Source organism: Rhamphochromis sp. 'chilingali', assembly GCF_963969265.1.
Source record: "Rhamphochromis sp. 'chilingali' genome assembly, chromosome: 9".
Taxonomy (NCBI): domain Eukaryota; kingdom Metazoa; phylum Chordata; class Actinopteri; order Cichliformes; family Cichlidae; genus Rhamphochromis; species Rhamphochromis sp. 'chilingali'.
This window is the reverse complement of record NC_137936.1, coordinates 393,262-465,350: the sequence shown is the minus strand read 5'-3', so window position 1 is coordinate 465,350 and position 72,089 is coordinate 393,262. Positions and strand designations below refer to the sequence as shown.

General features: G+C 44.2%; 1 protein-coding gene across 1 annotated transcript; it reads left to right on the top strand.

Annotated features, from left to right (window-relative positions):
* The first annotated feature begins 38,149 nt into the window (after positions 1 to 38,149).
* Positions 38,150 to 50,395, top strand: LOC308402209 (chitotriosidase-1-like). The gene is made up of 14 exons (XM_080890899.1): positions 38,150 to 38,201; positions 38,483 to 38,571; positions 40,240 to 40,269; positions 40,391 to 40,595; positions 42,178 to 42,607; positions 42,884 to 43,048; positions 46,067 to 46,155; positions 46,245 to 46,410; positions 46,883 to 47,007; positions 47,156 to 47,279; positions 48,771 to 48,953; positions 49,126 to 49,242; positions 49,365 to 49,491; positions 49,524 to 50,395. Exons 2-14 carry the CDS (start codon positions 38,553 to 38,555, stop codon positions 49,787 to 49,789), a joined length of 2,046 nt encoding a protein of 681 aa, XP_080747025.1. The 5' UTR covers positions 38,150 to 38,201; positions 38,483 to 38,552; the 3' UTR covers positions 49,790 to 50,395.
* The last annotated feature ends 21,694 nt before the right edge of the window (positions 50,396 to 72,089 follow it).

Sequence of the window (72,089 nt, the reverse complement as noted above, 5' to 3'; positions counted from 1 at the left end):
GTGTTTGAGAGGCTGCTGAAGAACATCATCTCCTCCGCCATCCCAGACACCACAGATCCGCTGCAGTTCGCCTACAGATCCAACAGATCCACAGAGGATGCCATCGCCCACGTCCTACACACCACTCTCAGCCACGTGGACAAGAAACAGGGTAACTATGTGCGAATGCTGTTTGTTGATTACAGTTCAGCGTTTAACACAATAGTGCCCTGCAGACTGTTCACAAAGCTGAGGGATCTGGGACTTAACAGCCGTCTGTGTGCATGGGTGTTGGACTTCCTCACTGGCAGAACTCAGGTGGTGAGGGTGGGCAGGTGCTTCTCCAACAGCATCACCATCAACACAGGAGCACCTCAGGGATGTGTCCTCTCGCCACTGCTCTACTCCCTCTACACTTCAGACTGTGTGGCCACCCATGGGTCCAACACCATTGTGAAGTTTGCTGACGACACAGTGGTGTTGGGTGCCATCTCCAACAACGATGAGGCGGCCTACATGGATGAAGTGAAGAATCTGGCATCGTGTTGCCAGGACAACCACCTCCAGCTGAACGTCAGCAAGACCAAGGAGCTGGTGGTGGACTTCAGAAGGGGTCAGCACAGAGACTACAAGCCCATTATCATCAATGGAGCTCCAGTGGAGAGGGTGCAGTCCTTCAAGTATCTTGGTGTCCACATCTCCTCAGACCTGACATGGGCTGCCCACATTCAGGTCCAGACCAAAAAGGCTAGGCAGCGCCTGTACCACCTACGACAACTGAGGAAGTTCAGGGTCTCTCCAAAGATCCTCAGGATTTTCTATACAGGCGCTGTGGAGAGCATCCTCACACAGAACATGACATCGTGGTTCGGGAACAGCTGTGTGAAGGACCAAAAAGCTCTCCAGAGAGTGATCCGTACAGCAGAACGCTGCTGCAGGATTGCTCTCCCCCCGCTTCAGGACACCTACACCAGGAGATGCCGGACTAGAGCAGCGCAGATACTGAAGGACCCGTCCCATCCTGGCAACAAACTGTTCCAACTTCTGCAATCTGGTAGAAGGTTCCGCATCTTCCGGGCAAGGACAGAGAGACTCAAGAGGAGCTTCTATCCCCAAGCCATCCAGGCCCTAAACACACACACCCGCCCTCTCACATCATCTATAATTGACTGAGACAGGACTCTTCCAGACACTAAACCAAGGCACAATGTACATTTCAATTCCTTTAATTTTAAATATGTTTATATTGTCTATCCTGTAAAATAGTCAGATGTCTATTCATATTAATGTACAGAATTCACCTGCTGGCTGCTACTACTGCACATTCACCCAAACCTGTGGGCGGTTTATCCTTCAAGCTCGGGTCCTCTACCAGAGGCCTGGGAGCTTGAGGGTCCTGCGCAGTATCTTAGCTGTTCCCAGGACTGCGCTCTTCTGGACAGAGATCTCCGATGTTATTCCCGGGATCTGCTGGAGCCACTCGCCTAGCTTGGGAGTCACCGCACCTAGTGCTCCGATTACCACGGGGACATCCTATTCATGTAGCCCCTTCCGCCGGGGTTACTTGCGTAGTAGCATTCCAACAACGCCCTGTTTTCGTCTCTTGAGACAGTTGAGGCATGAAACTCACAGTTTTCCACTTTACAAAACAGCCGATTCTCCAGCAGGTGGTGCAACACCAGTCTCACATGCTTAACATGCTCAGCTCTGGACCTGGAGAAAATCAGAATGTCATCAAGGTAAACGAACACGAAGTGGTTAAAAAAATCTCGTAGGACGTCATTTACCAGGGCTTGGAAAATGGCAGGGGCGTTAGTGAGTCCGAACAGCATTATCAGGTACTCGAAGTGGCCCAGATGGGTGTTGAAGGCCGTCTTCCACTCGTCCCCCTCGCGGATGCGGACCAGGTGATAAGCATTGCGGAGATCAAGTTTGGGGAAATGGGTGGCTCCTTGAAGGAGTTCAAAAGCTGAGGCGAGCAGAGGTAGAGGATATTTGTTTTTGATAGTGATCTTGTTCAGTCCCCGATAGTCAATGCAGGGGCGTAGGGACGCATCTTTCTTTTCAACAAAAAAGAAGCCTGCACCCAAGGGAGAGGTGGAGGGACGGATGATGCCTGCTGCCAGGGAGTCGGTAATGTAGCGCTCCATAGACTCGCGCTCAGGTTTCGAGATACTGTAGAGTCGGCTATTGGGCAAGGGGGCGGCTGGGAGCAAATCAATCCCGCAGTTGTACGGACGATGGGGGGGCAGCGATTGGGCCCCGTCTTTGCTAAAGACTCGACCTAGATCATGATTCGGCTGGCACGGTTGACAAGTCGAGGCAAGTGGGCGGCCCCGCAGGATCGTCTGACATGCAACTGCAGAGCATAAACACTGCTCATGGCAATGGGTGCTCCACCCTATGATACATCCCTTGGCCCCATCAATCTGTGGATTGTGTCGCTGGAGCCAGGGGAATCCCAAAACTAAGGGTGTGTCAGGTGCCTTGAAGAGAAACAGGAACATCTGTTCAGTGTGATTGCCGGAGAGAGTGAGTGTGATTTCTTGAGTGCGGTGACAGCGGCTAAAGGCCTGCCATTACGCGCTGACACCTGGAGCGTTTCAGGGAGAGGAACAACAGGCAAACCCATCTTGTGGGCCAAAGCCTCATCCAAAAAACTTTGTTCAGCTCCCGAGTCTATTAGTGCATCACAAGAATGGGTGTGGGAAAGAAACCGTAATTTAGCGGGGCAGCTGAGGTGGAGGAATGTATTCACCGGCGCACCCGTCAGTATCCCCACCTTTACTGGTGGGCTGAGTCTTTTAGCTGTGAGGGACAGGAGTCCGCGAAATGCCCCTTTTTCCCACACACAAAACACTCACCCACCAGTTGTCTTCTGCTCCGGGTGAATTTAGTCCGTCCCAGCTGCATGGGTTGCTCCTCGTCAGCAGGTGAGTCCGTTCCCTCCTCTCTCCACTCGAGAGAGGGGAGTCCAGTCGGAACTCCTACGCCCCCTACTGACCGTCGCCCATCTCCAGTCTGCCTGCCAAACTCCCGCATATGGTCGTCTAGACTGATACACATGTTAACCAGGGCACTTAACGATTTAGGAAGCTCTTTAGTGGCCAACTCAAGTTTGACATTCTCATTTAAGCTGTTTAGGAATGCTCCTCGGAGCGCCTTTTCCTCCCAGCCCGTCTCCTCGGCCAGGATCCAAAAGTCCACGGAGAAGTCTGCCACGCTCCGCCGGCCCTGCTTTAAAGTAAACATGCGATGAGCAGCACTGTCAGGGTTAGAGCCTTTGTCAAACACACACCGAAATTTGCTCAAAAAATCACTATATGAGATGGAGGGTTGGGCGCTCAGGGCTGCTTGAGCCCAGAGTAGTGCTTGTCCGGTCATGAGCTCCACCATGAGGATGATCTTGGCAGTATCAGAGGCATAAGCTCGAGTCTGCTGCCTAAAAATCAGAGAGCATTGAGTCAAAAATCCCCGGGTTTTGTCCAACTCTCCACTGAATTTTTCAGGTACAGGTAACGTGTGTTCTCGCTGAGGCGGAGGCGGAGATGGAGGAAGGGGACAGGCCACTGCTACATTTAGAAGCTCCACTGGTTTTTGTGGTGGTGTAGTGGGCTCTGGTGGTTGAACGAGTGCTCTAGGTGTAGCAAGCAACATACCTTACAGTTCAGATACCACCTGTAGTAGCGCGGACTGGTCCTCGGCCACATGCTGCAGCATCTTTTCATGCCGCTCCAACCGTTCAGCTTGAAGCGCGAGCTCGCGCTGGACGGGAGTTGAGTCCGCTGACTCCATTGCTGGCTGGATTGTTCTGTCACGGGTAATGGGGAAGTACGGACTCAGTCGCGGAGCTCAGGATGCAAAGTACACAGTGCGTTTATTTACAGTGCCCAAAAACAGTTTCAAAACATAAAGTGAAGTGCAAAGTCCAACAGTGATCTTCTCCAAACTCCCAGTGGTGCGCAGGTGAGTTTCCAAAGGACCGTCCGACCATGACACTGTGGATGTAAAACAGTAACACACCTCCTGCTCTGTGTGTCTTTAATTGTAAGTAAATGCAATATGTTTTCATTTTAAAATGCAGTGCAAAAAACTTCTGCTCTGACTCTTTTTTTTTTTTTAGCAAAAAGCTTTTTTTTGCCTGTTGTTGAAGTTTTCCATTCAAATAAAGCCTGCAGATGAGCGGTGAGTGGTAGCTAACATTCTTTAATCAAACACACAAAGAACAGACAACCAAGCTTGATGAAGTCCCTGCATGACCGCGGGACAGACGGTCAGCAGAGTCTCCCTGAGCCTAGCATGGCTCTCAGTTAAATACCTTCTCCAGGAACAAAAGGCAGTACACAGCTGTTTCACACCTTAAGGTTCATACTCCCTTGTTACCTCCCAGAGTCCTCGAAGACACAAAAGACTCTTCCTGTGGAGTTGTCTGCTTCCCCCAACTTCCTTACTACACCCCCACCATTTGTCTTACTGTATGAGTGTGAGACATGTTAAAATCCAGTGGCACCAAGGTATCATACAATAAAATAATGTGATTAATACATAAGTAAAAGAAATTCCTATACACTCCTTTTTTGCAACTATAACATCTTCTTTCTTTCTTTCTTTTTCTTTTTTCTTTTGGCCTGTCCCGTTTGGCTCTTTTGCATCAGAATTGTTGTCTAAAGGCAAAGAAAGATGCCCAACGGATTTACTTTACCAAATTGACCATCCCAGCCTTGCGGTAATGGTCCATTTGATTCACCTTTTATTGTTTATTTTATTTTCACTTACTGAATACGGGACAAACTTGACTGGGGGAAAGAAGGGGAGAAAGAAAGAGGGAAAGAGAAACAGCTGAGAAGAGGGACGGGGGAGAAGGGCAAAAAACAAAAACCAACAGAACGGGCAGAGAAAAAAAAAAGAAAGAAAAAAAATGCATATATCAATCACCTGGATCACCTGCTGAGAAAGAAAAAAGAAAACAAGCAGAAGAGAACAAGAGTAATAGAATAAACAACATCACAATGATATATGGGAATATGACAGTAAATACTAAATATTAAACATTATTGTGCAGCACATAAGATCAACAGAACACAGTGTGCTTTGAGGTACGAGCCAAAAAGGGTGTAGTTTGTGGGTGTGATCACCCGTGTGTACACCTGTGAGCATGGACACGCTTGTTTTTTTTAAAAGGTTCCTTCATGTAATGATCTGCTAGAGGGTGTGGGGGGGCCACAGCCCCATCCTCCAGGGCCTGAAGCAGGTATGGAGGAGATCAAAACTCCAGACATCCAGAGGCCCCCAGAACACAAGAGACCAAGGAAGACCAACAGAGGGGCAGCCGCGCCACTGTCCCAGAAAGAGCTGAGGAGAGTCCCAGATGAGGGCTCACTCAGCAGCCGCGGAGCAGAAGCCGGGGGGAGTTGCAGTGACGCGCCCGTGAGCTCCACCGGCAGCCAGCCGTGCCTGAGTGACCGAGCCCCAGGCCGAGAGGCCGGGGGCACCCCACCTCCGAAGTGGCCCGAGCGAGCCCCAGGCTCCAGGCCCCGATAAGCGGCCGCCAAGGAGTGAGCCAGTGTGTACCTGGACGCCCATCTATAACATCTTCATAGATTTTTCTTTGTGCACCTGTGTGCAGTCATAGGACAAGAAGGGGCCATCCACAAATTGTTCCCACAAACCTGGGAGCATGAAATTGTCCAGGGGGTTTCTTCCATTGGAACTGAAGGGCACTCTTATGACCAACCACCAAAACCAGACTTTTCCATCAGATGGCCACATGAAGTGCAATTCGACCATATTAGAGCGATTACACCATGCTGTAGGTATTACAGGTACTGCACTGCAGTGGTTTGTATCATATCTATCTAATAGACTCCAGTTTGTGCATGTAAATGGAGAGTCCTCTTCACACACTGAGGTTAATTATGGAGTTCCACAGGGTTCAGTGCTAGGACCAATTCTGTTTACATTATACATGCTTCCCTTAGGCAGCATCATTAGAAGACATAGCATACATTTACACTGCTATGCAGATGACACCCAGCTCTATCTGTCCATGAAGCCAGATAAGACACACCAATTAGTTCAATTCAATTCAATTCAATTTTATTTATATAGCGCCAAATCACAACAAAAGTCGCCTCAAGGCGCTTCATAGATACAGAGAAAAACCCAACAATCATATGACCCCCTATGAGCAGCACTTTGGTGACAGTGGGAAGGAAAAACTCCCTTTCAACAGGAAGAAACCTCCAGCAGACCCAGGCTCAGGGAGGGGCGGGGCCATCTGCTGCAACCGGCTGAGGTGAGAGAAGGAAGACAGGATAAAGACATGCTGTGGAAGAGAGACAGAGGTTAATAACATATATGATTCAATGCAGAGAGGTCTGTTAACACATAGTGAGTGAGAAAGGTGACTGGAAAGGAAAAACTCAATGCATCATGGGAATCCCCCGGCAGCCGACGTCTATCGCAGCATAACTAAATCAAATCAAATCAAATCAAATCAAATCAAATCACTTTTATTGTCACATCACATGTGCAGGTACATTGGTACAGCACATGCGAGTGAAATTCTTGTGTGCGAGCTTCACAAGCAACAGAGTTGTGCAAAATACAATAATGTAAACAAGCAAAATACAAGAATGGCTACATCTGAAACTAATAAATATATGTACAATATATAATAGTATATGCATTTCTGGATGTGTATACTAAATATTTTTCTACGTGTGTGTGTGTGTGTGTGTGTGTGTGTGTGTGTGTACACATATTTTACAAATTAAATAGAGTAAACAATAAATAAAATATATAAAAGAAAATATACAGAGTGAGACATGTGCAAAACAGTGGCATTACTGTACAGTATGGAGTGCATAATGTTAAAGTTCCAGTAGTGAAGCTGAGGTGTCTATGAAGTGTTCAGCAGTCTGATGGCCTGGTGGAAGAAGCTGTCTCTCAGTCTGCTGGTACGGGACCGGATGCTGCAGAACCTCCTTCCTGATGGAAGTAGTCTGAACAGTTTATGGCTGGGGTGACTGGAGTCCTTGATGATCCTCCCCGCTTTCCTCAGGCACCGCTTCCTGTAGATGTCTTGGAGGGAGGGAAGCTCACCTCCAATTATCCGTTCAGAGCACCGCACTACTCGCTGGAGAGCTTTGCAGTTGTAGGCGGTGCTGTTGCCATACCAGGTGGTGATGCATCCAGTGAGGATGCTCTCGATGGCACAATGATAGAAGGTCCTGAGGATGCGGGGGCTCATGCCGAATCTTTTCAGTCTCCTGAGAAAGAAGAGGCGCTGCTGCGCCTTCTTCACTGTTTTGTTTGTGTGTACTGACCACGTAAGATCCTCAGCCAGATGTACACCAAGGAACCGGAAGCTGCTCACTCTCTCCACAGCAGCGCCGTTGATGGTGATGGGGGTGTGTACTTCTCTGCACCTCCGGAAGTCCACTATCAACTCCTTTGTCTTTGCGACGTTGAGGGTGAGATGGTTGTCTTGACACCAGTGGGTCAGGGCGCTGACCTCCTCCCTGTAAGCTGTCTCATCACTGTTGGTGATAAGACCCACCACTGTAGTGTCGTCCGCAAACTTCACAATGATGTTGGAGTTGTGGGAGGATTCAGGGTCACCTGGTCCAGCCCTAACTATATGCTTCAGCAACAAGGAAAGTTTGAAGCCTAATCTTGAAAGTAGAGATAGTGTCTGTCTCCCGAATCCAAACTCGAAGCTGGTTCCACAGAAGAGGGGCCTGAAAACTGAAGGCTCTGCCTCCCATTCTACTTTTAAATACTCTAGGAACAACAAGTAGGCCTGCAGAGCGAGAGTGCTCTAATAGGGTGATATGGTACTACAAGGTCATTAAGATAAGATGGGGCCTGATTATTTAAGACCTTGTATGTGAGGAGCAGGATTTTGTATTAAATTCTGGATTTAACAGGAAGCCAATGAAGGGAGGCCAAAACAGGAGAAATCTGCTCTCTCTTTCTAGTCCCTGTCAGGACTCTTGCTGCAGCATTTTGGATTAGCTGAAGGCTTTTCAGTGAGTTTTTTGGACATCCTGATAATAATGAATTACAGTCGTCCAGCCTGGAAGTAATAAATGCATGAACTAGTTTTTCAGCGTCACTCTGAGACAGGATATTTCTAATTTTAGAGATGTTGCACAAATGGAAGAAAGCAGTCTTACATATTTGTTTAATATGGGCGTTGAAGGACATGTCCTGGTCAAAAATGACTCCAAGGTTCCTCACAGCGTTACTGGAGGCCAAGGTAATGCCATCCAGAGTAAGAATCTGGTTAGATACCATATTTCTAATCTTTTCAGGGCCGAGTACAACAACCTCAGTTTGATCTGAATTAAGAAGCAAAAAGTTAGCGGCCATCCAGGTCTTTATGTCTTTAAGACATTCCTGCAGTTTTAACTAATTGGTGTGTGTTATCTGGCTTCATGGACAGATAGAGCTGGGTGTCATCAGCATAGCAGTGTAAATGTATGCTATGTCTTCTAATGATGCTGCCTAAGGGAAGCATGTATAATGTAAACAGAATTGGTCCTAGCACTGAACCCTGTGGAACTCCATAATTAACCTCAGTGTGTGAAGAGGACTCTCCATTTACATGCACAAACTGGAGTCTATTAGATAGATATGATACAAACCACTGCAGCACAGTACCTGTAATACCTACAGCATGGTGTAATCGCTCTAATAGGATATTATGGTCGACAGTATCGAACGCTGCACTGAGGTCTAGCAGGACAAGCACAGAGATGAGTCCACTGTCAGAGGCCATAAGAAGATCATTTGTAACCTTCACTAAAGCTGTTTCTGTGCTGTGCTGAGCTCTGAAACCTGACTGAAACTCTTCAAATAAACCTCTGCAGATGATCTGTTAGCTGTTTGACAACTACTCTTTCAAGGATTTTTGATATGAAAGGAAGGTTGGAGATTGGCCTATAATTACCTAAGACTGCTGGGTCTAGAGATGGCTTTTTGAGTAAAGGTTTAACTACAGCTAGCTTGAAGGCCTGTGGTACATAGCTGATTATTAGAGATAGGTTGATCATATTTGAGATTGAAGCATTAATTAATGGCAGGACTTCTTTGAGCAGTTTTGTAGGAATGGGGTCTAAAAGACACGTTGATGGTTTGGAGGAAGTAATTATTGAAGTTAACTCAGAAAGATCAATTGGAGAAAAAGAGTCTAACTTAACATCAATGGTACTAAGAGTAGCTGTAGATAATATTACATCTGTGGGATGATTATTGGTCATTTTTTCTCTAATGATAAAAATTTTATTTGTGAAGAAGTTCATGAAGTCATTACTAGTTAACGTTAAAGGGATGGTTGGCTCAACAGAGCTCTGACTTTTTGTCAGCCTGGCTACAGAGCTGAAGAGAAACCTGGGGTTGTTCTTATTTTCTTCAATCAGTGATGAATAGTAAGATGTTCTGGCTTTGTGGAGGGCTTTCTTATAAAGCAGCATCTGCTTTAGGCTACGTGTTTGAGAATTATACCACGGAGTCAGGTACTTCTGATTAGAGACCTGGTACAGGGCATTGAAGATGATAACAGTGGGTGGATTATATTCTTAAACTTAGTTACAGCGCTTTCAGAAAGACATCTACTGTGATAAAGTCTACTCTCCACCGCTGTGTAATCAATTATTGTAAATGTAAATGTTATCAGGAAATGATCAGACAGGAGAGGGTTTTCAGGAAACACTGTTAAATGTTCAGTTTCTATGCCATATGTTAAAACAAGATCTAGAGTGTGATTAAAGTGGTGGGTGGGTTCTTTTACATTTTGAGAGAAACCAATTGAGTCTAATAACAGATTAAATGCCATGTTGAGGCTGTCATTTTTAGCATCTACGTGGATGTTAAAATCACCCACAATAATGATTTTATCTGAGCTCAGAACTAAATTAGATATAAAGTCTGAGAAATCAGACAGAAACTCTGTGTAAGGCCCGGGTGGACGATAGATGATAACAAGTAAGACTGGTTTCTGAGTTTCACAGCTGGGGTGGACGAGGTGAAGCATCAAGCTTTCAAATGAATTAAAAGTCTGTCATGGTCTTTCATTAATTAATAGGCTGGTGTGAAAAATTGCTGCCACACCGCCCCCTCGCCCTGTGCTTCGAGGTTTCTGGTAGTTAGAATGACTCGGGGGTGTTGATTCATTTAAACTAACATAATCATCCTGCTGCAACCAGGTTTCTGTAAGGCGGAATAAATCAATTTGTTGATCAATTATTAAGTCATGTAATAACAGAGACTTGGAGGAGAGAGACCTAATATTTAATAATCCACATTTCACTGTTTTACTCTTTGGTTCAGATGTGGATACTGTATTGCTCTTTCTTTGTAATTGTTTATGTTTAAGTTGTTTGTTGCTGGTTTTTAGTTTGTTTTTTGTCTTTTTGGAAGCTGACACAGTCTCTATGGAGATGGGTTTTTGGGGGGTTAGCAGGAGGAGAGAAGCTGCAGAGAGGCGTGTAGGACTGCAACTCTGCTTCCTGGTCCCAACTCTGGATAGTCATATTTTGGGGGGTTTAATAAATTTGTCCATATTTCTAGAAATGAGAGCTGCTCCATCCAAAGTGGGATGGATGCCGTCTCTCCTAACAAGACCAGGTTTCCTCCAGAAGGTTTGCCAATTATGTATGAAGCCCACATCGTTTCTGGGACACCACTCAGACAGCCAGCAATTTAAGGAGAACATGCGGCTAAACATGTCACTCCTGGTCTGATTGGGGAGGGGACCAGAGAAAACTATAGAGTCCAACACTGTTTTGGCAAAGTTGCACACCGATTCAATATTGATTTTAGTGACCTCCGATTGGCGTAACCGGGTGTCATTACTGCCGACGTGAATTATGATTTTACTGAATTTACGTTTACCCTTAGCCAGCAGTTTTAAATTTCCTTCAATGTCGCCTGCTCTGGCCCCTGGGAGACAATTGACTATGGTTGCCGGTGTCTCTAGCTTCACATGTCTGAGAACAGAATCACCAATTACCAGAGTTTGACCCCCGGCGGGTGTGTCGCCGAGTGGGGAAAAACGGTTAGACACATGAACGGGTTGGTGGTGTACCTGGGGCTTCTGTTTAGGACTATGCTTCCTCCTCACAGTGACCCAGCCGCCCTCTTTCCCCAGCTGCTTGGGGTCTGCCGGGGAACAGCTAGCGGGGCCTATGCTATCTTCGGCTGCACCAGCTACAGGGGCCTGGCTAGCTACGGGTGAATGAAGGGTGCGAAGCCGAGTTTCCAATTCAGTAATCCTGGCCTCCAGAGCTGCAAATATGCTACATTTGTTACAGATATCATTACCGCTAAAGGAGGCCGAGGAGTAACTAAACATCTGACACAATGAGCAAGAAAGTGCAGGAGGGACAGGTGAAGTAGCCATGGTGCTAACGAGTCGGCTACGAGCTAAGCTAAGCTAGCGAAACAGTACAGAGACAGTGAGTGAATACTTTGGCTATAAATTAGGTAGTGAGTACACAGAAAGTGTGCTTCAGATGAAGCATGTGAAGATTATACTATGAAAGAAGAATGTATTTAAAAGTTGTTAATTAAATTGCTAAGCAAATAAGCTACTCAGAAACACCACTGTGTTTGAGCAGGAACAGGAAGTGATACTCTACCGGAGAGCGAGCAAACACCAAGTGACAGCGCCAATTAGTTAAACTGCAGGAATGTCTTAAAGACATAAAGACCTGGATGGCCGCTAACTTTCTGCTTCTTAATTCAGATCAAACTGAGGTTATTGTACTCGGCCCTGAAAAGATTAGAAATATGGTATCTAACCAGATTCTTACTCTGGATGGCATTACCTTGGCCTCCAGTAACGCTGTGAGGAACCTTGGAGTCATTTTTGACCAGGACATGTCCTTCAATGCACATATTAAACAAATATGTAAGACTGCGTTCTTCCATTTGTGCAACATCTCTAAAGTTAGAAATATCCTGTCTCAGAGTGATGCTGAAAAACTAGTTCATGCATTTATTACTTCCAGGCTGGACGACTGTAATTCATTATTATCAGGATGTCCAAAAACTCGCTGAAAAGCCTTCAGCTAATCCAAAATGCTGCAGCAAGAGTCCTGACAGGGACTAGAAAGAGAGAGGATATTTCTCCTGTTTTGGCTTCCTGTTAAATCCAGAATTCAAAATCCTGCTGCTCACATACAAGGTCTTAAATAATCAGGCCCCATCTTATTTTAATGACCTTGTAGTACCATATCACCCTATTAGAGCTCTTCACTCTTGCTCTGCAGGCCTACTTGTTGTTCCTAGAGTATTTAAAAGTAGAATGGGAGGCAGAGCCTTCAGTTTTCAGGCCCCTCTTCTGTGGAACCAGCTTCCAGTTTGGATTCGGGAGACAGACACTATCTCTACTTTCAAGATTAGGCTTCAAACTTTCCTTTTTGCTAAAGCATATAGTTAGGGCTGGACCAGGTGACCCTGAATCCTCCCTTAGTTATGTTGCAATAGACGTAGGCTGCCGGGGGATTCCCATGATGCATTGAGTTTTTCCTTTCCAGTCACCTTTCTCACTCACTATGTGTTAACAGACCTCTCTGCATTGAATCATATCTGTTATTAACCTCTGTCTCTCTTCCACAGCATGTCTTTATCCTGTCTTCCTTCTGTCTCCCCAACCGGTCACAGCAGATGGCCCCGCCCCTCCCTGAGCCTGGTTCTGCCGGAGGTTTCTTCCTGTTAAAAGGGAGTTTTTCCTTCCCACTGTCGCCAAAGTGCTTGCTCATAGGGGGTCATATGATTGTTGGGTTTTTCTCTGTATCTATGAAGCGCCTTGAGGGGACTTTTGTTGTGATTTGGCGCTATATAAATAAAATTGAATTGAATTGAATTATACCCCAGGTCTAGGTACCCTTGCCCCTGGAGGGGGAAACTGCACCATTTGGTCACAAATTGGTCGCACTCTAGAGCCCTGCCCCTGCGCCTTTCATGGACCTTTTTGTTTGTTTAATTTTGAACTGTTTCCTTGGCCTCAGTGCTGTTCTAGACACTCTGTTTTGGACTCTTGTTCCCCATTTTTTAAGTCTGGCTCCTTGTTTTTAGTTTGTTTTGGTCTGCTTCTCTGTGTTATGTTTCCTGTTTTACTTTGATGGTCCATGTCTTATGTTAATGTGTCTGGTTTTGCTTTCCCTGGCTCGTTAGGCCTGATTTGTCTTTGCTGTGCTTCCCTCCTTTCTCTCATTCCCTGATTGCTCCCTCTGTGTATTTAAGCCCTGTGTTTTCATTGGTCTGTGTCGCCATCTACAATCATCCCACGCTGTGTGTTCTGCCTGTGTCATTTTATTTTGTGTTTTTGTGGTTTTGTTATGTTTCGCCATCCAGCAATAAAAGCTGAGTTTTGAATGCAGTTTTTGCCTGCCGTGAGTCTGCACTTTGTGCCCACCATTCCCACCTGCATACAGCCGACACATGACACGTATGGGATTAAAGCGCAGATCAACAGTCCGCTGGGGCCACTGAGGGTGAGCGTGACCCCGCAACTTGAGGCACTTTATCCAGGTAAGCTGAGCCCGCTTTGGGGGATCTAAAAGATTTTTCCTGACCATTCAGCTTGATACTGGGGCTAGTCGGGTACATCATCGCGAAGGGGATACCCATCTCCCTGTTAGAATCCCTGGCGTTTCTTCAGGACTGCGGCGGAGAAGTCCTCAAATATCACATCCACACTACCGTCGACCACCTGCCAAGCCATCTGAGAGGTCTTGTCTACGCCATCGACCACCAGCCAAGCCACCCGAGGGCCTTCGTGCAGGCCCACGCCGCCATCGACCGCCAGCCAAGCCGCCCGACAGGTCTCGTCCATGCCCATGTCGCCGCCAGCCAAGCTGCCCAACAGGTCTCGTCCACATCACCGCCAGCCACAAGCCAAGCCGCCCCAGTGTGTTAATTTTGCTTCAGTTTGCCTTGCCCTTTGTTTGTACCTTTTTTACCAGTCATATTAAACTTTTTGTTAACATTTCAAGTTCTGTTCCCTGTTCCTTGGAGTCTGCGTTTTGGGTCCTTTTGTCAACCCCTACAGTCTGCCCTCGTCAGACTGTGACAGAAACACAGGTAACAACACTTGGTTACTTAAATTATACAAGAAATTCACTAAAAATGGCAAAAACAGTTATCTAATTTGAAGATCTCCACTCAAATTCAGTAAGCCGCTGGAGGAAAGTTGTGACATGAGGGTTAATCGCTTCACAGCGGTCCCAGTATTTCTGCTTGTCCCAACCTTGGAGGTACATTTTGTTCCCTCTTCAGGGTTTATCCTTACAAAAAAACTTGCACACGCTGACTCCTGGTATTTAAGGTTCAATACATAGAATGAACCAAAGAAGACTGACATCGCATCAGCAAAGGTGTTCTCTTTGTCCAGCTCAACAATTACACGCCCCTCTGCACTCACCATCCAGCAGGTGGCGGTCATTGAACTTTGTCCTTAAATGTATAGGGCAACATGTTGTCATTATGCAACATAAAATAATTTCAATACTTCACTTCTTCACACTGTCTAGATAGTCATAAAGCAAAGTATACAGTTAATTATTAACAGAGATGGGCAGTAACGCGTTACTGTAATCTGATTACTTTTTTCAGGTAACGAGTAAAGTAAGGGATTACTATTGCAAAAACTGTAATTAGATTACCATTACTTTCCCGTAGGAATGCTGCGTTACTATGTTACTAAAACTGTGATTTTGCGAGAATGTCTCATGACAGTGACGTAAGCGAGTGCGACGTTCGTGACAACAGCTGTGTGCAGATCAACAATGGATCAAATATCGAGTGCGGGAGAGAGTATGAGCGTGCAGCGTTTAAAGCGTGGAAGCACTGACCTTACTCTGAATTTGATTCCATAAAAACTGACAAAAACATTAGTGTCCGTTGTGCGTGGGAAGAAAACTTCTTTTTACACCGAAAAAACCCTAAACTTCCAAGCAAGCACCGAGTAGCTACGACGTAATGGGAAACTCACAGAGAAACTTGTGGATTCTTCCACTGACCGCTGCACACCTGCACCAGGGTAAACCTCCGCCTACCCCACTCCTGCTTTACAGGTAAAAATAGAGCAACAGGACCGCTAGTCTTTGATGTTATTTATTTTCTGCTGTGTTTTACTTGCATCTATTTGAAAGACTGAGTGTAAACACAAAAATATATATTTATTTTATGTGCTGGAATGTGTAGAAAATAAGTTTAAATGTTAAACAAATTTCTTCCAGGTTGTAAATCGTGTTTTTAAAAAGTAACTAAGTAATTAATTACTTTGAAAATAAGTAATGAGTAAAGTAACGGGCTTACTTTTTTGGGGAAGTAATCGGTAATTAGTTACTGATTACTTTTTTCAAGTAACTTGACCAACACTGATTATTAATGGCCTTATGTACACAAGTCCATTTTAACATATTATAATTGTACATAATTGGGAATTATTCTGCACATTAAACACACCTAACAAAGAGTCAGCCCAGTTAAATTACCGGAGATGAATCAACTGTATGGTTATTTTGGAGTTTATAGTTTGTGCTGCTGTTAAACTTTACAGAATTGACTTCAGTATTTCTGCTGTTGGTGTAGCTAGACTACCATGTTGATCAGTAATATGTAATGTGAAATTTGATATTGTTACTTTGCTGGATTCACTGAGACACTTGTCCAACAACCTTGGTTTATAAAGGAAATTTGAGCTAACAAAACAGAGACTGGATACCTGTGTCCATGAAAAGCTCCTGTGCCAAACAGAAATTCTAATATGGTCTAATCAGCTCTATTTCATGAATGACTTCTTACCAAGCATAATCAGCCTTGGGGTGATGGGCAGGTTGCTCTCTGCTTCAAGGGACATCCTGGTAGAAGTTTCCTGCCAGATAAAAGACCAGGACATTTTATGTAACAAATAAAAAAATATAACAGGACAGCAAGCAACAGCATTAATCATAGAGCTGTATGAAAGAAGCTTACATCTGCTAAGACAAAGAGGGAGTCTTCATCTTCCTTGTAATACTTCATCATGAGAAGTATGGCTGCTGTGCCAACCTTGTTGTTGGTCAAAACTCCCTCACTTTCTATCTGCTGGATGAGTGTCCTTATACCAAGCTTCCATTTGAGCTTCTGGGTGGAGAAATAGTTAACAATCCTTCTGCCTTTGGTTATGAGGGCCTGACCTAAGCGCTCACTGATATCAATGCCTGTGAGTTTGTAAAAGTGGTTCGAAAAAGACCTTTCTGAGTAAACAAGACAGGCCACTGCTCCTGAATTTCAGCTACTGTTGATAAGCTGCCGCTGAGAAATATATGTGAGGCACATGAAGTCATCCACATCAGCTCTCTCCACAACTCCAGGTCCTTCTGAATTAAAAATTGTTAACAGGATGTGTTTCTTTTCCTCTAAAGAAGCTGGCGTTTCCCCCTCAGGAAGTTCAACTGGCTGCCAATTTATACAACCATAGCTATCAACAAGGCATCTAACTTTTTTATGTGAGTTTGCATTACTGTTGGGACTGCAGTCTTCCTCATTCCTGGTTCTCTTTGTTTGACGAAGTCTATGTGTTGTATTATCTCGATTAACATGTTCAACTCTAGATTTAATGCTTCTTAGTAGTGAATAATGTCCACAACCCAGTCTTTCTCCCTTTTCAGTAAAATCTGCAGATGTTTGAGGGTATCTGTTTACAATGATCTTAGCAACCTCTTCACAAGACGCACGTTTAGGGTTTCTGCAGTTAACTTGCATGGCCTCCACAACAATTCTAACCATACTTCTGTCCTCTCGATGACCTCTGTCTCCTCTTGTGACTGTATGCGACAGTTGGAGTGGAAATCTTTCCCAAGCTCCAGAGTAATCGTGTCATTCAAATTCTTTGGTCTGCCATCTAAAAAAAAAAGAGAGAGAGAGATCATTGGAAAAGCAACTTTATATGGCTATTTCAACAAATATGTCCTCACTAAAAGATGAACCCTGCAATTAGGATTGAGTACTAACAGAAAGGCAGTTTTGGGGACCTTGTCTGAAGATGAAAAGCAATCCCAGGACTGCAAAAGAACTACAAACTGTAGTTGAAAAATACATCGTAAAATACTGTATATTTTACAGTTTGTCACAATTCCTGCGGTACTTTCCTGTTTCATTTTGTCGTGGGTCAGGACTGTTTGGTTTTGTTTGACAGCTACGTTCTGTTGTTCCAGGCGGCAGCGTTACGGTTGCCATGGTTACAGGGCGACTGTCATGATCCTGGGTCGTTGACCCAGCGTTTTGTGTTTCTTTTTGGGTTCATCTTGTGTTTGGTGTTTATTCTGATTCTGTATTAATTCTTTGGGTTGGTTGTCGTGTTTATTATCCCTACCTGTGTCTCCCCTCTGTGCTCCGTTCAGGTCCCTGTGTTTTTGTTGCAAAACAGTCTGGGTGTTTCCGGTTTTACTTTGTAGGTCTGCCTCTCATCATGTCCATTAGTATCAGCTGTGTCCACCCCTGCATGTCATCTCCTCATTACCTAGTGTGTATTTATAGTGTGTGTTGGCTTCTGTTCATCGTCGGATCGTCTGTGTTTCTCGGTGTAACTACGTCTCTCTGCATTCTCCGCTCCCCGTTTCATGCTTAGGTTTGTTATTTAGTTTTCCCAGTCTAGGTTTTTTCAGTCATTCGTCTTGTCTCACTACCTGTTCAGTCGCTCCACTTCTGCAAATAAAACTTCATTCTCATCACCAGTCAACTGCCTGCATTTTGGGTCCTTTTCCTCCTACACCACACGGCTCACGCCGCCAGCCGTGACAGCACGATCCGACCATACTATGGACCCCGCAGGCTCCGCCCGTGAGGAAGATATTCTCCGCGTACAGTGTCTGATGAGCCGAATAACCCGCGCCACGGACCCACGGACAATTTCTGTTGGACTAAACGCTATTAAGGCGATCGTCGAAGCTTTCCTGCTATGGAGATTTCATGGGAGAATTAAGCCGAGGCCAGGAGGCGTGGCGGGCTCGGGAGCGGTCAGAGCGCGTCGATTCCCGGAAGGCCTCGCTGCAGTCGCAGCCGATGGAGATCTCTGCAACGCAGCAGCAGACTTTACCGCGGAGAGCTGTTTCCGTGCCGGTGCCAAGGAATTCTTCAGCCTCCGCGTCCCGCTCTGATCACTACACACCTGCCTCTTTCCTCGCGGCTATGTGGTCAGACGATGAGGAGCCAGCTTCCTTTTCCCCATCACCACTAGCCTCCTCTGTCGTCTTCTCCGCCTCCTCCTCCCGCAAGAAACGGCGTATGCGCCGCCAGCGCTCCTCTCCTCAGCTGGACTCTGAGATTATGACACAGCCAGCTGTGGTGAGTGGTAAAGACTGTCTTTCTGCTTTCTCCGAACTGCAAAGTGTTACCCCAGAGACTGAATCCAAAGTTTCTATGGGCTCAGGATCAGATATCACTGTCTCAGTTAATGCTGAAGCGGCAAAATTAAAGACTGTGGTTTCAGAGACCATTTTTTCCAGTCCCAGGGATTTAAGGGGCTCTCTTCATGCACCCTCTGAATCCAGGGATGCTTTAAAGGGTACGGTTAATACTGACTCCAGGATTGGAGATGCTAGCCCTGTTTTTCAAGGGACTGCGACCCCCTCCGGGGCCTCCCCAGAAGCTGAGCCACCTTCCTCAGCTGATTCTGGACCCCTGGAGGTTAAGGAGCCAGGGCAGGTCGTTCAGGAGCAGTCGCCTTTCCCACTGTTAGCACAGCCGTTAGCTCAGTCTCCAGCATCAGCTGCTCACTTGCCCTTAGCTCAGTTACCAGCTAAGGTTGCAGGTCAGCTATTAGTTCCACCACCTGTTCAGCCATCACCTTCACCTACTCCTCCTGTACATGCAAGCCAACCCATAACGGACAGTTCAACAACTTCTTACTCTAAGCAGAGAGACAAACCCAATAACAATGGAAACATTCCTCAAGAGCTGGCCAGTTCTGAGACTGAGCCACACTCCAGGGCCTCCCCAGAGGCTGGGTTTCGGCCCCCAGCTGACTCTGGACCCCTGGAGGTTAAGAAGCCAGCTGAGGACTGCACCGGACTGTCGCTGCCTGAGCTGAGTCACTGCTCAGTGCAGCTGCAGTCTGCTTTATGTTTGCCAGAGGCCCGTGTGCCTGCTGGTTCTGTTGCGTCCCTGCCAGAGGCCCGTGTGCCTGCTGGTTCTGTTGCGCTCCTGCCAGAGGCCCTTGTGCCTGCTGGTTCTGTTGCGTTCCTGCCAGAGGCCCGTGGGCCTGCTGGTTCTGTTCCGTCTCTGCCAGAGGTCTCCGCACCTGCTGGTTCTGTTCTGTGTGTGCCAGGGGCTCCAGTGCCCACTGGTTCTGAGACTGTTTTTTCTGGGGGGCCGGAGGAGCCCGTCCAGCGTCCTGCCTCGTCAGCTGGGGGGCCCGAGGAGCCCGTCCAGCGTCCTGCCTCGTCAGCTGGGCGGCCCGAGGAGCCCGTCCAGCCCCAAGACTCGTCAGCTGGGGGGCCCGAGGAGCCCGTCCAGCCCAAAGACTCGTCAGCTGGGGGGCCTGAGGAGCCCGTCCAGCCGCCAGCTGCAGCCTCATCATCCTCGCCAGCTGCAGCTTCATCCACGTCGCGGGCAGCAGCAGCTTCTTCCACGCCTGCAGCGCTACAGTCTCCGGCTTCCACGCCGTCGCCTGCTGCAGCCTCATCATCCTCGCCAGCTGCAGCCTCTCTGTCTTCACCCACACCGTCGCCTGGTCCAGCCTCTCTGTCTTCACCCACACCGTCGCCTGGTCCAGCCTCCCTGTCTTCACCCACACCGTCGCCTGGTCCAGCTTCAGCTTCATCAGCTTCGCCGTCGCCTGGTCCAGCTTCAGCTTCATCAGCTCCGCCTGGTCCGGCCTCCTCATCAGTGTCATCAGCTTCGCCTGGTCCGGCATCTGCTTCAGCATCCTCCTCGCCTGGTCCAGCGTCTGCTTTGGCTTCATCCGCTTCGCCTGGTCCAGCCACTGCTTCATCCTCGTCTGGTCCAGCCACTGCTTCATCCTCGTCTGGTCCAGCCTCCGCTTCATCCTCGTCTGGTCCAGCCTCCGTGTCTCCAGCACCCTCATCAGCATCGCCTGGTCCGGCTCCAGCACCCTCAGCAGCATCGCCTGGTCCGGCTCCAGCACCCTCATCAGCATCGCCTGGTCCGGCTCCAGCACCCTCATCAGCATCGCCTGGTCCGGCTTCTGCTTCAGTATCCTCATCAGCTGCTTCGCCTGGTCCAGCTTCAGCCTCCTCATCAGCTGCTGCCTCGCCTGGTCCAGCTTCTGCTTCTGCTTCAGCCTCGCCTGGTCCAGCTTCTGCTTCTGCTTCAGCCTCGCCTGGTCCAGCTTCTGCTTCAGCCTCGCCTGGTCCAGCCTCCGCATCCTCATCATCCTCATCAGGTCCAGCCTCCGCATCCTCATCATCCTCATCAGCCTCGCCTGGTCCAGCCTCCGCTTCCGCCTCGTCTGGTCCAGCCTCCGCTTCGCCTGGGGCTGCAGGGGCCACGCAGCCTTCAGGTCCCCTACTACCGCCTCGTCATCGTCTGTCATCTGCCGGGCCGCTTGTTGGGCATCTCCGCCACCGTGGACGCCCTCCTGAGCACCCCCTGAACGCCGCCACTGCCTTCCGCGTGGCCGGCCCCCGGATCTGCTCTGTCGCCGCCACTGCCTTCCGCGTGGCCGGCCCCCGGAACTGTTTGCCCGTCGCCGCAGTTGCCGTCCACACGGTCGGCCCCCAGAACCGAACTGTTTTGGCCTCCTGCGCTGTCGGCCTCCGGGTCGGCCCCCTGAACTTGACCTTCTGGGTCTTTCTGGGCTCTGTCCCTCCTTCCTGGTCCCCCGCCGCCCGCCCTGGTTGGGTTGTTTTCTGTTTTTGGCCGTTTTTTGTGCTTCTGTTGGGCAGTCTGGGGCCCGCCCTTGAGGGGGGGGGGGGGGTACTGTCATGATCCTGGGTCGTTGACCCAGCGTTTTGTGTTTCTTTTTGGGTTCATCTTGTGTTTGGTGTTTATTCTGATTCTGTATTAATTCTTTGGGTTGGTTGTCGTGTTTATTATCCCTACCTGTGTCTCCCCTCTGTGCTCCGTTCAGGTCCCTGTGTTTTTGTTGCAAAACAGTCTGGGTGTTTCCGGTTTTACTTTGTAGGTCTGCCTCTCATCATGTCCATTAGTATCAGCTGTGTCCACCCCTGCATGTCATCTCCTCATTACCTAGTGTGTATTTATAGTGTGTGTTGGCTTCTGTTCATCGTCGGATCGTCTGTGTTTCTCGGTGTAACTACGTCTCTCTGCATTCTCCGCTCCCCGTTTCATGCTTAGGTTTGTTATTTAGTTTTCCCAGTCTAGGTTTTTTCAGTCATTCGTCTTGTCTCACTACCTGTTCAGTCGCTCCACTTCTGCAAATAAAACTTCATTCTCATCACCAGTCAACTGCCTGCATTTTGGGTCCTTTTCCTCCTACACCACACGGCTCACGCCGCCAGCCGTGACAGCGACGCTCTCTCTCTCTCTGCGACTGTGGGTTTCCTGGGTGACAGAGCGCCTTTTCGTTGTTGTTGTTGTTGTTGTGCTAAGCTAACAGGCAGAATGCTACAAGCATAGCTCTAAAGAATGTAGCATCATGGGCAGTGTAGTCCGTGTTGCAGGGAGAATGGACTGCCATACACGTTATGTGTCTGTGAGCGCGAGGAGGGAGAAAAAGGGGAGTGGAAAGGTACGAGTTGTCATCGAGGAAAAACGGGAGCTGGAAGCATGTAAATATAATAATAACCACTGCAGCCAAGAAGAGTGCCTGACGAGCCCAGTTGTAAGTAAGCTATTAAGACTCGACTGTACACCGTGTTCGTGTTTTCCTCCGGAAACAATAAGTTCCGTTGGAGCAGACTTTCAACGCCTCTCTTTGTCTCTCGCAAGAAAAGTTGACCCACACAACAAAGTAAAGCTAGTTTTCGGCTACAAGCTGACAGGGACCCCGCCGTATTAGTCAGAGGTCCCTTTACTACAGTTCGGAGACGCGGACCTTCAGTAATAGTAATAAATCACACAGCAATAGTACATTCACGTTGTTGTAAAAAGCATGATAATATATTAAGTAATCCAAAGTATTCAGAATACGTTACTGTCATCGAGTAACGTAACGGAATACGTTACAGAATACATTTTGGGGCATGTATTCTGTATTCTGTAATGGAATACATTTTAAAAGTAACCTTCCCAACCCTGGATTCAGTGTCTACTTTTGTTACAGCTGCAAAGATCCTGAAATTCCTCTATGATGCTCTGTATGGTGCTGGTTGGCAAGAGCATTTTAGCCTGCATTTTTAAATGACACAAAGTCAACTGTCTGCTAATAGATTAACTGTGTCCTGTCCTTGTATTATGGCAAATCCCCCAATTTCTTGTTGCCTTGACTGCTGAACTGTCTACTTATGTTTTCAAGAAATATGGCTGGAAAATGATGTTCGGACACTGAAGTATTTAGAGCAACCTTCAAATGGACATAATACTTTCCCCCCATCTTTGATATGAAATCTGAGAGGGGCACAAAGAGTTGTGAAGTTTTGTGCAGCATACCCACATCCAGGAACTTGACAGCTGAGGTCACCAGTGAACTTATAAAACTCCTCCTTAGTGGTCTCCCTTCTTGTTCTGTGATTCCTAGGCATATGTGAATGAAGGTTAGAAAATGTTCTGAAAGCGGCAGGACAGTTCTCAGTTCCACAAGAAAGCCTATAGTTAGCTACATGTTTGTGGCTTTTAACATGCAAACTGAACAATATAAATTTCCGAAATACACATATTTGCAAAAAGTTCAGTGACCAATTACCTTTCCTAAATGACATATGCAATGCAAAAAATAAGAGTATTGTCAATAGGGACCAATTCTCAGTTTTTACATGATCAAAATTATTCACAAAAGGCTTCAATAAACAGAAAATGTGTGCCGACAAGAGAGCAGTGCACAAAAATGAAAAGATATTGGAGCTCGACGCTTTAATGGGTTTAACATGACTTAGTCAGCACCCCACACCGTACAGGTAGTACAAGCACACCTGAAAACACTGACCAGCTTTAAGCATTTGGGCGCAACCTCGGTAGTTCACCGATTCACCTGTTGCAAACGTCCAAGATTCTATCAAGTCTCATAAATCCATTGGCAACTATTACCCAACTAGTCTTTTGAGTCTCCACATTCATAGATATTATTACATTTTGTCTTTGAATGAAAATATCCTGGTAGCTTGAAAGTCAAAACAAACAGTAATAAGAACACATTTCGGACTTCTCTCGAATAAGTGGAAAACACACTTATCTTCAGACTGATTAGAAGCAGATCAATATTTTCTTCTTGCTGTTATTTAATGGTGGTTGGCAACCAGCGAAAGGAGCATTAACCACCTCGAGCAATATTGAACATGAACAAACGTCTGTCCTGCAACAAAATGCACCGCTAAAAATACAGTTTCTGATGTTATATGACTATCCAGAGTTGGGACCAGGAAGCAGAGTTGCAGTCTTACACGCCTCTCTGCAGCTTCTCTCCTCCTGCTACCCCCCCAAAAACCCATCTCCATAGAGACTGTGTCAGCTCCCAAACAGACAAAAAACAAACTAAAAACCAGCAACAAACAACTTAAACATAAACAATTACAAAGAAAGAACAATACAGTATCCACATCTGAACCAAAGAGTAAAACAGTGAAATGTGGATTATTAAATATTAGGTCTCTCTCCTCCAAGTCTCTGTTAGTACATGACTTAATAATTGATCAACAAATTGATTTACTCTGCCTTACAGAAACCTGGTTGCAGCAGGATGATTATGTTAGTTTAAATGAATCAACACCCCCGAGTCATTCTAACTACCAGAAACCTCGAAGCACAGGCCGAGGGGGCGGTGTGGCAGCAATTTTTCACACAAGCCTATTAATTAATGAAAGACCAAGACAGACTTTTAATTCATTTGAAAGCCTGATGCTTCGCCTCGTCCACCCCAGCTGTGAAACTCAGAAACCAGTCTTACTTGTTATCATCTATCGTCCACCTGGGCCTTACACAGAGTTTCTGCCTGATTTCTCTCAATTCTCAGAATTTAGTTCTGAGCTCAGATAAAATCATTATTGTGGGTGATTTTAACATACATGTAGATGCTAAAAATGACAGCCTCAACATGGCATTTAATCTGTTATTAGACTCAATTGGTTTCTCTCAAAATGTAAATGTCATGAACCGAAGTTCCGAGCGCAGGCAGGACCCAGTAGCAGAACACACACACTAGGGTAGGAGCGAATAAAGAAAGTAATTTTTATTGCAACTAAAGGTGTCCCGTGAGGGTAGCCAGAAAAACAACGGATGAAACCAGACGAAACCGAGGGACCGCACAGGGAAGGCCGAGAGCGGGGCTGTGAGAGGCTGTAAAACAAAAAGAGAGACAGATTACTGGGGTGCGGAAAAAAGGCAGCATACGAGGGAAGGTGGAGTGTGCGTCTCACGGTGATAGCCGGGCCGAGTGAACCAGAGGGGGGTGGAGCTCCAAAAGGGGTCGAGACGGCGAAGCTGAATGTGAACCAAATCTCAGGCGGACAGGTGGACAGGCAGGTGGCTCGAAAAAAACACGCCGAGTTGTGATCGCTGAGAGGCGACTACGGACTGGCGTGGAGCAGCAGGTAGGGCAGGATTAAATAGTCCACCTGGTGATCGCCTGGGATGGGATGCAGGTGTGGGGTTAGCAGCCACGCTCGTGGGCGTGGACATCCCAGCAGCACCCCGGACGCCGGGCCGCGGACCATGACAGTAAAAGAACCCACCCACCACTTTAATCACACTCTAGATCTTGTTTTAACATATGGCATAGAAACTGAACATTTAACAGTGTTTCCTGAAAACCCTCTCCTGTCTGATCATTTCCTGATAACATTTACATTTACAATAATTGATTACACAGCGGTGGAGAGTAGACTTTATCACAGTAGATGTCTTTCTGAAAGCGCTGTAACTAAGTTTAAGAATATAATCCACCCACTGTTATCATCTTCAATGCCCTGTACCAACACAGAGCAGAGCAGCTATCTGAACGCTACCCAAACAGAGGTCGATTATCTTGTTAATAATTTCACCTCCTCACTACGTACGACTCTGGATACTGTAGCTCCAGTGAAAACTAAGGTCTCTAATCAGAAGTACCTGACTCCGTGGTATAATTCTCAAACACGTAGCCTAAAGCAGATGCTGCTTTATAAGAAAGCCCTCCACAAAGCCAGAACATCTTACTATTCGTCACTGATTGAAGAAAATAAGAACAACCCCAGCCAGGCTGACAAACAGTCAGAGCTCTTTTGAGCCAACAATCCCTTTAACGTTAACTAGTAATGACTTCATGAACTTCTTCACAAATGAAATTTTTATCATTAGAGAAAAAATTACCAACAATCATCCCACAGATGTAATATTATCTACAGCTACTCTTAGTACCATTGATGTTAAGTTAGACTCTTTTTCTCTAATTGATCTTTCTGAGTTAACTTCAATAATTACTTCCTCCAAACCATCAACGTGTCTTTTAGACCCCATTCCTACAAAACTGCTCAAAGAAGTCCTGCCATTAATTAATTCTTCGATCTTAAATATGATCAACCTATCTCTAATGATCGGCTATGTACCACAGGCCTTCAAGCTGGCTGTAGTTAAATCTTTACTCAAAAAGCCATCTCTAGACCCAGCAGTCTTAGCTAATTATAGGCCAATCTCCAACCTTCCTTTCATATCAAACATCCTTGAAAGAGTAGTTGTCAAACAGCTAACAGATCATCTGCAGAGGTTTATTTGAAGAGTTTCAGTCAGGTTTCAGAGCTCATCACAGCACAGAAACAGCTTTAGTGAAGGTTACAAATGATCTTCTAATGGCCTCTGACAGTGGACTCATCTCTGTGCTTGTCCTGCTAGACCTCAGTGCAGCGTTCGATACTGTCGACCATAATATCCTATTAGAGCGATTAGAACATGCTGTAGGTATTACAGGTACTGCGCTGCAGTGGTTTGTATCATATCTATCTAATAGACTCCAGTTTGTTCATGTAAATGGAGAGTCCTCTTCACACACTGAGGTTAATTATGGAGTTCCACAGGGTTCAGTGCTAGGACCAATTCTGTTTACATTATACATGCTTCCCTTAGGCAGTATCATTAGAAGACATAGCATACATTTTCACTGCTATGCAGATGACACCCAGCTCTATCTGTCCATGAAGCCAGATAACACACACCAATGAGTTAAACTGCAGGAATGTCTTAAAGACATAAAGACCTGGATGGCCACTAACTTTCTGCTTCTTCATTCAGATAAAACTGAGGTTATTGTACTCGGCCCTGAAAAGATTAGAAATATGGTATCTAACCAGATTCTTACTCTGGATGGCATTACCTTGGCCTCCAGTAACGCTGTGAGGAACCTTGGAGTCATTTTTGACCAGGACATGTCCTTCAATGCACATATTAAACAAATATGTAAGACTGCGTTCTTCCATGTGTGCAACATCTCTAAAATTAGAAATATCCTGTCTCAGAGTGACGCTGAAAAACTAGTTCATGCATTTATTACTTCCAGGCTGGACTACTGTAATTCATTATTATCAGGAAGTCCTAAAAACTCCCTGAAAAGCCTTCAGCTAATCCAAAATGCTGCAGCAAGAGTCCTGACAGGGACTAGAAAGAGAGAGCATATTTCTCCTGTTTTGGCTTCCCTTCATTGGCTTCCTGTTAAATCCAGAATTGAATTCAAAATCCTGCTCCTCACATACAAGGTCTTAAATAATCAGGCCCCATCTTATCTTAATGACCTTGTAGTACCATATCACCCTATTAGAGCACTTTGCTCTCACACTGCAGGCCTACTTGTTGTTCCTAGAGTATTTAAAAGTAGAATGGGAGGCAGAGCCTTCAGTTTTCAGGCCCCTCTTCTGTGGAACCAGCTTCCAGTTTGGATTCGGGAGACAGACACTATCTCTACTTTCAAGATTAGGCTTCAAACTTTCCTTTTTGCTAAGGCATATAGTTATGGCTGGACCAGGTGACCCTGAATCCTCCCTTAGTTATGCTGCAATAGACGTAGGCTGCCGGGGGATTCCCATGATTAGGGATGGGTATCGTTTAGGTTTTATCCGATACTGGTGCCAAATCGGTACTTTTGAAACGGTGCCGGTGCTCAAACGGTGCTCAAACCGGTGCTTAAAGAATGGAGAACACAAAATTGGTCCAAAAACCTCTCATGTTCAGCTGTTTTTTGTAAAAATATAACAATGTTAGCCTTTTCTGCAGCTATGGGGCATATATGGTATCACTCTTGGCTGGAAGCAGTGCTTAAACAATGGAAAAAACACAAACTTTGTCCAAAAACCTCTCATGTTTAATTGTTTTCCACTTTTTCTTTGGTCATTTTAGCCTTTTTAGCCAGGGTGAAGGGAGTATCTGCCATCAAACAAGAAGACAGCAGCATGTAGCTATGATGTTGTTTGCTAGTTCACCTTACATGCATTAATGTAATAACGTGGTTAGCCTACTCACGCAGAGAAGAACGGCTGCTGCTGCCATCATCATCCGTCATCATTTCTGCTACACTGGCAGGGCTAGGGGCCAGGACTCTCCTCTTCGTGTTTTTGGGGGATGTTGCATAACAGGCAACCCACCCGCAGTAGATGTGCTCGGTGTGAGGTCTCGCAGCAAGCTATCAAATACGGCGCATTTCTGGGCTTTTAAAAAAAACGCTATGCGTCGCCAGGTGTTTCATCGGATTTGAGGTGTTACCTCCTTTGACAGTACCACAGTATCAGCTTAAAGCACTTGTTGCTGCTGAGTTTGCATATTTTGCTATGAAGTACAGCCAGACTTTTAACCGCTTCGCCTTGGGCATTTTTAATCTGTAGCTCTGCTTTAACAGAACGTACGTACGTACCTGGCCCTGCCTACTATCCTCGGAAACGTAAAATGATTGGCTAGAATCTAAAGTGTATCACAGCTCAGGAAAAAAAAGCACCGAAATAAAGCACCGAAATGTGCGCTGCTTTTCGGTCTGGTTACTACCGTTTATGTCAGAACCGGTGCCATCATGGCACCGGACACCGGTACCCATCCCTACCCATGATGCATTGAGTTTTTCCTTTCCAGTCACCTTTCTCTCTCACTATGTATTAACAGACCTCTCTGCATTGAATCATATCTGTTATTAACCTCTGTCTCTCTTCCACAGCATGTCTTTATCCTGTCTTCCTTCTCTTTCCCCAACCGGTCACAGCAGATGGCCCCGCCCCTCCCTGAGCCTGGTTCTGCTGGAGGTTTCTTCCTGTTAAAAGGGAGTTTTTCCTTCCCACTGTTGCCAAAGTGCTTGCTCATAGGGGGTCATATGATTGTTGGGTTTTTCTCTGTATCTATGAAGCGCCTTGAGGCGACTTATGTTGTGATTTGGCGCTATATAAATAAAATTGAATTGAATTGATGTCCCAGAATTTATTAATTTTGAGAGTGAAGTTGTAGTACTGATGCTGGTTAGTGGTGTAGGTTTCATGGATGTGACACCTTAACTTGTGTAAAATGATGACCAGAGCATATTATTAGGTTAGTTCACTCGTTAGGCAGAGGTGTCTTAAAGTACCACCTTATACAAAACAAATGAAGGTCCTGTATAAGAAAGAATAAGAAGAGGAAAAAAGCAACATCCTGCTAAATGAAGTCATGTTTAAACATTACTCTAAATGTAGCCATTAGTTTTTGTTGCTGGCCATACAAAAAATAAGCATACTTCAATTATATTTCCCAACCTTACCTAGTACGTATACTAATAATGCTTCTTGGGACTATATTGGCCCCCGTTTTAGTACATAACAGTATTCTTGAAATTAACTTTGAGATGTACTTTTTGTTCACTATAAATGTACTAGCATAATGTCATAATGTCTACAAGAGTATAATTAAAATATACTCGACTATCACAATACTAACCTTACAAGTATACTATTAATTTACTTTTTAGTTTATATTTGAGTTACTTCTGATTAAAAAACAGTAATTTAAATGCAATTGAAACATATTTTTCACATGTAACAAATCTCTTCATTCCCCAGATACCAGATCTAACTATCAAAGGCTTCATTTGTAGAGAACTGCACCCATAGTTCAAGTACCAGAATCATATTGTGAACAGGTGAGAAAGTGTTTTGAGAGTTGAGGTTTATTAACTATTGACCCTTTTCACTCACGGTTTGAACAATTTCATTTTTTTAATTAATGATTTGCCCCACTTACTCTGTTCAAAAGGCAAAAGACATTACACAAGGATTTTTGACAGATTCTTGTTTTAAAACATCAATCATTGTTTCATAGTTGTTTTAATTTCACAGTTAAAGCACTGCAATGCATGCTGGGTATTTCTTTGTACTTTTTAGTAAACCTCAGGTATACTTCAAATAAATTACATACTACATAGTATATTACAAGCACTACTATACTACAAGTATAGACTAAATGTACTTATACTTTTCTGTATACTTCTAACTGCACTTAAAGTATGCTTAAATGTAATTTGGTCAAAAAAAAAAGGAAGAAAATACATACAAAGTAAACTAAAGATATACTTGCTTGTTTTCTAGTTTTTAAAGTATACTTAAATATTCTTTTTGGTAAGAGTGAGACTGGCTGTTTGATACAAAGTGGGCTGTAATAATGTTTCACATTGTTTGAATAAACAAATACATTTATTAATATATGAGGTTCCATTCAGTTCATGGAATTAAATTTTAGTGTGGCTGCAACTTACTCCTTAAGTTAAAAATTATGCTGTATATTGTAGTTTATATGTTATACTGCTTTCACAGTGAATCACATTTTATAGTAATACACTCTGAATGAGGATTTAAGTAATTACTCTACAGTAGAAAACAACAGAAATCCGGATGGTGTAATAGTATAATCTCAGTAACATCACCAATTGTTACATTTGCTGTATTTTACAGCTGTTTCCATGAGTACGGTGAGTTACCGTAATAATAATGTATTCTCATGGAATTTTCCCGCAATTACATGCAAATTACAGTACTAAACTGCTAACATCCTTTAGAGTTTTTTACTGTTGATTTTGCAGAACTAAGCTATGGAAATTACTGCAGAGGCTAACAGTGTAGTCTGCCATTAACGTCACATGACCCCCCTATTCACTTGCATTTAAGCTGGTGATGCTGACATTGATTCACTGAACTTACTGTCTACTGTTGTATAAAGATGTCATCTGCTTACATATTGTTGATTTTGCCTGTGTAAATCCACAAAGACCAGCAGATCAGGTGATCACAGCCTGTACTGGAGCCCACGTTAGACTTTCTCCTGAGGTGTGATTCTTTTCTTCAGGTTTAAGCACTACAGCAGACCTTTAGGTTCCTCTTCACTGCTGAATCTCAGTTTAACTGTTGCCTGTACTAATTTTCTGTTTAGGTGTGGAGTCAAAGTCAGCCTGTACAATGTATGCAACACAAAATGGTTATTTTTGGTTAAACTCTCTTTTACTGCTTGTAAATTAGAATTTACGTATATATATAAATAACATTTATATACACATGAACTAAAATGATATTATATTATCATTATAATGTTTAGTTATGTTTGCATACAAATAGAAAATTGTCCTTCAATGAAATACTTTAAATTACAGATTTAAATTGCTTCAGTACTTCAACTTTTTTGAACGCAGAGTCTGTACTTCTGCTTAAGTAAAGCATGTCTCTGTACTTTGCAGCCTCTGGTCAACATGTGTGATGTAGAGAAGAAGTTAATAACTCCTTAACTCAACCTAGAGGGGACGGCTCTGACACAGTTCTCTGACAAGTTGACCAGGTGCAGGCTTAGCAGCACTTCCAGATTATCCCCCGTGAATCCTAATGTCTCAATCGATTACATTTAAACCCCTCTTTTTTCAAAACTCCACTTTCATTCTTGTCTTCCTTTTTAATTACAAAAAATATATAGTTAGGGCTGGATCAGATGACCCTGAGTCATTCTTTAGTTGAACTGTGTAGGCTGGTGGGGGCTTCCCATGCACTGAATGTTTCTTCTTCACTCATCTGTTTTCACTCAATATAACCCTCCTGTGTTCACCTCCTACCTCTTGCTTTAGTGTTCCCGGTCAACATTGACCAGGAAAGCAAGAACACTGTAACAAGATTGATTAAAACACTCAAAATTCAATGAAGAGGTAATCATCAGTTTTATGTTCAAGTGCATAGTGTGGAGGATGTCATAAGGCCTTGAGGCAATCGGATATAAAACACAATATTTATGAGTGTTTTAAGTTGTAAATCGTCAGATTTGACACGATGGGAAGGTACCACTTTGCATTTAACCTTATTATTATTATTATAATTATTATTATTGTTATTATTAATCTCAGGCTCTCTTGTTAGGAATAAAGTGATTAAATGAAGCCGTTTTCTGTTATTGTTATATACACTTTGCAGTTGTCCTCATTAAGAGTTGGCACTCTGTGTAATAAAGGTCAAAAGCATAAATTCACTGCTACGATTGAATCGAATTATTGAGACTGACATGTTGCAGCCGTAAACATGCTTACACATCATAACTAGTTAAAGTTAGGGAGTCTGAACAGAAGGTCCTAGACTTGGATAAGAAGTAGAAACAACAGGCTTGACTTGCTAGCTGATATTAAGAGACCAAGGTTAGGGAGCGAGGAGTTTTTCTTTCCCTGCCTATTTCAGAGCAGAGGTGAGACGAGGTGAAGTGCAGGGGAAGATCCAGGCAGGGACGGCAGGACCGCCGTGTCATTTCCCAGGAGAAGATGGTCGTAATAATACCTGTTGTTGTTGTGGTATAACACTGTATTGCCCGCTTACAGGGTCATCCTTTTTATGAAGCAGACTGTTGGCTCACATGGAGGTCCAGCACTGTAACTTGTAATTTCAGCTGATGAAACAAATCTTTTAAAAGGTAGTCGTTCTCCTGTATTTCTTAAAAGAAAGGAAATGAACACTAAAATGTCTCCTTCCTGAGCCTGGTTCTGCTGTTGAAAGGGAGTTTTCCTTCCCTCTGTTGCCAAGGACTTTGTCATTAGGGACTTTCTGGTTGTTGGGGTTTTCTCTGTATTATTATAGAGTCTTTACCTTATAATATAAAGCACCTTGAGGTGAGGTTGGGATTTGGAGGAAAAGGATGAAGATGCAGACATAAAATTTATAGTCAAACAACACATGAGAAGATATTAGAAGAGATTTAGTGGCTCAGTATTATATCCATGATGGATACCAGTTTATCTCCCTCCTCTCCACCACAGCTTTAAGTGTCCCATTAGCAGAGCCGGCCTTATTTTTTTTAATCAGTTCAGTCTAATGGAACCAACATCGCTGTACTCCACAGTGCTGGAGTGGAATTATAATTGGGATATATTTTTATTAATTTTGTTGGTGCCGACAGATAAGCTGGCAGAGAAACTAATGTGTGACATGTTTATGGTGTTTTTGCAAGATTCTTATTTCACTGCAGCAAAGCATCCTCCTTCCTCCATTCTAATAACATTCTTCACCTAGCATCATGATTGCTGCCAGAATAGGATGACATGTATATGAACATGAAAATAAACCTTTGAAAATATACTCTAACTGCAATATATAAACAATTAATGATATAATTAAGCAAAATAAAAGTTTAAGGCAGATCTTTTGTGAAAACTGAATAGAGAAGTGGACCGAGGCAGCTGCCTTGCCCCCACAGTACATTTCACACCCCTCGGAGAAATAACCATTATAATAAACCCTTTGCCTTCTTCCAGACAAATAACTTTCCACCCAGCACAAAGCAGCTGGTGAAAATCCATAACATTTTAGTTTGTCTATCAAATGCAGCACTAAAGTCCAAGAATACCACCCCGACCAAGTTCCCATCATATAGAGGTTTATATAGTTATCTGTCATATGAATGAGAGCTGAGCTGGTGGAATGACCAGGTTTGTAAGCATGTTGAAACTGAGCGAGTAACTGATTTTCTCTTAAGTAATGTTGAATTTGTTCATAGAACGGGGAGCAGACTAATAGGTCTGCTATTGACACCATTAAAAACGTCATCCTTGTTTTTAGGTGTGAGAATTATTTTTGATTCTTTCCACTGCAATGGAAATGAGCTGCATGCCAAAGATCTATTACATATGTGACATATAAGAAGGGACACAAACTTGGCTGTAACTTTGAGCAGTTTACTGTCTGTGCTATCAGAGCCGGAGGATGTATCGTCAGGAAGTGATATCAATAAGCGCTCTACCATCTCCACATTCACGGCCTCAAACTTAAATTGGCATTGCTTATTATTCATGATAACATCCTGTATAAGACGCTGTGATGAGGTGGGATCGCCTCTGCTCATATTAGATTTTAAATTTGTTATTTTATTGCTGTAATAATTCACAAAATAATTGGCTATGTCCTTAGCTTTTCTTAACTCGCGATATCTTGCCCACTCTTGTGGACTGACATACTTATGTGCTTTTACTTTTGCTATATCCCTTTCTGACATTGCAGCCTTAAGTTCATTATCTAGCCAAGGCGTGTAGTTCTTTTTAACAGTACATCTTCTTAAGGGGGCATGTTTGTCAGCCAGGTAGCAAATGTTTTCAATAAACATAGATAATGCCATGTCAGGGTAACGCTCAAGGCAGATGTCAGTCCAATGAATTTCCTTTACGTCATTAATATACGTGTCTGCTTTGAAATTTTTGTATTATCTGTGAAAAATAATCTTTTGTGCAGTTTTCAACGGTTTCGTTTTCTTGGTCAAGCCTACAACATTATGGTCACTATAACCAACTGGAACAGAAACAATATTTGAGCAATGCTCAGGAACATTTGTGTATATATATGATCAATGCATGATGATGACCTATGACCTCCTGCATTGACCGTGACCTGGGTGGGAATGGTGACCAGCTGAGACAATTCAATTCAATTTTATTTATATAGTGCCAAATCACAACAAAAGTCACGTCAAGGTGCTTTATATTGTACAGTAGATACAGAGAAAATCACATGACCCCCTATGAGCAAGCACTTTGGCGAAAGTGGGAAGGAAAAACTCCCTTTTAACAGGAAGAAACCTCCAGCAGAACCAGGCTCAGGGAGGGGCGGGGCCATCTGCTGTGATTGGTTGGGGAGACAGAAGGAAGACAGGATAAAAGACATGCTGTGGAAGAGAGACAGAGGTTAATAACAGATATGATTCAATGCAGAGAGGTCTGTTAACACATAGTGAGTGAGAAAGGTGACTGGAAAGGAAAAACTCAATGCATCATGGGAATCCCCGGCAGCCTACGTCTATTGCAGCATAACTAAGGGAGGATTCAGGATCACCTGGTCCAGCCCTAACTATATGCTTCAGCTAAAAGGAAAGTTTGAAGCCTAATCTTAAAAGTAGAGATAGTGTCTGTCTCCCGAATCCAAACTGGAAGCTGGTTCCACAGAAGAGGGGCCTGAAAACTGAAGGCTCTGCCTCCCATTCTACTTTTAAATACTCTAGGAACAACAAGTAGGCCTGCAGAGCGAGAGCGAAGTGCTCTCATAGGGTGATATGGTACTACAAGGTCATTAAGATAAGACGGGGCCTGATTATTTAAGACCTTGTATGTGACGAGCAGGATTTTGAATTCTATATTTAACAGGAAGCCAAAACAGGAGAAATCTGCTCTCTCTTTCTAGTATGGTAAATGGACTGGTTCTTATATAACAGTTTTCTACTCTGTCTGAGCACTCAAAGTACTTTATGCAACTTGTTCATTCACCCATTCACTTTTACTAAGTTGTTAAGTGCTCCCTATCTAACATTCATACACATTCATACTCCGATGTATACATCGGAGAGAAACATGGGGTTAGTATCTTGCTCAAGGATATTTGGCATGCAGACTGGGATGGAACCACCAACCTTCCAATTAGTAGCTGACCTGCTCTACCACCTGAGCTACAGCCATCCCATTGTGGGTGATTTTAACATTAATGTAGATGCTAAGAATGACAGCCTCAACATGGCATTTAATCTGTTATTAGACTCAATTGGTTTCTCTCAAAATGTAAAAGAACCCACCCACCACTTTAATCACACTCTAGATCTTGTTTTAACATATGGCATAGAAACTGAACATTTAACAGTGTTTCCTGAAAACCCTCTCCTGTCTGATCATTTCCTGATAACATTTACATTTACAATAATTGATTACACAGCGGTGGAGAGTAGACTTTATCAAAGTAGATGTCTTTCTGAAAGCGCTGTAACTAAGTTTAAGAATATAATCCACCCACTGTTATCATCTTCAATGCCCTGTACCAACACAGAGCAGAGCAGCTATCTGAACGCTGCTCCAACAGAGGTCGATCATCTTGTTAATAATTTCACCTCCTCACTACGTACGACTCTGGATACTGTAGCTCCTGTGAAAACTAAGGTCTCTAATCAGAAGTACCTGACTCCGTGGTATAATTCTCAAACACGTACCCTAAAGCAGATGACTCGTAATCTGGAGAGGAAATGGCGTGTCACAAATTTAGAGGATCATCATTTAGCCTGGAGAAATAGTTTGCTGCTTTATAAGAAAGCCCTCTGCAAAGCCAGAACATCTTACTATTCATCACTGATTGAAGAAAATAAGAACAACCCCAGGTTTCTCTTCAGCTCTGTAGCCAGGCTGACAAACAGTCAGAGCTCTGTTGAGTGAACTATTCCTTTATCGTTCCTTCTCACTCCTAAACCATTCCTGGGTGAATCCAATGGATCCAATCTTAAATATTCACTCAAATTGAGATACAGGAGAAAAGTCATGCATTTCCTTGAAAACAAAACAAACCCAACACCAGCTGTTATAAATTGCTAATGCTACCCAGTGTGTTAAGGCCAATGTGTGACCAAACCTGCCAACTTAAATACAAGAGCAGTAATGAGTAATATCACACACCCCAGATTGTATTATCAGTTTTAAAATGGTAAATGGTAAATAGCCTGCATTTGTATAGCGCTTTTCTAGTCCCAAAGGACCCCAAAGCGCTTTACACTACATTCAGTCATCCACCCATTCACACACACATTCACACACAGGTGATGGCAGCTACATTGTAGCTACAGCCACCCTGGGGCGCACTGACAGAGGCGAGGCTGCCGGACACTGGCACCACCGGGCCCTCTGACCACCACCAGTAGGCAAACACGGGGTTAGTATCTTGCCCAAGGATATTTGGCATGCAGGAGGCAGCCTGAGATCAAACCACCGACCTTCTGATTAGTGGCTGACCTGCTCTGCCACCTGAGCTACAGTTTTAATTCATTTTTATAAAAAAAATTTATTTACGTAAAGGTGAGTGTTTGGCTATACTATATAGTTGAGTCGAATTGAATTCAAAACTACTAGCATTCATTCCCAGGTAAGCATGAATATCCACAGCAAACAAAGGAGAGGTGTAATTACACATTACAAACTCATTCAAAGTAGGTTTCTGAACAAGGATAGATTTGTACTAAAAATACAAGCTAAAATACAACTATATCCAGCTGTATATAAAGTAACTACATGCAGCCACGGTTAGCTATCCTTAACCTTTAAACAAGTTGTCTAAATATTAATTTTATAAATATTTGATGTGTAGCAGTAGTTGACTCTACATTGAGGTAATGTTCTTAGTAATGGTGATCACTGGGATCTACTTTTCACTGACATTCAGTGACCCTTCGCTTGTGGCACAACCTTAAAACCACCTGCGTATTATTGTATAGATCTGCTTTGTGAGACTAAGATGATGTTGATCAGATGATTGTCAGAATTTTTCACAACAGAACACAAACTGTAACAAGATGATCAGTGGTTTTAAAGTTGTGCAGACTTCAGGGCTTGTTTGATGTGGTCACATTTCTATCATCTCAATGTCAATGTCAAAGTGCAGGTGATAAGAGTTCAGACTGGATTCCCATCAGTCCCACCCCAACTCTTTGTAAGATCTTACAAATCCAGTTAAGAATTTGTGAATTAATAACAGTAAATTCTGCTAACTAATAATGAAATATGGTGTGATATAACATGGTAAATGGCCTGTATTTATATAGCGCTTTACTAGTCCCTAAGGACCCCAAAGCGCTTTACATATCCAGTCATCCACCCATTCACACACACATTCACACACTGGTGATGGCAGCTACATTGTAGCCACAGCCACCCTGGGGCGCACTGACAGAGGTGAGGCTGCCGGACACTGGCGCCAACGGGCCCTCTGACCACCACCAGTAGGCAACGGGTGAAGTGTCTCGCCCAAGGACACAACGACCGAGACTGTCCAAGCCGGGGCTCGAACCGGCAACCTTCCGATTACAAGGCGAACTCCCAACTCTTGAGCCACGATCATCCGATAACATGATAGATGTAGATTAGCATCTTGTTACTGTGCAGTGTTCTGCTGTGAAAGATTCAGTTCTGATAATCATCTGATCAGAATTGTTTTAGTGACAGACCTATAGATCACTAAGCAGATATTTTTAATGTTGTGCCTGATTAGTGACATACACAAGGAAAAACGTCAACACAAAGCAGATTCCAGTGATTGCATTCCATGCATAGTCCACTGCTGCTCAAACATTTAAGAAATTCATATTTAGGCTGCTTGCTTAAAGGTTAAGGATAGCTAACTGTACTGTATGTAGTTACTTTATATACAGCTGGATATAGCTGTATTTTGTGACTTTTAATATAAATCTATCCTTGTTTTAACTCTACTTTGAATTAATTTGTAATGTGTAACTACAGCTCTCATGTCTTTGCTGTGGATATTCATGCTCACCCGGAGATGAAAGCTAATAGTTTTGAATTCAATTCAAACAAAAGTTGCCTCAAGTCACTGTACTTCTACAATAATAGAGCAGTGTATTATTGTAGGGTTTGTTTGATGATCATTGGTAAATTCCAGTGACTAAGTAAAAGCTGATTACAGTTATCATTGCGATATCAGTTACTTATCTAATTGGGTCAAATTCTTAACTGGGCTTGGCAGGTCTTACTAGAAGGGGGTGGGGGTGGGGGATTATTAGGCACATCAGACTCCCACCACTCTGAGCTCTTATCAGCTGCACTTTGACACCTTCTATTAGTCATTAGGATGATATAAATCTGACCCACTCAAACAAGCTCTCAAATCTGCTTCAGTTCTTCTTGTCAAACGGTAATGAGATCATCATTGTTTTTGTCTGGTTTGGTTGCTTGTAGTGCATTTTATAGTAGCTACATGTAAGCCTAAAATTAAAGATAAATTAGTTATTAGGTTTTTTTATTATGTATGTTTTAATAATTAATTGTTACAAGTGCATCAAAGTTTAATCTAAGTTTTGTCCGTTTGTAAAACGCAGTCTGTAAAATTTTGCTCAAGTGAAGCTTAGCTAGTTAATTAGCAAAAAATGTTTCTGTGACAGCACTTAATGTCTGATTTTGTTACTTGTGTGCCAGTGAATGAAACTGATTCACTCATTTGGAAGTTCACTTCTACGAAAGGAAACCCGTGGAACCTGAAAGCAACATGGGGAAACTCCTCATAGGTAAATTTCATTAAATATTACATTCATTTATTCATCCATTTATACAATAGTTGTCCTTTGTTTATTTATTCAGAAGTAGAGCATAAGGAGAAGTTAGTAGTTTGAGAGGTACAGGTTAAATATGGTTTGGCTGAAACAAACCACATTTGACTATTTTATGTGCTGAACGGTTCGGAGTATGACCCCTGTTTGTAGTCCCAACATGAGCTGGTGGAAGGTGTCCTAGCTGAGGACTTCATTTTCCTGCTCAGGACAATAACATAAAGACTGAGGAGTGTGACTCGGAGCGCAGTATTCCAACAGTATCCTGTTATTAGACTGGAGGCAGCTGACAAGTATTACAAGATAAGTTTAGTTTGGGTCTGGTCAGCCATAACTGAACAAAATTGGGGGGGGGGGGGGTTCGGTGGCAGGCCCCCTGGGGTGGATGAGTTTCTCAAGGTGGGAAATTGAGACGCGTATTGGTCTGGCATTGGCAGTGGTTCATGTTTGTTGTGAGGCAGAGACAGATGGGCATGAAAGCGATGCTGTTCATTTTACTGGTCAGGCTACATTCCTATTCTCAACTCTGTCCGTGAGTAAAACTGCCTCAAAGAAAGAGTTAAAAATGTGACATAAATAGACTTCCTCCATTGGGTGTCTGACCTCAACCGTGGAGATAGGGTGTGGACCTTGGAGGCCTTTCGGGAGGGGCTCAGAGTAGAGTCCCTAGTCCCCCACTGTCATGAACTGGCTGTGTGGAGGCAGGTGAGGACCCAAACGCAAAACTCACGGAGACAAAAAGCTGAACTCAAAATCACTGCTTTATTGCAGGCTTCACAAAGAAACAGAACTAAACTGGGAATGCTAACTGAGGACCGAGGGAACACAGAAAAGCACGGAGGTTCGGGGAGGAGACGTTGACGACGCGAAACCGAACTGAGGGAGACATGCACATAAATACACAGAGGGTTAACGAGGGAAGTGGGAGCACACAGGAAACACAGCTGACACAGATAATCATAACAAGACACGGCAGGAGTAACACAACACTGACGGGAGACTGTCAAAGTAAAACAGGAAGTACACAGAGGTGCAGACAGGAGGAGAGAGAGAGACAGGAGAGCACAGGCATAGCAGGCTGGGGAAACATGGAATAAAACACAAGGAGGGGAGACGAGGGCTCACAGATACACAGGGGAAATCAAATAAGGAACAACTTAACAGAGCAACCCAGGACCCATGGCCTAAATAAAGAACAAAATACAAAAATACATGAAAACTAAGAATGCTGGGCCAACATGGCCCAGGATCATGACACCCACATGAAAATGAGCAAATTGAAGTTATTTAGGCGTCTGATTAGGATGCCTATTTGGTGTCTCCTAGGTGAGGTGTTGCAGGAATCTAGGCTTCAGGACAGACCCTGGGTATGCTGGAGAGATTAAATCTGTCAGCTCCCTTGACAAGCCTCGGTGTTCCCACACAGAGCTGGAGGAAGTGACAGGGAAGGGAGAGGTCCTGGCATCTCAGCTTGTACTGCTACTTAGACTGCTGCAACCTTGACACGATTAGGCAGCAGAAAAATGATGGATGGAGTTTGTGACATGATCTTCTGTATTCTATGTTGTCTCTAAGTTTTATAGTTTCTAGGTAACCTGATTTACTTTTTTTCCATCTCTTTCTCAGCTCTGGGCATTCTATTCATTCTACATAATGGTAAGTATTTCATTTCGTTGTTCTCGTGACAATGACAATAAAGTTTCTGATTTGTATTTAGTGATCGAGTCATCTCATCACCATGATGGTTACAGAGAAAACCGAATGTGTCTTCCTTCAGTTTCATCTAGTAAGCTGGTGTGTCATATGACCAACTGGGCCCAGTACAGACCAAGTGCTGGCAAATTCACTCCAGACAACATCGATCCCTTCCTGTGCACCCATGTCATCTACGCTCTGGCCACCATTAACAGCTTCAACCAGATCAGCCCCGTTGAGTGGAATGATCCACAGCTGTACAGCAGCCTCAACAGCCTCAAGAATGTGTGAGTTTGCTCAGTCATAGAGTCAGACTGGGCACCAATGTTAATTTAGACAACTACGACAGTCACAGTAAAGAGAAAGTAGACCCACTTTAAGAGATGGTTGATGTTACAGAAGAGATAGGCTGAGTTGGAGGCAGGTGAGTAATTGCAAATCAAAAGTATGGTTGTTTGGTTGGGTGAGGAGAAATAAGAAACCTCTTCTCTGTAAAACAAAAATGGAAGCATGACTTAGCTCAGCAAAACAGCATCTGAACAAACCACAACTTCTTGATCATTGTTCTCTGAACAGACAAGACCAAAGTGCAAATGTCTGGCCAAAATGCATGGCGCCACGTTTGACAAAAGCATTTTAGCGTATTAGTACAAAGACCAAGCTCAGCCATGCTTGACAGTTGGTATGAGGTAGAGGGGTGATAATCTGGGCTTGTTTTGCAGCCACAGATTCTGGTTACCTGGTCATTGTGTCAACCATGAACTCCACTATGTAGCATTATACAGTCAATTATGAAGCACGAAGGCAAGTCTACAACAGAATGGTTGAATGGTGCTCTATCAGCTTTTCAAAGATTAGACTTCAACCTGATTACAGTTCTGTGCCGGACCTTAACCTGTTGAACCCTGATGCCCCTGGTACTGGGAGCAGAGAGGGAACATTTGCTTTCATGGGCTGTGCCACCAGGTCTGTTGTTTAAATGTAGACATGTATGGTATCCACAGAAACGTTACAATCTCAGGTAAAACCTCACAAACCGTTTCTATGATCACCAATAACTGCTATTCAATACCTAAGAACTTTCCACTTTCATAGATGGTACCATTTGTACCAAATTGCAAAACACTAGATATATATTTAATTAAACCTCTGCAACATTGCTCTGTTTCATTTCAGTAGCATTGATCTTTCTGCAGGTAATGTCCATATTTTGATTCTTTTTGGTGAGACTTAATCAGTTCATTTAAGGTAAATGTACTGATTCTTCTGTGGTGCTTATCTACTCTCCCAGAGCGCTCAAAGCGCTTTTTGGGCATGTCATCTTCAAGCAGGAGCCTCAGAATAGCCCTGGAATTCAAAAGGTTAAGAAAGCTGTGCGTAAACACTCGCAACCTCAATGAATTCATGCAAAGTTGCAAAGAAATAGTGAATAAGAGCCAAAATTAGTTGTCAGGGTTCCTGGGTCGGTGACCCAGTATTTTCAGTTCACGTTCACTGTTTATCTTCTGCCTGTTCCACTTCCTGTTTTATTGTGTTAGCCTTGGTCCATGTGCATTATGTTCCGTCCTCTTCCCGTTTATCATTAGTTCATTATGTTCAGCTGTGTACTCACCAGGTTCTAATCTCTCATCACTCAGCCTGTGTATTTATGTCCCTCAGTTCAACCAGTCCAATGTCGTGTCATTGATGTTATTGTGATGTTGTCTCTCCGTCTGTATGTTCAGTTAGTCAGTCAGTGCTTCAGTCAGTCGTCCAGCCAGCCATTTTCTCCCTTTGTTCTGTTCATCCACTCCTTATAATAAATCGTCACCTACCTGCGAGTCCTGCGTTTGGGTTCCTTCTTCCTCGCCTCCACACAACGCCTGACAGAATGACACGACCCGTGCCACGAAGACACGTTTGGAACCCAGCGGACTCGGACCTCTACGAGCGGCAAGGAGGTAGCGCTCTCCTTGTGGGCGGAAAAGCTCAAGGAGAGACAGCGGCTCTTCGCGGAGCGAGAGCACGTCTTCGAGGGCACTCGCTTGGCTCTGGGCGGGCCTCGGAGACGCCGCGTTCCCCCACCTGCTGCCTCACCTGTACCGGAGCATTTGCCGTGGAGAGTGGCCGTTCCACGCCGCGCTTCGGCCACTCCCTCTCTCGCCACTCCGCTCCTCGCTCCCACACCCGCCGCCTCATCCGCCGGACCTCCACCATCGCCGCGGCACAACGGCTACGCCTCCCACCTCGGCTCAACGGAGGCTACCGCGCCAGAGGCTCTGCTGTTTTCCCCGGCCGCTTCCGCTTCCCAGAGAAAGCGGCGCACACGCCGCCATAGAACGGACTACTTTCAGCCACTCCCGATGGTGAGCTCCAGTGACTGTTTTTCGCACTCACCATCTGATTATTCACTTAAAACGCACAATAAACCCATCTCTCATTCATGGGATGTTTCCCTCCTGGAGGATTCTGTGGACTGGGAAGATTTGTTCTGCTCTGCTCCCCCAAAGACTGTAAATAGTGGTGGCAGAAAAATCAGAACAATCTCCAATAAACCTGCCAGTAACACACACACCGTCACTGTTTCCACACCCAGTATTCAGCCATTTCTCACCGGCACGGGGGCCCAGTCTACGCCCACACCAGTGCCAGCTCCCAGGAGGAGGGCAGCTGCGACCCGGTCTACCTCCACACCCGCTTCTGTTTCTCAGGTGGGGGTGACTGGTGTCCAGCCACCTTCCGTGCCCGTCCCAGCGCCCAGGTTGAGGGCAACCAGAACCCAGCTTGACCTCCCTGGAGGCTTGGAGGAGCTAACCGGTCCACCTGCTACTTCACCACTTCATCCACCTCCTGACCCAGCCTTTCACGCCCTCGCACTATCCCTAGTTAGATTAGCTGAACTGTCCCCTGCCCAGGCACCAGCCTTACGAGCCCAAGCCGTAATTTTATCTCCGTCACTAGCTCAATCTGTAGCTCAGTCTCCACCTGTCCTCCAGTCACCTGTAGCTCAGTCTCCACCTGTCCTCCAGTCACCTGTAGCTCAGTCTCCACCTGTCCTCCCGTCACCTGTAGCCCAGTCTCCACCTGTCCTCCAGTCACCTGTAGTCCAGTCTCCACCTGTCCTCCACTCTTCTGTAGTCCAGTCTGCCGCCCAGTGCCCTGTAGTCCAGTCGCCTCCTGTTTCCCAGTCACCTGTCCACCATCCCGTCCAGTTCCCGGACCTGCAGCCACAGCACCCAGAGCCAGCTGTGAGCCTTCCTGCTTCTCAGCCAGGGGTTTCCGCACCCGCTGGCCCGGCCGCTCCTCAGCCAGGGGTTTCCGCACCCGCTGGCCCGGCCGCTCCTCAGCCAGGGGCCTCCGCGCCTACTGGCCCTGCCTGTCTCCGGCCAGAGGCCTCCGCGCCTGCATCGCCTGGTCAGGCCTCTGCCTCAGCTGCACCCACGCCCGGCCCGGCCTCTGCCTCAGCTGCACCCACGCCCGGCCCGGCCTCTGCCTCAGAGCCTTCGTCTGCTGCAGCCTCAGAGCCTTCGTCTGCTGCGTCCTCAGAGCCTTCGTCCTCAGAGCCTTCGTCCTCAGAGCCTTCAGCCTCAGAGCCTTCAGCCTCAGTGCCTTCAGCCTCGCCTGGCCCAGCCTCGTTTGGGTCTGGAGCTAAACGGCCATTTTCTAGACCGCTGGCTAGGCCACTGGCCGGGCGCCATCACCGTCGTGGGCGGCCCACAGACCCTCTTCGCCTGAGTGGCCGCCGTCGCCTTCCGCACGGCCGGCCCCCGGACCGCCTTCGCCTGAGTGGCCGCCGTCGCCTTCCGCACGGCCGGCCCCCCGAACTGTGTCCACGTCGCCGCCGTCCCCTTCCGCACGGCCGGCCCCCCGAACTGTGTCCACGTCGCCGCCGTTGCCTTCCACGCGGTTGGCCCCCGGACCAGTGCTGTCGCCGTTGCCGTCCGCACGGTCGGCCCCCTGAACTGTCTCGTCTCGGCCACGGGCCGCGTGGACGCCCACCTGAACTGTCTCGTCTCGGCCACGGGCCACGGGGGCGCCCACCTGAACTGTCTCGTCTCGGCCACGGGCCACGGGGGCGCCCACCTGAACTGTCTCGTCTCGGCCACGGGCCACGGGGGCGCCCACCTGAACTGTCTTGGTGTGGACTCCGTCCCTCCGTCCTGGGCCCCCTCCGCCCACCCTGTTCTGGTTTTTTTTCTTTCTCTTTTGGCCGTCGGGTGCCGGCCTTTGGAGGGGGGGTACTGTCAGGGTTCCTGGGTCGGTGACCCAGTATTTTCAGTTCACATTCACTGTTTATCTTCTGCCTGTTCCACTTCCTGTTTTATTGTGTTAGCCTTGGTCCATGTGCATTATGTTCCGTCCTCTTCCCGTTTATCATTAGTTCATTATGTTCAGCTGTGTACTCACCAGGTTCTAATCTCTCATCACTCAGCCTGTGTATTTATGTCCCTCAGTTCAACCAGTCCAATGTCGTGTCATTGATGTTATTGTGATGTTGTCTCTCCGTCTGTATGTTCAGTTAGTCAGTCAGTGCTTCAGTCAGTCGTCCAGCCAGCCATTTTCTCCCTTTGTTCTGTTCATCCACTCCTTATAATAAATCGTCACCTACCTGCGAGTCCTGCGTTTGGGTTCCTTCTTCCTCGCCTCCACACAACGCCTGACATTAGTCCACAATAATGTGAGAGACTGATGACATCATGCAGTTATTGCTAAATCCTGGAGTGCACCTAGTTTTCACACACCACTTCTGCACTTTGGCTCAGATTTTTTGTGTTTTATATGATGATATGGTGTAATATGTGAAGTGTTGTTGTTAATCTCATGTTGTGTTCATCCAATTTTAACACCTGTTAAGAGAAATTTTTTTTATTATGTCCAAATATGTCAAACCTTAGAAGAAACAGAAGTGCATTTTTTTCACCATGACTGTATCTGTGATCTTTAATCCCATCCCAACATTTTTTCATTATTTAGAAATAATTAGGATGAAAGTAAATAACTTATAATAAACAAAGGAGTCTTTCCAGGATCTTAAACTACACATGAGCATGTTTTTGGATGAAGAACATCAAGCAAAGGTCAAACCAGTGACAAATTAGAACCCTCGACCCAGAAACATCAAGCCTCAGTGCCACTTTTTGACAGATTTTCTTTTCATTTGCATCAGTATCAGGTCAGTAGTTTGATTATGGCAAAAGTTAAGTTACAATCCGAGTTAGCTATTAAGTGGTGCTAAGATTTCAAAAGGATGGCAGAGAAAAAGTGTGCAACAAAAAGCTTGGATTACAGTAGGATCTATTTGTAGAAAGCAAGTAATTGAGCTGGACATACTGGCAATATGACAGAATGTGAGCATCAGTGTGTTAAAGCAGCATCTGTATTTATCAGGTATTTAACCACCAAATGGAGCAAAAACAGATTTTCCCATTCAATTTTATCTAAATGGAGCTACCACAATATTTATCATTATCATGGTGTACCATCTAAATGCATCAGAAAACCTCTATAATTATCACCCAGTCCTACTGCAACCAGCCAGGGCTTCCAACCTGCTTCTGCCCTTTTCGGTGGATTGTTCAGGATTCTGTTATGTGCAGAATCCTTTTTCAGATCTCATTAAAATGTTGAGCAAAAAATAAAATAAAATTATAGCTAAGAATATTATATATATATAACTGTATGACATAAGCCATTATTAATTCTCCAGGCAACCCATGGCTGTGAAATACACAGTCATCGGGAGTATAAATGGGGGTAAAGTGTTCTTGAATTATTTAAGGTCCTGTCTTTTCTCTGCCTCTCTATTACCAGCAACCCTGCTTTGAAGACTCTGCTGACTGTTGGAGGAACGGTCAATGGAGTCAGCCCGTGAGTTCCATCTACACCAGTTCTCATATTTTCGTATCTATTTCAAAAACCTTCCTTTATTACGGTTCTTTTTCCCTGCATTGCACCAGATTCATTGCTATGGTTGCCAGACCTGAGAGTCGTGCAGCCTTCATCAGTTCTGTTATCAGTTTCCTTCACACCCATAATTTTGATGGGCTAAACCTGGACTGGGAATATCCTGGACACAATGGCAGCCCAGTGGGGGACAAAGAGAAATTTACTCTACTGGTCACGGTAAACACAGCTCACATTGTCCTTAAATTTTCAATACAATACTAATGTATTATAATGGTGTATTATTTTTGTATTGTAATGTTTATCCTTCTTAAATGTTATTATATGTTATCTGTCATTAACTAGTGCATTGCAATTTTGTTACCAGAAAAGTCAGCCAATCCTGTTAAAATAGAGTCTATATACCTTTATGTAGGGCCCATATAGTAAACCTCACAAAGACATTAAATAAAATGTGGCCCAGGCCATACTGCATGTTTGTTTCTTTTAATGCAGTAGACTAGCACAGTGCGGACACATTAAAATCTATCAATACATGATCATATTACAGTATTTGGTCTGTTTGTGCTACTGATATACCTAATGGCATTAGATACGGTTTCTTGATTCAACTCCTCTGTTGTTAATGATGCCAGGGTGTGACCGATGAAACTAACTGGATCTAAGTTGCTTTAGTTTGGTGTGTCTATAGGAGCTGGCCAAAGCCTTTGAGGATGATGCAAAAGACAGCGGGAGGAGTCAGCTGCTGCTGTCGGCCAGTGTTGCTGGAATCCGTCAGACCATTGACAGAGCATACGAAGTTAACAAGATTGCACCGTAAGTTTAAGCATGTATGCGCATTTTCAACAAAGTAACACCAATCCATAAAGTAGGTGTCGTGTACTGAAATAGATATATCACTATTACTCATTTCAAATGACACAAAACCCCATTTTACATTTACTGTTCAATAAAAACCCAACAGACACTTTGACTTCATCAACATCATGACCTATGACTTCCACGGACACTGGGAGGCAGTAACTGGACACAACAGCCCTCTTTACAGTAGCTCTGCGGACCCTGGTTCACAAATTCATTACAATATAGTAAGAAACACACCAACACATCTACATCTTTCACTGTGTTCATGTGGATGAATAATAATGAATACTGATTTCATAATAACTGTAAAAAAAAAACATTTTTAAATGTGAAATTAAAAAAGGATTTTTCATACTGATGAGAAAAAACTGGAAACACTAAGTACAGTACTGCTGCACTTAGTGACCAGTACCAACATTTTGTAGTACTAGTGCTAGACAGTCTCACAGAAACACAAAGTAGCACAGTAATACACAACTGAATGGCAACATGTTTTTTTTTCACATTTGTCACACTTAACTGTTTCGGATTATGAGAACAAATGTTATAATTATACAAAGATAATCAGAGTAAATACAAGACATAGTTTTAAAATGATGATTTCATTCATTAAGAGAAAAAAGCTATCGAAACCTACCTGAAAAAAGTAACTGCTCTCTAAACCTAACACCTGATTGTGCAGCCAAAACTGCACTCCAGCATTTGCAGTAACTAGAAATGACTCTTTCACCTGGAGGCCCAGGTCAGCCTACTCTTTAAAGAATTGTTGTAATTCAGCCACATTTGTGGGTCATTTGGATTTAAGGCCTGACTTTGATTAGGCCACTAAAAACCTTTTGTTTGTTTGTTTGTTTTTTTCGTTTGCTTTCAGATAGATATGATTTGAATTACTGCGTCACAGTTCCTTTAATGGTATGTTCTAATCTCTTAGTAAAATATTGTGGTCGGTGCTACCGATTGCTGCACTGAAGTCCAACTAGAACTAAACTAGATTCGATTAATGATTAAGGAAAGAGGAATTCTGGAGCAAGCTGGATGAAGTGGTGGAGTATGCCCCCTCGGGGGAGAAAGTGGCGATTGGAGCAGACTTCAGTTGAAATGTAGGTGAAGGGGACAAGGTGATGAGTAGGTGTTGGGTAGGTATGATGTTAAGGAGAGAAATGTAGAAGGACAGATGGCAGTCAGTCTTGCAAAAAGGATGTAAATGGCTGTAGGGAACATGTATAACAAGAAGAGGGAGGAACATAAGGTGGCATATGAGTGGAGGAAGGTGTATAAAGGTGGACTGCATCTTATACAGAAGTTACAGAAAGAGATAGGACACTGCAAAGTGGTGTCCTATCTGCCTTAGCCAGGCAGAACTAGATAGCGTTGTATAAGATGACTTTGAGATGAAGAGGAAACAGGTGAAGGTAGTGCCAATGATTAAATTGTGGAAGTTGAAGAACAGAGTTCATAGAAGAGTGGTAAGGAAGAGACTGGGGACGTACAGATGCAGTGCTTGTGGAAACTGCTATGAAAGTGTTTCGTGGACAGAATCAAGAAAAAAAAAAAATATATATATATAAAATATATGTATGTCTTACAGCTTCTCTGTCTAACTGATCTCTAAAGGAGATTCAGAGAAACAGGTAAAGCTGGTAAAGAAGTAATAAATTCTGAAGAATTTGGTACAGATTTACAGTTGAAATGAAGTTTCCTTTCCTTTTTTGTAGAACTCCTCTGTATTCTATTGGATATCCCTGGGAGCACCATCTGGAAAGCTGCTGCTAGGTTTCCCTACTTATGGAAGAACCTACCGTCTTAGCAGTGGGGCAAATGGCCTGGGAGCACCAGCTAATGGCCCTGCAGACCCTGGACCCTACACTCAAACTGCTGGATTCTGGGCCTTCTATGAGGTACAAAAGGTTCTTAAAAAGCTCTGATTGGTATATGCTAAAAGTCATCTATTCCTCAAAATATCTATTATTACCCTTGACTAACATCTGTGGGCAATTATATACAGCTATAGAGTATCACTATCACAAATTCACTGTTATCTGATGTAGGTCTATGTGTCCCTCTTATCAGATCTGTGACTTCATTAATACTGCTAGTGTTGGGTGGATCTCTGAACAAGAGGTTCCATATGCCACCTATGGGAGTTCCTGGTTGGGCTATGATGACAAGCGCAGCTATTCTTCCAAGGTAAAGAATTTCTGTGCTAAAACAGGAAGCGCTATGCTTTTTATTCATTTTTGTTGTGCTCTATTGAATTGTACCTGTAATTATTCTAAGAGTTCTTGCTTCCTTATATTGCTGTCCTGTAGGTTCAATGGATGACTGCCAACAACCTGGGAGGCGCCCATGTGTGGACTCTGGATATGGATGACTTCAGTGGATACTTCTGCTCAGCTGGCACATATCCTCTTATCAACCACCTCAGAATGTTGATGGGTAATTACTGTAAATTAGCTTCACTAACTTAGATTTGATTTTAAAAAATCTCTTGCTGTGTGCAACTTATATTTTTTCATGTCTCATTGTGTTTACGCCAAAGCCCACCACCACTCCACGCCCTACCACCACTAGGGACCCAAGTGCTGACTTCTGCCGTGGCCGTCCTGATGGGTTATATGAAAACCCAGCTGACAAAACCACCTTCTTCCAGTGCTTCCAGGGAAACACCTACCTGCACCGCTGCCAGCCTGGCCTCATCTACTGGGACTCCTGCAAGTGCTGCAACTGGCCCTGAGCCACAGAAACATAAACTACAGAGCACAACATAATAAATGTTTAAGGCAATCGGTAATGTTTCAGTAAGATCTTTTCACAGCTCATGCTAAAACATCCTGGGTTTTAGCAGGAACAGAATATACGGTGGCGTGAGAAATTGTTCACTTCTTGATTTCTATTTGTTTTTTTGTATGTTTGTCACACTCAAATGTCTCAGATCGCTGAACAAATGTTCAAAATGTTCAACATTTTTAGGGTTGTTTATTATTATTAGGGGGAAAATACAAACGTACATGACCCTGTTTGAAAAAGTGATGCACCCCCCCTCGATTGCAGTTGCTGCTGCTAAATGGGTGGCCCAGTCAGTTATTAGGTTTAGGCAGCAATCAGTTTTTGTTGTTCACTTGGTTGGCTGTTGTAAAGGGGTTTCACTTGACCATGGAAATGATTCTGTGATCATCCACCTCTGTTATCTTCTGTGGAGGTCCAGGTCTTTTTGTGTTGCGCTTTCCTTCTTTCTCAGGATGTAACATTTTTCCAGGATGTATCATCAAGCTGTTTTTGCCACTTCTAATATTGTAGCAATTTGTCAGATGTATTTTTTTTTGTTTTAAGGATGGCTTGTTTCAGCTACATGTAGAGCTTCTTTTGTCTGTTTACAGAAAACCTTCCAAATGCAGACACCGCACCTTATATCAACTCCAGGACTTTATCTTCTTAACTAACTGATAAAGGCTATTTCATGGGCAGGTTTGGGCAATTCCTTCATTATGTCATTGAGTCAACTGTCCATTTACTTTTGGTATCAGACAAGCCCCAGATGCAGGCGATATAAAGATGCCTCTGTGAGAAATCAGTGCATAACAGCAGGCTGCAAGTTGCTAGCAGGCAGAGCATACATGCAACACCATAACGAAGTAGCTGCATAGTATACAGGAACATCCATGCCGAGTATGACATTGCCACTCCCAAAGTCAAAAAATGAGAGACAACCCCCAGGGTGCTTGACTTACGTATAAAGATAGACAATGGCTAACCAACTGAACATATTAGCGGTCGACAAGCAAAAGAAGATGGCTGTAGTGGTAGATGTAGCTAAGTCAAGTAATATCGCTATCAGGAAGGAGGAGCATGAGAAGCTTGAAAAATACCAAGTGCCTGGACGAAGGAGAGGACTGGCTATCCTTCTGTCAGGCAAACTACACTTTGAAAAACTATTTGAGATAAGTGATAAGGAGGGGCGATTTATTTTAGTAAGGGAAAATATTGAGGGGAATCCAGTCACGTTGCTAAATATATATAAGCAGTGTTGGGAAGGTTACTTTTAAAATGTATTCCATTACAGAATACAGAATACATGCCCCAAAATGTATTCTGTAACGTATTCCGTTACGTTACTCAATGACAGTAACGTATTCTGAATACTTTGGATTACTTAATATATTATCATGCTTTTTACAACAACGTGAATGTACTATTGCTGTGTGATTTATTACTATTACTGAAGGTCCGCGACTCCGAACTGTAGTAAAGGGACCTCTGACTAATACGGCGGGGTCCCTGTCGGCTCATAGCCGAAAAATAGCTTTACTTTGTTGTGTGGGTCAACTTTTCTTGCGAGAGACAGAGAGAGGCGTTGAAAGGCTGCTCCAACGGAACTTATTGTTTTCGGAGGAAAACACGAACACGGTGTACAGTCGAGTCTTAATAGCTTACTTACAGCTGGGCTCGTCAGGCACTCTTCTTGGCTGCAGTGGTTATTATTATATTTACATGCTTCCAGCTCCCGTTTTTCCTCGATGACAACTCGTACCTTTCCACTCCCCTTTTTCTCCCTCCTCGCGCTCACAGACCCATAACGTGTATGGCAGTCCATTCTCCCTGCAACACGGTTTACACTAAACATGATGCTACATTCTTTAGAGCTACAGGTGGCTGTAGCTCAGGTGGCAGAGCAGGTCAGCCACTAATCAGAAGGTCGGTGGTTCGATCCCAGGCTGCACCCTGGCTGCATGCCAAATATCCTTGGGCAAGATACTAACCCCGTGTTTGCCTACTGGTGGTGGTCAGAGGGCCCGGTGGCGCCTGTGTCCGGCAGCCTCGCCTCTGTCAGTGCGCCCCAGGGCAGCTGTGGCTACAATGTAGCTTGCTATCGCCAGTGTGTGAATGTGTGTGTGAATGGGTGAATGACTGAATGTAGTGTAAAGCGCTTTGGGGTCCTATGGACTAGAAAAGCGCTATACAAATGCAGGCCATTTACCAGGCCATGCTTGTAGCATTCTGCCTGTTAGCTTAGCACAACAACGAAAAGGCGCTCTCTCACCCAGGAAACACACAGTCGCAGAGAGAGAGAGAGAACGTCGCCCTGTAACCATGGCAACCGTAACGCTGCCGCCTGGAACAACAGAACGTAGCTGTCAAACAAAACCCAAACAGTCCTGACCCGCGACAAAATGAAACAGGAAAGTACCGCAGTGTAATCCATTTATTTCAACAAAGTAACTGTATTCTGAATACCACCTTTTTAAACGGTAACTGTAACGGAATACAGTTACTCATATTTTGTATTTTAAATACGTAACGGCGGTACATGTATTCCGTTACTCCCCAACACTGTATATAAGCCACCAGGAAGTGACATCAATTTCTTTAAGAACGTCATTGATATGATGCTATCAACGAGACCATAGGTCTTCTAATCTGTGGAGGAGATTTAAATATACATCTACAACCAAAATTAGACATTTGTAATGGAAAAGCACTGAATACAAAGCCATTAATTAAGAATATTAATACGTTATTTGAGGAGGTTGGTCTTGGAGAAACTTACATCCCTATCAAAGGGACTATACTTAATATTCCTCACCCCACTCATTAAACACAAGAATAGATTATTTTATAACACTCAGGAAAGACAAAGATAAAATATACACTTGTGAAATTGGGGCAATGGATTTAAGTGACCACGCACCTGACTGTTGATTTAAACCTGCAACCAAAATCCAACAATTGGAAACTAAATTCGAGCACACTCAGTGATCCTCAGTTTAAAGAACAGATTAAGAAAGAGATCCACCTTTACTTGGAAACTAACAACAATGGTTATTAGTTTCCCCTAGGACCCCTTAAATGCTGTCCTGAGAGGGAAAATCATAGCAATATCCTCTTATAAGAAAAAGATGAGAAATAGGAAATTAGAAAACTTACAAAATAAGTTAAAAGAATTAGAGAAAGTTCTTACCTAGTCTAACACATAATGACCAGACAGTCTTTATTCGAGAGTGCCTAATAGAAGATCATGTACAAATTATTAACCACATTTAAAAAAATAAAATAGAAGCAATGGTAATCAGTATCAATGCAGAAAAAGCATTGGATTCAGTGAACTGGAGCTTTTTTTTGTTTTTTTAAATATAGTCTTGTTTAGATTTGGCTTACATGAAATGATAATTAAGATAATACATTCACTATATGATAACCCCAGGGCTAGGATTAAAATTAATTGCTGTTTATCACACAGTATTATGATGATAAGAGGAATAAGGTAGGGCAGTGCATGTTCACCATTGTTATTTGTGTTATACTTGGAACCATCCATCCGCTTCTCCTTTTCAGGGTCGCGGGGGGCGCTGGAGCCTATCCCAGCTGTCATAGGGCGAGAGGCGGGGTACATCCTGGACAGGTCGCCAGTCTGTCACAGGGCCAACACACAGGGACAGACAACCATTCACACTCACATTCACTCGCACATTCACACCTAGTGGCAATTTGGATTTTCCAATTAACCTATCCCCACAAGTTGCATGTCTTTGGACGGTGGGAGGAAGCCGGAGTACCCGGAGGGAACCCACGCAAACACGGGGAGAACATGCAAACTCCACACAGAAAGACACCGGCCTGATGTTGGAATTGAACTCAGGACCTTCTTGCTGTGTGGCAACAGTGCGAACCACCGTGCCACCGTGCTGGAACCATACTTGGAACCATTTGCTCAATATTTAAGGCTAAACAAAGAAATAAAAGGTATTAATATCCATGAGAAGGTATATACCAGAGGATCTCACAGAATTATTAGAATGAAGTTACTTACCAATACAAAAGAAAAGGAAGATATGGAACTTAATCCCATATCTAAGTTTATTTTATAAGATTTGATTAAAATGAATATACTACCCAAATTATTATATTTACTTCAAACACTGCCAAAAGAAATAAGCCAGAAAAAAATTAATGATGGGGACAAAATTTTGTCCAGATACATAAAAGGCAAGGTAAAAGGCCCTGATTTAGATTTAAAACCTTACAATTGGCTAAATGAAAAGGGGGGTGGGGCCTTCCTTCTCTCAAGGACTATTATTGGGCAGCATGGCACACCAATTATATGTTGGTGTAATCACTCATAGGCTGTGTCCCAATTCAGGGTCTGCACGCTTGAAGTACGCACACTACGCGTACTATGTACGGTGCGTACTATAAGTACGAGAAGTGCGGAAGTGAGAGGCTTGTGAAATGGGACGGTATACGCTTCGTCGCGCTGTTCAGGTTGCCTAGCAACCATGATACTAACCGCGAGACACGTTACATATAGCATTGTTTGACAGAAATGAAGGAGAAAAATGTTTTGTTTGTTAAGGTTCACATATTGAGGAAGGAGAGTACAAACAACCAGGTCCAGAAGATCTTGGTCAAACAATTGATTTTAATGAATACACGCATGGGAAGACCAGTCTGTACGCAGGCAGGGATTGATCTTCAACTTAATCAAAGCATAAGCAGATATTTATACCATAAGGGTTTGAATTAATGACGCCCCTTCATACGTCACAGATACATTTCATACATAGGTCACATCAAAACCACAATGACTTTTAACACAGTTTAAAGGAACGTTGTCTTCTATCTTCATGGCCGGTACTTCCTGTCACTGCCGGATGCTCGCTTGTCATCTTGACACCTCAGCAGCAGTTCTGCGACAAACTGCTCTTTTTGCAACCCCAAGCAAAACATGATTAAACTTCCACCTATAAATGATTCTAACTAATGTGTGTGTGTGTATGTGTTGACCTTACATGCTCTCTCAATTCACCCGTTGCACTTCTGACTTTTCACCAGAACAGAGGCTCATCCTCACATGTAATCCTCAAAATAACCTGCACTTAGACTACTTTCAGTTTCAGTTCTGCAAAGCCTGCAACTTTCTGAAAGACACACACACTGTTTAAACATCTGAATGCAATATCAATACTGTAAATTATATTATAGTAATGATGATGATTATTTAACAATAGCAGTAAAATAATTTCCCTGCTCCACAGTTGGTCATTCATTTTTGTCATGACATCACTTTGATTAGTTGAGTATCTGAGGCTGAGACCACGGGACTGTAAAACATGATTGTTGGGCTTCATTTCTGTGCTGAACAGTCATTTAAGATTAGTTAGTAAATAACAATTAGCTAATGTTGTTCATGAGACTAAAGTCAACTCAATGTGGTAATGTAAATATAATATGGCCAATATAGTATTGTCAGATTATTATGATATATATATATACACACACATATATATATATACATACACACACACACACACACATATATATATATATGTGTGTGTGTGTGTGTGTGTGTGTATATATATATATGTGTGTGTATATATACATGTATACACTCAACAAAAATATAAACGCAACACCTTTGTTACTGCTCCCATTCCCCATGGGATGGACGTAGAGACCTAAAATTCATTCCAGATACACAATATAACCATCCCTCCCAAACAGTGGTCACAAATCAGTCCAAATGTGTGGTAGTGGGCACATCTGCTATATTGAGATAATCCATCCCACCTCACAGGTGTGCCACATCAGGATGCTGATCTGACATCATGAGTAGTGCACAGGTGTACCTCAGACTGCCCACAACAAAAGGCCACCCTGGAATGTGCAGTTTTGTCTCACAGCAAAATGCCACAGATGCCACAAGCAATGAGGGAGCGTGCAATTGGCATGCTGACAGCAGGAATGTCAACCAGATCTGTCGCCCATGCATTGAATGTTCATTTCTCAACCATAAGCCGTCTCCACAGGCGTTTCAGAGAATATGGCAGCACATCCAACCGGCCTCACAACCGCAGACCTCGTGTAACCACACCAGCCCAGGACCTCCACATCCAGCAGGTTCACCTCCAAGATCGTCTGAGACCAGCCACCCAGACAGCTGCTGGAACAATTGGTTTGCACAACCAAACAATTTCTGCACAAACTGTCAGAAACCGTCTCAGGGACGCTCAACTGCATGCCCGTCGTCCTCATCGGGGTCTTGACCTGACTCCAGCTCGTCGCCGTAACAGACTTGTGTGGGCAAATGCTCACATTCGATGGCGTCTGGCACGTTGGAGAGGTGTGCGCTTCACGGATGAATCATGGTTCACATTGTTCAGGGCCCAGTTCTTGCATGGCCAGCATACTCACCGGACATGTCACCCATTGAGCATGTTCGGGATGTGCTTGACCGGCGTATACGACAGCGTGTACCAGTTCCCACGAATATCCAACAACCTCGCACAGCCATTGAAGTGGAGTGGACCAACATTCCACAGGCCACAATTGACAATCTGATAGACTCCATGCGACGATGTGTTGCACTGCATGAGGCAAATGGTGGTCACACCAGATACTGACCGGTTCTGGGTCCCCAGACCCCCAATAGCGCAAAAAACTGCACATTCCAGGGTGGCCTTTTGTTGTGGGCAGTCTGAGGTACACCTGTGCACTACTCATGATGTCAGATCAGCATCCTGATGTGGCACACCTGTGAGGTGGGATGGATTATCTCAATATAGCAGATGTGCCCACTACCACACATTTGGACTGATTTGTGACCACTGTTTGGGAGGGATGGTTATATTGTGTATCTGGAATGAATTTTAGGTCTCTACGTCCATCCCATGGGGAATGGGAGCAGTAACAAAGGTGTTGCGTTTATATTTTTGTTGAGTGTATATATATATATTAGGGGTGCAACGATATTCGTATCGATATTGAACCGTTCGATACAGTGCTTTCGGTTCGGTATGCATATGTATCGAACAATACAATTTTTTTCAATTTTTTTTTTTTCAATTTTTTTTTTTTTTTTTTTTTTTTTTTGTGTCCCGTTTGGATCTATAGCCATCAGAATTGTTGTCTTGAGGCCAAGAAAGATGCCAAGAGGATTTATTTTAAGTGGATCATCATATTGGTCCATTTGATTGACCTTTATTATAATTATGAATTTATTTTATTTTCAGTTGCAAACGGGACAGACATGACTGTGGGATAGGACAGGGGGAAAGAATGAAAGAAAGAGGGGGAGAGAAAGAAAGAAAACCAAAGGGGAGAAAAAAAAGAACAATACAAAATTTGTAATTTATTTTATCAACTTTCCTTCTGACGATGCTGTCTGTGTTGAGCGCTCAGTGAATCTGCATTTGACTACTCCGCCTAGGCTCGAGAGTGCAGCCTAGGCGGAGTAGTCGAACGCAGATTCACTGAGCACTCAACACAGACAGGATGGTCAGAAGGAAGAGCGCAGGGCAAGCTAGCGAGACAGAAGTGGACCTCCCCACCCTCATTCAGATCTGGCGTTTGGAATTATTTTGGTTTTCATGTGACGTATGACCCTGAAGGTAAGCGAGTCATGGACTAAAGTAAAACAGTATGTTGGATATGCCATGCAATGCTCAATTACATGGGTGGGAGCTAGTGTGTTAGCGCAGTTAGCTCATTAACGTGTTGGCCGTCTAGCCCCTCTGTATAGGGTAGCTCGTTAACGGAGATTTGCCGTGTTGTGGCGTTAAGGTTATTTCAACGAGATTAACCTGAAAGCACTAGTGGGAACACAACGAATATGACTGCACATTTACACCGACATCATCCTAGTGCAAAGACAAAAACAACAAGCATGCATGCTACAAACTTTAGCCGAGTCATTTAGACAGCTGTTAGCACAGGATTCTCCTTATGGAGACCTGATATGTTTAATATGCTGCTGAGAATATAGCCCAGAAGAAGCGGATAGTATAGCTTTTATTTTGGAAAGAGACATTTCTCTGTAATAAACTCTCTTTTCCAAAGATGAGTGATTCCTCAATCAGATACAGGGCTCGCAATATCGCTAGCCCGACGTCCCGGGGCTATCTCTCCCCTGCCTGTCGGGCTATTGTAGGAAGGAAAAATATATGTCAATGCTTTTGCATTCTTTCAGAAATGTAGCTGGGTAATTATGTCATTGGGTGAGCCACTGTCAATATGTGACATATTGAAATCGTGTTTGAATTTGCGCTTGTTTTTTTGCTTTCACTTTGCAATCGCGCGAACTGTGTATAGAGAGCGACAGCACTGATCTGTGAGTGATGATAATTTGTGCACCAATTCCTCTGACATCGTCTTATTAATTGTTAGCTTACTATGCAAACATGACAAGTGAAATCTCCCGCAGCTTAAACATGTGAGAGGTTGATCGCGCAGAGAATCGCTGAGCTTATGTGAGTGCGGCAGGATATATATTTCACTACTACTACTACTAATATGACGAGCTAAAAAACAACACGCACAAAAAATATTGAACCGTGACACCAAAGTATCGAACCGAACCGAACCGTGAATTTTGTGTATCGTTGCACCCCTAATATATATTAGGGGTGAATTTTGTATTAGGGGTGCAATGATACACAAAATTCACGGTTCGGTTCGATACTTTGGTGTCACGGTTCGATATTTTTTCGATACAAAAAAAATGTTCATGCCTTTTTAATTTGTCATTTATTAAAATTATAAATATATATTTTAACACAAAAGTACAGTTTTTAAATTTAACCCTAACCCTTGTGCGTGTTGTTTTTTAGCTCGTCATATTGCAGCCACAGAAATTCTTTTGTCCATGAAACCATAAAGCTGCACTTTCTTTTTGCCTTATAGTCTGATTTGTCATAACTTCTCCATTTTGTGGTAAGCTTTTCTTTGGCTGTCACTTCTTCACCCTGACCTGTCTTATTTGGCTCAGCAGAACTAAAATATATATCTGTCTGTGAAGGTTCTCAATCATCCAGGTCATCGTAGTCAAATATATATCCTGCCGCACTCACATAAGCTCAGCGATTCTCTGCGCGATCAACCTCTCACATGTTTAAGCTGCGGGAGATTTCACTTGTCATGTTTGCATAGTAAGCTAACAATTAATAAGACGATGTCAGAGGAATTGGTGCACAAATTATCATCACTCACAGATCAGTGCTGTCGCTCTCTATACACAGTTTGCGCGATTGCAAAGTGAAAGCAAAAAAACAAGCGCAAATTCAAACACGATTTCAATATGTCACATATTGACAGTGGCTCACCCAATGACATAATTACCCAGCTACATTTCTGAAAGAATGCAAAAGCATTGACATATATTTTTCCTTCCTACAATAGCCCGACAGGCAGGGGAGAGATAGCCCCGGGACGTCGGGCTAGCGATATTGCGAGCTCTGTATCTGATTGAGGAATCACTCATCTTTGGAAAAGAGAGTTTATTACAGAGAAATGTCTCTTTCCAAAATAAAAGCTATACTATCCGCTTCTTCTGGGCTATATTCTCAGCAGCATATTAAACATATCAGGTCTCCATAAGGAGAATCCTGTGCTAACAGCTGTCTAAATGACTCGGCTAAAGTTTGTAGCATGCATGCTTGTTGTTTTTGTCTTTGCACTAGGATGATGTCGGTGTAAATGTGCAGTCATATTCGTTGTGTTCCCACTAGTGCTTTCAGGTTAATCTCGTTGAAATAACCTTAACGCCACAACACGGCAAATCTCCGTTAACGAGCTACCCTATACAGAGGGGCTAGACGGCCAACACGTTAATGAGCTAACTGCGCTAACACACTAGCTCCCACCCATGTAATTGAGCATTGCATGGCACATCCAACATACTGTTTTACTTTAGTCCATGACTCGCTTACCTTCAGGGTCATACGTCACATGAAAACCAAAATAATTCCAAACGCCAGATCTGAATGAGGGTGGGGAGGTCCACTTCTGTCTCGCTAGCTTGCCCTGCGCTCTTCCTTCTGACCATCCTGTCTGTGTTGAGTGCTCAGTGAATCTGCGTTCGACTACTCCGCCTAGGCTGCACTCTCGAGCCTAGGCGGAGTAGTCAAATGCAGATTCACTGAGCGCTCAACACAGACAGCATCGTCAGAAGGAAAGTTGATAAAATAAATTACAAATTTTGTATTGTTCTTTTTTTTCTCCCCTTTGGTTTTCTTTCTTTCTCTCCCCCTCTTTCTTTCATTCTTTCCCCCTGTCCTATCCCACAGTCATGTCTGTCCCGTTTGCAACTGAAAATAAAATAAATTCATAATTATAATAAAGGTCAATCAAATGGACCAATATGATGATCCACTTAAAATAAATCCTCTTGGCATCTTTCTTGGCCTCAAGACAACAATTCTGATGGCTATAGATCCAAACGGGACACAAAAAAAAAAAAAAATTGAAAAAAAAAAAAATTGAAAAAAATTGTATTGTTCGATACATATGCGTACCGAACCGAAAGCACTGTATCGAACGGTTCAATATCGATACGAATATCGTTGCACCCCTAATATATATATATATATATATATATATATATATCACTGACTTTCAGCTTGTTGTGTTTGTGAATATATGACTGACTTTAATTATTACACATTCGCACATAAATAAGTGACGTCATATTCAGTACTTTTGACAGTTCACTCTTCGGCCGCTCCATCTTATTAGGGAAATTCCACATACATAAATGTAAATTTCAAAACTCAACCCCATCATTTAATTTGTTTTCGATTGAAATTGAATATTACTTAAACTCTCTTAAATTAACTTCCAATAAAAAAGGTTTATCATTGATTGAAATTCATTCAGAAATGTTTAACGAATGAGCTGTCACAACAAGTACAAAGTTGTTATGAAGTCTGTCACATTCCCCCCTTTTTTTTTCTTTTTTATCCTTTATTTATTTATCCTTCTTATTTCACTGTACTGTATATTGTTACTCTTATTTGCCGTGTATGTCTACTGTACAAACTGAACTGGAATGACTGACTGTTCGCTTTATAAGTTCAATAAAGTTTGGAAAAAAAAAAACTCTTCGGCCGCTCCCTTCTGCTGTATTTTGAGGCAAAATTATCCACACCCACTGCCGTGCTATGAATTGTGGGATATATGGGACCACGAAGCGTGCACCGGACCACGCTTGATATTTGGGGAAATCGACGGCGCATTTGGAGTACACTTCGAATTGGGACAGCTGTCGTCCCGTGGCGGTGACGTAACCGCACTTGAAATGCATACTTCAAGCGTGCAGACCCTGAATTGGGACACAGCCATATGATGCTCAGTGGAAAGGCATTGAGGAGGGCCTGACCTCCATTCTGATACAAGCTGTTATAGCAGACAGTAGCCTGCAAGACCTTATAAAAACTATTAAAATCCATGGATCAAGCTGACTTTTAGAATTTGGAAAATAGTAATGAAAGAGTATAAACTAGAAGAAGATATAACAAATCTTCAATCAATCAATCAATCAATCAATCTTTATTTATAAAGCACTTTTCATACAGAAAAAATGTAGCACAAAGTGCTTTACATAGTTAAAAGCAGCCCACCCCACCCTCCAACTCACTCCCCACACTCTCAATACACATATATCCCCCCACCCCCACCCACACACACATACACACACGCGCACACTTAAAGAGTAAAAATTGGGCTGGGCTCGCATGAGCCAAGTGAGGAAACATTATAACAGAGAGCCGTCTGCACCGGGAGCCGGTCACAGACCGCAGCCTCCGGGCTGGGCACACAGCAGGAGGGAGGCCAAGGAGCCCCCCAACCAGGCTGAGAGGACCCCAGAGACCCAGCAGCCACGGTCAATAACAGCCCCGGTGCAGAGAGCGCCCTCCGAGGAAACACTGGAGATATGACGCAATACGATATATACAGGGTAAAATGATAAAATAAATAAGAACAGGATACAATATAAATATAAATATAAATAGAGTAAGAAGATTAAAAAATGAATAAGAATAAAATCAATAAATATTAGGTAAAGTCTAAATTAATAATAGAATAACAGGATAGAATAAATAAGCATAAAATAAATAAACGTTAAGTAAAAGCTAAATTAAAAAGGTGGGTCTTGAGCCTGTTCTTAAAAACATGTACGTTCTCTGCGGCCCTGAGCTCCTCCGGCAGGCTGTTCCACAGACGAGGACCATACCACTGAAAAGCTGCCTCTCCGTGAGTATGTGTCCTGACTTTAGGGACAATTAAAAGACCAGCACCAGAGGACCTCAGGGTCCGCGAGGGTTCGTATGGTAAAAGCAGATCTGAGAGATAAGAAGGCCCAAGACCATTAAGACATTTAAAAACCAATAAAAGAACTTTAAAATCGATCCTGAAACACACGGGGAGCCAGTGCAGCGATTCTAAAACCGGTGTAATGTGGGTCCGCCCTCTGGTCTTCGTCAGCACACGAGCTGCCGAGTTTTGCAAGAGTTGTAAAGTTGAAATATTCTTCTTAGGAAGACCAGAGAGCAGGGCATTACAGTAATCAATGCGACTGGTAATAAAAGCATGCATCAGCATCTCCGTGTTGGCCCGAGAGAGAATAGGGCGGACTCTGGCTATATTCTTTAGATGATAAAATCCAATTTTAGTTACATGTTTAATATGTGGGATAAAACCAAGCTCAGAGTCAAAAATAACACCCAGGTTTTTCACTTGTAGCGAAGGACATAGTGAAAATGCCTCTAATTTAGACAAGAGTTTCTCTCTCTGAGCCTCAGGACCGACAATTAAAACTTCAGTTTTGTCCTGGTTAAGCTGTAAAAAGTTTTCTGCCATCCAAGATCTTATATCCAAGATACAGTTAAAAAGGGCATCCATTGGTCTGGTGTCATCAGGAGACACGGAGATGTACAGCTGCGTGTCATCAGCGTAACTGTGGAAGTTCACTCCATGCCTCCTGATGACACTGCCGAGAGGCAACATATACAAATTAAAAAGTACAGGGCCTAGAACCGACCCTTGAGGCACACCACATGTCATTTTATGGATCTTAGAGGAGCATGTATCCATACTCACCATAAAAGATCTGTCAGAGAGATAGGAAGTGAACCAGTTGTGTACAGCACCAGAGAGGCCCACCATGTGTTTCAGTCTGTTTAAAAGAATAGCGTGGTCTACTGTATCAAAGGCTGCGCTTAGATCCAGCAGCACCAGGACTGAGAGCTTTTGGGCGTCCCAGTTACATCTAAGATCATTTAAAACCTTTAGGAGAGCCGTCTCTGTGCTGTGGTTCACCCTAAATCCAGACTGGAATATCTCCAGGATCTGTCTATCATTGAGAAAATCAGTAATCTGAGTAAAAACAAGTGTTTCTAAGATTTTACTTAAAAATGGTAAGTTGGATACAGGTCTGTAGTTATTAAAATCATTACAATCCAAATTGCTCTTCTTCAGAAGGGGCCTCACCACCGCCGTTTTAAAGGCAGCAGGGAAGACACCCAACTGAAGAGAGCAATTCATCATGTATAAAAGCTCAGCCTCAAAAAATCCACAAAGTGTTTTAAAGAGTGAAGAAGGGATTGGATCTAAAAGACATGTGGTGGGTCTCACTGTGGAGAAAACCTTCTGAAGGTTCTCAGCATTAACCAGGACAAAGCTGTCCAGTGTCTCCTCAGGTACAATCGAGCCCTCAGATGTGTTTACAAACATATCGCGATTAGATAAAATATCAGATCTGATGGCGCTGATCTTTCCCCTGAAGTGGTCTGCAAACTGCTCACAGAGCGAGTCTGTGGGGGTTCTTTGGGAGCTGTTAAAATCAGGGTTAAATAAATGATCTATGGTGGAAAAGAGGACCTTGGGATTATTTTTGTTAATACTGATTATTTTGGCGAAGTATGAATTTCTTGACTTCCTTAATGTATTATTGTACATTTTAAGTTGCTCGGAAAATATTTGATGGTTGATAGTATTTTTATTTTCCCTCCATCTCCTTTCTGCTGCCCTGCAATTTCTTTTGAGTGTTTTGACTTCTTCGTTTCTCCAGGGTGATGCATGTTTTACGTTAATCTTTTTGGTGGTGAGTGGAGCAATGGAGTCAAGGCTTTTCTTCAGTTTGCTGTTAAAATAACTAAAAATCAAATCGCAGGGTGCAGGTAAAATCACAGGGGGGCATTTGACTAAAACCCTGGTAAAATTTGCAGCCACTTCAGAGGTTAGATAGCGCCTCCTCACAGTTCGCACCGAGGTCTTCCGCTGAATAAAACCGGTGATGTTAAAAAACACACAGTAGTGGTCAGAGACAGCCAAGTCAACAACAGAGGACACGCTGGTGGACAGCCCATGGGTGATGACCAGGTCCAGAGAGTGTCCTCTGTTGTGAGTCGGCTGCGTGACGTGCTGGATAAAATCCAAACAGTGAAGAATGTTTAAGAATTCTTTTGCTGCAGGATCAGAAGGATTATCTATGTGCAGGTTAAAATCACCGGTTAAAATTATCATATTATATTTTGAATGTATGTTTGTTAAAAATTCTGAGAATTCCTTGATAAAAGCAGCGCTGTCTTTAGGTGGTCTATAAATTGTGACAGATAAAACTGGAGGGCTGCTGAAAACAATAGCATGGAATTCAAAAGTGGTAAAATGATCAAATAAAATTTGTTTGGAGGTGAGTGTGTTGTTGGCTAAAGATGCAGTCCCACCACCTCTCTTACCACTTCTAATAGAAAAAGAGAAATTAAAATTTGGTGGGGAGGCCTCAGTGAGAACAACTGGTGCATCCGAGCCCAGCCATGTTTCAGTTAAAAATAAACAGTCAAGTTTATTATCTAAAATTAAATCATTAATAATAAAAGACTTGTTCAACAGAGAGCGGACATTTAAAAGTGCCATACTGATTGAGACTGGTGGATTATTGACAATAGAGTTGAATGGATGTTGATATTTTTGAAGAGGCCGGAGGTTATTAATGTTTTTGGAGTTACTGGATTTATGATAATTCTGTTGCTCTCTGTTTGTGATTATGACGGGTATTGTGTTGACTGTGGGAGAGAGAGGTCCGAGTCCAGAGTTTTGTGTATTACTGTTAAAAGTGGAACAAATATAGGAGCTGGGACCAGGGGAACATCAGTCAGTGGCAGACAGTGGCGATGTGCGGGAGTGCTGTACGCCAAATGCCAAATTGGCGGACAGCAAACGGCATCCCCAGGCGTTGAGGTGGAGCCCGTCTGCCCCAAAAAGATGCCTCCTCTCCCAGAAGGCATCAAAGTTGTTAATAAAACCCACGCCGTGGGAGATACAGGCAGAGGAAAGCCAGGTGTTAAGGCTGAGCAGCCGGCTGAAACGGCCTATCCATCTGCCACAGGTGGGGGTGGGCCCAGAGATAAAAGCACTCACCTGCAACTGACCAAGGAGGCTGAAGAGTTGGAGGAAGTCCAACTTCAGCAGCTCAGATTGCTGTTTGGGGATGTCATTGGTGCCGATGTGGATGATGAGCCGGTTAACCTGTGGGTGGGATGCCAGAATGTTGGGAATTCTGTCCACTATGTCAACAACAGTGGCTCCCGGGAACGACAGCGTGAGCGCCCCCCTCATCCGCACGTTCCTGACGATGGAATCCCCGAGGACCAGCGTGGAGAGAGGAGGTGCCACCGAGGGCTGTTGGCCATCTGAGACGCCCGCGCCGTGACACCGGGGGTGTTCAGATGGAGATGCGCCAGCCGGACTGCGTGAGTGACTCCCAGGTAGCCGCGCCGTGGGTCCTCTTCTCCGAGGAGCCGGGGTAAAGCACAGCTCTCCGCGGTGAGTTTGCACCACAGCGTCGGGTTGCCCGCCGCGGCTCCGGGGGCGTAGTGGTGGAGATGGCGCAGACCTCAGCGACACAGCGGGATGGCGAGGGCTAGCGGTCAGAGGAGGAAAGTCCACAGGATCCAGGACATTGAATTTATTCTCCAATACTACCGCACCGGAGGGGTGAGGGTGCGAGAGACGGATCCTCCTGCCCCCTCTGCAGCCACCACGCGTCTCAACCATGGTCCATGGCGCTGGTTGGAGTGGAGTGGAGCTGACCAGAGCCTTGGGTCTGGCCCCTAGCTGAAACCAGGAGTTCTCGTCCTTGGCAGAAGCACCAGCGACGCAAGTTGAGAGCCTGTGTTGACTGTTGGTGGGATCTTGGGACACAGCAGCTGGATGGTGCACTGTGTCGGCTAGCTCAGCGCTAGTAGCGGTGGTTTGAGCTTTGCCAAGGAGGATCGTGTCAAGTTCGCATTCAGCCCCCTGGATTTGGTATAGCGTGGATATCCTTTGTTCCAGCTCGATCACTTTTTGGCTCAGGTTGATGCAGCTTTCACAGCTGGATGTTGAGGTAAGTGGTGCCATTCCGGAATCTCGTACCGGCGACAGCGTCAAAAACAAAACCAGACACTGCCACTTTAGCTTACGTTAGCTAAAAAGTCAGTCGTGACGGAGCAAGAAAAGAGTTTTCAGATCAATATCCAGCAAATGCAAAACCAAGCTTTCGTCAGCCTTGATAACTTTTAGCCGAGCAAAATATCACAGATCCGCACGGAGGTTACACAATCTTAAGTGGTGTGCATGCGATACACATTTTGCTCCAAATAAATTGGACACTAGAGTCAAAGATAGGAAAAATAAAGGTTTAAGGGGTTTTATGTAAGGTACACTACTCAGTTTTGAAAAGAAAAATATTCATTAGAAACACAGGATTTTTATAGATACCTACAGATGAGGCATTTTGTCAGTAAAAACGATCAAATTTAAGGCTGAATTAAGCAAACAGCTGTTAGACCTATTTAAAAGGGCATACAGCTCAAAGATAGAAGCATTATCTCTGATCTGTATAGAGGGCTTATAAACATGAAACCAAACTCGACCCTATAATTCAATTCAATTCAATTCAATTTTATTTATATAGCGCCAAATCACAACATAAGTCGCCTCAAGGCGCTTCATAGATACAGAGAAAAACCCAACAATCATATGACCCCCTATGAGCAGCACTTTGGTGACAGTGGGAAGGAAAAACTCTCTTTCAACAGGAAGAAACCTCCGGCAGAACCAGGCTCAGGGAGGGGCGGGGCCATCTGCTGCAACCGGCTGAGGTGAGAGAAGGAAGACAGGATTAAGACATGCTGTGGAAGAGAGACAGAGGTTAATAACAGATATGATTCAATGCAGAGAGGTCTGTTAACACATAGTGAGTGAGAAAGGTGACTGGAAAGGAAAAACTCAATGCATCATGGGAATCCCCGGCAGCCAACGTCTATCGCAGCATAACTAAGGGAGGATTCAGGGTCACCTGGTCCAGCCCTAACTATATGCTTCAGCAAAAAGGAAAGTTTGAAGCCTAATCTTGAAAGTAGAGATAGTGTCTGTCTCCTGAATCCAAACTGGAAGCTGGTTCCACAGAAGAGGGGCCTGAAAACTGAAGGCTCTCCCTCCCATTCTACTTTTAAATACTCTAGGAACAACAAGTAGGCCTGCAGAGCGAGAGCGAAGTGCTCTAATAGGGTGATATGGTACTACAAGGTCATTAAGATAAGATGGGGCCTGATTATTTAAGACCTTGTATGTGAGGAGCAGGATTTTGAATTCAATTCTGGATTTAACAGGAAGCCAATGAAGGGAAGCCAAAACAGGAGAAATCTGCTCTCTCTTTCTAGTCCCTGTCAGGACTCTTGCTGCAGCATTTTGGATTAGCTGAAGGCCTTTCAGCGAGTTTTTTGGACATCCTGATAATAATGAATTACAGTCGTCCAGCCTGGAAGTAATAAATGCATCAACTAGTTTTTCAGCGTCACTCTGAGACAGGATATTTCTAACTTTAGAGATGTTGCACAAATGGAAGAAAGCAGTCTTACATATTTGTTTAATATGTGCGTTGAAGGACATGTCCTGGTCAAAAATGACTCCAAGGTTCCTCACAGCGTTACTTGAGGCCAAGGTAATGCCATCTAGAGTACGAATCTGGTTAGATACCATATTTCTAATCTTTTCAGGGCCGAGTACAATAACCTCAGTTTGATCTGAATTAAGAAGCAGAAAGTTAGCGGCCATCCAGGTCTTTATGTCTTTAAGACATTCCTGCAGTTTAACTCATTGGTGTGTGTTATCTGGCTTCATGGACAGATAGAGCTGGGTGTCATCTGCATAGCAGTGTAAATGTATGCTATGTCTTCTAATGATGCTGCCTAAGGGAAGCATGTATAATGTAAACAGAATTGGTCCTAGCACTGAACCCTGTGGAACTCCATAATTAACCTCAGTGTGTGAAGAGGACTCTCCATTTACATGCACAAACTGGAGTCTATTAGATAGATATGATACAAACCACTGCAGCACAGTACCTGTAATACCTACAGCATGTTCTAATCGCTCTAATAGGATATTATGGTCAACAGTATCGAACGCTGCACATGAACTATACATGCTATACATGAACAAAAAATGAGAAATGGAGGGAGGAATAGATATGACGGAGGAAGAGTGGACAACAATATAGACATACCAATGGAAATGTAGCAGCTCAAAAAGGTGGAGGGAACGTGGTTGGAAAAGCCTGATAAGATATTAATTTACACCTTACCAAAACTCTCACTTTGAAGGTAGCCCTCCTGTTTGCTGGAGAAATTGTGGAAACACAAATGCAAATCATTATCATATTTTCTAGGTCTGTCATGTTATTTAAACTTATTGGAAGGGAATAAATGTAGCAAGACAAGAGATATTTGGAAGTTATTTGACTTTGGGAGTCCAATTTTGAACATGTGGATGGACGTCGCAGTGGACATTTACAGGATGGAGAAAATGACAAAGAATGTGAATTACAAGAGGGACCTGTGTGTATCATGTTGGAAGAAATGAATGGACATTATAATAACACACAGGCCTGATTTTGACTTCGCTAACCTTAAATAATATATCATGTATATTACTGGTAATTAAATCTTGCTCCCCAAGTGTTCATGTTTGTTTCTTCTTCCTTTCTTTTGTATTTATGTACTTTCTGTTAAAAAACATGTAGGTGGATGTAACAAATTATTGAAGCTGATGCACATGATACTGTACAGTGACTGTCAATAAAATGTCAATAAAAACTAAATTTAAAAAAAAGAAAAGAAAACACCAAGGGAGGAGGGACAGAGAAGCTTGAGAAGATGTAGAGGATGAAAACAACAGTGGTCCCCATGGTAATCGGCACACTCGGGGCAGGGATCTCTGTCCAGAAGAGCGCAGTCCTAGGAACAGCAAAGATACTGTACCGGATCCTCAAGCTCCCAGACCTCTGGTAGAGGTGAGGGGAAGGAAAGATTTCACTTCTCAGGGTCCGGGACAGGCGTGGGGTTGTGGGGGTGCTCCGTCTCCAGGATGGGGCCCTGGCTGGGCCTCGGGGGCTTGGGTCCTGGTTGGTGTGTTGCTGGGGTTGTGGGCGGGTGGGTGTATGGGGGCTCAGCCCTGGCGCAGGGTGCCGCCAGTGCATCGAGCCACCTGGGGGGCTCTTCGACTGGTAGGGGAGGTTGCGACATCTTGCAGGAGCTCTCCTCTCTTCAGGAACTCACCCTGCAGGAGGGGGAGATACAGGAGAGGTGGAGGAAGATCTCAGCCTGGGCGTCTATTGTCTTATGTAGTCTGGAAGATGAGTGGATGGTGGGGTGGGTGCAGTTTTCTCTGTGGTGGGGTCGGGTGGGCTGCCCAGGGCTCTGTGGGGCCGGGAGGCGCTGCTGTACTGGGCCCCGGTCCGGATGGGCCTGGGCCCCCTTTCCCTGGCGGGTCGCGGAGTATGGGGGTGCCTACTGGTGTCAGCGGGGGAGCTGGCCCCAGGGAGGGGCCGCTTGCCCCTCCCTTTCTTCCCTCCCCATCTCCAGCTGCCTCCCTCTTCCCGCTCCGCCACAACCACCCACACATGCAGGGCCTTGGAGTAGGGGTGTGTCACCTGGGTGAAGGGGAGCCCCCCCCCTTGTCCACCTCTGGCTGCCTGTGCCTCAATTTTATCCCACAACTTAGACATTCACATTACTCACACTCTCATTACACATACATATAGGATCTTGGGGGTGGGCACGCTACACGGACTCCAAAAGACCATCAGGGTGTACACCTCACCCCTGGCGTCGTTGGCCACCTCTCAAGGTTAAATACACGTAGACATTGAGGGCTAGCAGGAGGGACTATGCGCTTACCTGCTGCTCTCTGGCAGGTAGCTCCATGCCCTCCTGGGTTTTAAATGCACCTTAGAACACGCATGCATCAACACTACAATGAGCGGGCGGAGGGAGGTTTGGAGTCTTCACACCCCCGTTCTCTGCGGCCTGCTGGAGCGGGGGGGCAGGAGGAGGAGTTGGCCGTCCGACTGCGGTCTGGAGTGTGGGGCCTCCCTGCTGCTGTGTGAGTGTTGAGTAATTGCATATGAGAGCATGAGGGTGGAATGGATGTTTGTATCTGTGTGTGCCTGTATGTCTGTGTCTATATGTCAGGTCGGGTATCAGACACCACCTCTCTGGGGACATCTCAGGCCCTCCAAGGTATGGAGGCCTATCTCCCCCCACCACTTCCCCTGCCAGTGGCAGACGCCCTCAGACATCGGTGCGTTGGTGGTTCTTTGTGTCCAGGGATGGGTGTCCAGGTACCCACCGGCTCACTCCTGGTGACTGCTTATCGGGGCCTGGAGCCTGGGGCTCGCTTGGGCCACTTCGGGTGTGGGGTGCCCTCGGCCTCGGGCTCGGTCACTCTGGCACAGCTGGCTGCCGGCGGAGCTCCCGGGCACGTCACTGCAACCCCCCCCCCCCCCCCCCCCGGCTTCTGCTCTGCGGCTGCTGAGTGAGCCCTCATCTGGGACTCTCCTCAGCTCTTTCTGGGACAGTGGCGCGGCTGCCCCTCTGTTGGTCTTCCTTGGTCTCTTGTGTTCTGGGGGCCTCTGGATGTCTGGAGTTTTGATCTCCTCCATACCTGCTTCATGCCCCCACACCCTCTAGCAGATCATTACATGAAGGAACCTTTTAAAAACAAGTGCGTCCATGCTCACAGGTGTACACACGGGTGATCACACCCACAAACTACACCCTTTTTGGCTCCTACCTCAAAGCACACTGTGCGCTGTCGATCTTACGTGCTGCACGATAATGTTTAATATTTAGTATTTACTGTTATATTCCCATAGATCATCGTGATGTTGTTTATTCTATTGCTCTCGTCTTCTTCTGCTTGTTTTATTTTTTTCTCAACAGGTGATCCAGGAAAAAAAAAAGGTGATGAAGCAGATTTTCATTGTCTTTTCTCCTTTTTCTTTCCTTCTCCTTCTGTTAACTTTCTTCTGAACTTTTCTTCTTGTTTTTCTTTCCCGTCCCCGAGTCCAATCTGGCCTGATTACAATAACTTAGAATAAAAATAACTAATAAAGATCAAATAAACTATGACAATCAAGTGGACCAGTATAGCAAAAGGCCCACTTGGGAAAGTAAATCTGTTGGGCATTTTTCTTGGCCTTCAGACAATAATTATGATTGCTACAGTGCCAGACAGGACACAAAAAAAAATGTTTTTTGGGACTTACATCCGGTTCCAGTTCCAGAGTAATTGAGTGCAGATTTATAGGACTCCGTTTTATCAGAGGACCGAAAGCATTACTGACGGGAATCTACAGCATCTTGAGCTGGATTAACACCTCAGAAGTCATTCGTCATGTCAAATGACCAGCGGATAAACTCTCAGGTTGGTAATAAATGTATTACAAGTATAAGAACAAGCGTCATGTTAACAAATGATAGCCGTACAGTAACTTTTATGCTTATTGTAGCTGTTAGCTAAAAACGCTAATTTAGCGTAGTTTGCCCTGGATTCAGCTTTGACAAACAAATATGATCGACTGTTTCTAGTAGAATTCCAAAGTGTTCATCTTGTACCCTCTCCCGTATGCTTGCAGAGATCTCTACAGTAGGGAAATGTGCAAATGTATGTCCAAACCATTGTATTTTAGGTTTATTTATGTCTAACACAGCATCCCAAATAAATATGAAAAATTAAAAAGGGAAATAAATATGAAAAATTAAAAAGGGTAAATTTTACTAGGAAGGAATAAAATATAAATTAAGGTTAAAAAGGAAATAACTGTACAACACAAATTAGAATGAAGGGTAAACTTAACTGGGAAAGAATAAGATAAAATATATAAATTAAAGTTGAAAATAAAATAACTGTACAACAAAATACACAATATAGAACTATATAAG

Coding starts and splice junctions, on each gene's coding strand:
- LOC308402209 (XM_080890899.1), top strand. Junction 46,411..46,882: donor AATTTACTCTACTGGTCACG/GTAAACACAGCT, acceptor GTGTGTCTATAG/GAGCTGGCCAAAGCCTTTGA. Junction 48,954..49,125: donor GATTCTGGGCCTTCTATGAG/GTACAAAAGGTT, acceptor CCCTCTTATCAG/ATCTGTGACTTCATTAATAC.